General features: G+C 38.2%; 1 long non-coding RNA gene and 1 other non-coding gene across 2 annotated transcripts; both read right to left on the bottom strand.

Moving 5' to 3' along the window:
- Positions 1-17,615: 17,615 nt before the first annotated feature.
- On the bottom strand, positions 17,616-17,722 carry LOC132297821 (small nucleolar RNA R71). Its single transcript, XR_009479418.1, has one exon. It is a non-coding gene; the product is annotated as a small nucleolar RNA R71 (small nucleolar RNA).
- Positions 17,723-28,350: 10,628 nt separating this feature from the next.
- LOC132295040 (uncharacterized) lies at positions 28,351-46,609 on the bottom strand. Its single transcript, XR_009478292.1, has 2 exons — positions 46,161-46,609; positions 28,351-28,795 (listed from the first exon to the last, which is right to left on the bottom strand). It is a non-coding gene; the product is annotated as an uncharacterized LOC132295040 (long non-coding RNA).
- Positions 46,610-72,089: the final 25,480 nt, after the last annotated feature.

Here is a 72,089-nt window from a genome sequence, read left to right as displayed (position 1 = left end):
TGACGCGAAAGTGCAGCTTTGGACCAGATTGATGAGCTCCACAAATCCTAGAATGTGCCTCCTTCATTGCATGCGTTGCTTCATCATTTCCAAGGCAGCGAAGGAAAAGGCCCTCATAGGAACGCCTATACAATATATCGTTGTAATAGATGAAACGAGGTACTCGCCTTCATATTTCAGTCTTATGGCGTAGGTCTTCGGGAAGCTTTCCATATTCCAGATAATCAATGATAGGGATTCTCCAGTCTTCTTCCTCTTGTGTCCAACAAGAAACCACATTACTTTCTTCAAATTTATCCTCCAAGACTTGTGGCAAGACCCATCTTTGACATACAGGAACATCAACCAGGTCTTCATCAGTTAACGCCAATGTTGTAGCCAAATTTGCCAAAGCATCAGCTATCCGATTTTCTTTTCTTGGAATGTGCTCTAGTATGACGCTATCAAACCGTTCCAACAAATGAGAGGCGTAACGATGGTACGGTACTAGATCATCTTTCTTAACCTCATATTCTTTAAGAAGTTGGTTGATCACCAACTTAGAGTCTCCATATATTTCAAGGTCCGTGATGTTCATCTTATTCGCCATTTGAAGGCCGATAATCAAGGCTTGATACTCAGCTACATTATTTGAGCAGTTTTCAGCAAGTGCAAAAGAGTATGGAATGACATGTCTCTTTGGAGAAACAAAAACTACACCTGCTCCAGCCCCATCTGATCGTGCTGCCCCATCGAAAAACATCATCCATGGAGGAAGGATGTCCACAAGGAAGACTTCTTCATCAGGAAAATCTTTAGAAATTTCCCAATCCGCTGGAATAGGATGGTCAGCTAAGAAATCAGCTAAGACTTGTCCTTTTACTGCTTTTCGTGGCACATAAATAATTTCAAATTCGTTGAACAAAATTGACCACCTCGCCAATCGTCCGGAAAGGACCGGCTTAGACATGACATATTTGAGAGGATCTGCCCTTGCAACAAGATGTATCGTATGAGCCAAGAAATAATGCCTCAATTTCTTAGAAGCGAAGACAAGTGCGAGGCATGTTTTTTCAATTGGAGGATAATTTCGCTCCGTCGGGGTGAGTCTGCGACTTAAATAATACAATGCCTTCTCTTTATGTTCTTCATTTTTCTGAGCAAGTAAGGCACCCAGCGATTCTTTTTGCGCAGCAATGTAAAGTATGAGTGGCTTTCCAGGTACCGGTGCTCCTAATATCAGAGAATTGAGAAGGTACTTTTTGATGCTATCAAAAGCATTTTGGCATGATTGGTCCCAATTAAATGGAACATCTTTTTTTAGGAGTCGGTTAAAAGGCTGACAACGACTCGCTAAATTTGAGATGAACCGACGAATGAACGCAAGTTGACCTTGTAAACTTCTAAGTTCACGTAAATTCTTTAGTGGCGGTATCTTTTGAATGGCCTTATTTTTATTAGGATCAATCTCAATACCACGATGACGTACGACGTATCCCAGGAATTTCCCTGAAGTCACACCAAATGCACATTTAAGGGGATTCATCTTAAGTTGATATTTTCGAAGGCGATTAAAGACAGTACGTAAATCCTGTAAACGATTTCTTCGTTCTTTTGTCTTAACCACCAAGTTATCAACATAACATTCAACAATCTTATGGAGTATATCGTCGAAGATCCTTTGCATAGCGCGCTGGTATGTTGCTCCCGCATTTTTTAGTCCAAAGGGCATAACTTTGTAACAATATATGCCTTTAGGAGTGCGAAAGGCAGTTAACTCCTCGTCCCTCGGAGTCATTCTTATCTGATTGTACCCAGAGTAACAATCCATAAAAGAGAGAGCTTCATGTCCAATGGTTGCATCTACAGTAAGCTCAGGGATGGGAAGAGGAAAATCATCTTTTGGGCATGCCTCATTCAAATCACGAAAGTCCACACAGATTCGAATCTGTCCATTTTTCTTCTTCACTGGAACAATGCTCGAAATCCATGTTGGATATTTGACCTCACGAACAAACCTTACTTCAATCAATTTGTTGAGTTCTTCCTCTATCCTTGGAACTAGCTCTGGACGGAAGAAACGTTGAGACTGCTTAATCGGACTTGTCCAACGTTTGACAGCGAGATTGTGCACTGCAATTTTAGGATCAAGACCGGGCATCTCTTTGTATGTCCAAGCAAAGACATCCTTGTACTCAGACAATAATTGAAAGTAATCATTTTCTTCTGAGGGGTTTAGGAATGCACTAACAAAAACTGGTTTGGGTTGATCGTCAGTTCCTAAGTTGATTTCTTTAAGTTGATCAACAGTAGCCTGCCCCCCGTCTTCTAGTGTTGGTGGAGCTTTCTCGATATCATCTGGTTGTTCACAGTCAGGTTCCTCTTCAACAGTGATGTGGTATGAAGTAACACAAGATGATTCGCCAGTGCCTTCTATTCTATCCACTTCTGCTGATTGATTAGTAAATATAATGGTTCGCCTTCGAGCTTTTAATGTAACATCATTGGTGACATCTATCTCTGTCTTACGTTTCATTCGCGAAGGCACTAGGCTCTGAACCTCACTATTATTCACCACGTCGATGTTAGCTTCTTCTGACTTCACAATCTTGCTATTTTTTAGTGGTGCATCATGGATAATACCGATTCGAGAAAATACTGACTTTCGAGATTGAGGTTGTGCAGATTTTCTTCCTTGGTCATGAAAGCTCATTCTGTTAAAAACAGAGTTACGAGGCAAATTGCTGATATGAGAACTTGAAACATTTGATTCTCGGCTTGACAACCTGTTGAATACAGATGTTCGATCGCATGGAGCTCTTATACGGTCAAAGACTGATTTTTGATGCCCAGTCTGCTGATCTTATTCATCCTCAACTTCTTCAAACCCAATGTATGAGGTGCTTGACTTGTTATCCCTCTTTGTGATTTGAATTCGAAGTGGCTCAGAAGCTACGAAACCGAGACTAGACTTAGGTGAAATGATTTTATGCGCTTGCTCTTTCAACTTCTTCTGTGTCTCATTGAGGCCGTGCACCTTCTCACCGGTGACCTCAGCATTCAGTTTTCCAAGGCTTGCAGGATTTGTAAAATCATACCCCGACTTAGCCAAGAGTTGGTATGCTTTAGGATCGAATCCTTCGTCGGTCCTTTGTTTTGGAAGTGATAAATGATTAACCATAGATTGAGAAGGCCGCATGAACCCTTTTAATGGAGACTTAGAAGGCGAAGACTTCTGAATCTTAGGGAGAGGAAGAGTTAACTCTCATTTAAGCTTTTGCATATCTTTTTTTTCCTTGGTTTGTGATATCTTTAATTTAAATTCCTTAGTTTCAATTATCTTGATAACAAGTGCCTGCCCTTCTTGTTGCTGAGATTTTGGAACATACTTTAAAATAGGTTTCGTCCGATGTGCTTTTATCGAGACCCCTCGCGTTTTAGCTACCTTTACAATATCTGTCACTGAAACGTCTAGTGGATCACTTAATGCTTCTTTTGCTTTTGTAGATTGAATCTCTTGTGTAGACGGAAGGCTTGGGATGGGCACTTCCGAAGGTGTATCATGATCGATATAGAACTTGGCATCGGCAAAATGAGATTCTGCCTCTGTAAATGGCTTATGATCCGCCACAACCGTTTGTACACCATTTTTGTAGAATTTGAAGCACTGATGAAGAGTCGATGGAATGACGCCATTACTATATCTCTAAGGCCTTCCCAACAATAGATTGTAGGACGTCTTTGCATCAATCACATGGAATAAGGTTTCTGCTTGGAGCTCGCCAATAGTTAGCTTTGCCCGGATCATGCCGATAGCTCTCTCTCCTCCTTGGTTAAAACCTTGAATAATAAGACGGCTACGCGATAACTCGTCAATTGTGATGCCAAGGTTTTTCATCGTAAATTTTGGCATTAGATTCACCGCCGAGCCATCATCAACAAGAATACGAGTAACTCTTCGTTCTTTTATGTAACCGGAGACGAAGAGAGGACAATTGTGCGGCTTCGAACCCAACTGAAGATCCTCGTCCGTGAAAACAATTGGTGCACAACATGACTCAAACGTACCTCTGACCACTTCATCATCATCAGATTTTTCAATGATGGCTGTATTATGGTTCTCTACAGTCTGGACTTCATCTTGATCCTCGTTCTTCTCATCATTAAGGCTTGTTTTCTTAGTTGAAACCATGTAAGTTGTTACAACTTCGTCATTTAGGTATCCTTTTGGAAAGAACTCTTGCAAAGTAATAGGCTTCTGACTTTTTTTGCTTATAGAGGTGTGTTTAGTTGACTGTGTCTTCTTGACCCATTTTCTATTATGGCCAGACTGTTTATGGTGATATTGGGGTTTCTTCTTCCTTTGCCCTCTGTCTAAATAATTAGTCTGAAAAATATCAGCTTGTTGCTTCCGTGGTTTCTTTCTTGTCACCAGAGTCCATCCTTCTTCATCATCTTGAGGAAAAACCCTTCCAAATGTTGAAATGTCACGTACACTCCCTTGGCCAATATAGATTGGGATTGGTTCCAATGAACCAAACTGGATAGTTGTGCAAGATACCTCCGAAGTTAAAGGTTGAGAACGAGCACTCCCCACAACAGAGGTTGTCAAAGTAATAGTAGTATGATTTGAAGTTACAACTTCGTCTATATCCAACAAGATTTTTCCTTGTTTTGCCAGATTCATCACCACCTCCTTGAAGATAAAACACTTCTCAATTGGATGACTGATGATGCGATGTTATTTGCAGTATTTTGGATCGTTGATACATTCCATCTCTGGAGGACGTTTGCATTCAGGGAGTTCTATAACTTTACTTTCAAGTAAACATTCCAAGATGCCAGGAACATCGGAATCGGGGAAGGGGTATTCTTTCTTCTCTAACTCCTTTGGCGTAGGATGCTGTCTCTCCCTCTCTTGAAACTGGCGAGGCTTTTTATCATCCTTCTTGTCATCTTTAACAGATATCTTGATTGGGGTGGTTGAGATAGCCATTGAATCTTTAGCTGTATTTTTTGATGACTTGTCGCCCTTCTTCCAGTCCTTCTTATCTTTGCGTGGTTCTATAGTCACGGGACTTTTGCCGTCATTGGATTTCATATTGATCTCCATGTCATGGGCACGCGTAGCCAATTCCTCAAATGTGCGAGGTTTTATGCCTTGCAGAATGTAGAGCAGGCCCCAATGCATTCCCTGCATACACATCTCCACAGCAGATACTTTTGACAAACGGTCCTTGCAGTCAAGACTGAGGGCTCGCCACCGATTAATGTAGTCGATTACAGGCTCATCCTTCCATTGCTTCGTGTTAGACAACTCTATCATACTAACAGTACGACGAGTGCTATAGAACCTGTTCAAGAATTCTCGTTCCATCTGGTCCCAACTATCAATTGATTCTGACTTTAGGTCAGTGTACCACTCGAACGCGTTTCCTTTAAGGGACTGGACAAACTGTTTGACTAGTAAGTCCCCCTCTGTTCCGGCATTGTTACAAGTCTCGACAAAATGGGCAATGTGTTGTTTGGGGTTACCTTTTCCGTCAAATTGTTGAATCTTCGGAGGTTGGTATCCTACATGCATTCTCATACTGTCGATTCTCCTTGTATAGGGCTTTGAGTACATGAGAGTGCTCTGTGAGACACCACCATATTGAGCTCGGATTGTATTCGTTATCATATCTTGCAATTGTTCGACAGATAATGAAGAGACTGAAGAAGAGGTATGATTGGTTTGACCAGTCGCCTGTTCTATCCCCGGCGTTTGGTTTTGACTGGTCGCTTGTTCTGTCACTGGCGTCTGTTTGGGATTCTCCCTGTGAGTACCTTGTGCTGTAGAATTAGGATTCTCCGTTAGTATTGCTGTGGAAGATGTAGGTTTCCCAGACGGTGATGGTGTGAAAGTTGCATGATTCCCGGATGGCATTGGTGTTTCACCGAAGGTCTGAACTTCCAATTTATTCAATAGTGTAGCGATTTGCAAGTCCTTTTCTTCAATAGTCTTTGTAAGGTTCTCAATGGAATGAGCCATAGTTGCTGGTTGTTCCTCCACCGTAGCAGCTCCAGTCATCATAACAGCAACCACATCTGAGTATGATAGGCCTTGAGAATCCACGTTCCTTGAAGTGATTGATTGCTCCGAAGTCTGACGTGGTGACTCTAGGGGTGAACTGACACTAGAGTGAGCATCATAGATAGAACGAAGTGAATCTGGTGGTGGAGCCTCCTCTGGAACAATGTCAAGGTTTTTGACATGTTGAGTTTTCACGTTCGCCGGTGTTGCAGGATTAGTTTTCACCACATCTTGCTGAAGTTTGAATGACGCCATCGCCTGGGACTTGCTATGTGTCACAGGGCCTGTCAAGGTACTTCCATCGCTTAATTTGGTCTTCGTGCCACTTTTCATGGTGGCTTTAGCGTCGACCTTTGCAATAGCGATGTTCTTTTGGGATTTCTTGTCTGTCTGAATCTTAGCGGGAGCCATAGAATCTGATAGAGAAGAAACTTGATGGTAGGAGAAAGAGATGAGAGGCAAAGGTGGTCCCACCGGGCGTGCCACAAATTTGTACACACAAATTTTGTAAGTCTGCAATAGAAACAAATATGGAGCAAAAAAGAATTTTATTAATTTATGAATGTGGAGTACAGTCCTTTGTAATATTTTTTACAAAAAGAATGGTCCTCTGATTCGATCTCCTGGTTGGATCCAAGGGCTGCACGAGCTTGTTCTTGAATCACTGTGGAATTTGATGAAGAACGGCACGTTGTTGGATGTACTTGATGTTCTTCGCTTTTGGGTTTTGATTCTGAATTTTGAGTCTCTGAATTTCTGAGTCTCTGAACTTCTGAATTCTGAATTTGTGTCTGAATTTGTAGACTTCTGAATTCTGAATCCTCTCCCCTTTTTCTTCCTCCAAGCCTCTATTTATAGGCTTCTTGAATCCATAGGATGATGACACGTGTCCTCTCTGATAAGGAAAATATCATAACTGGGTAGGGCCAGATATATTATGATAATTATCCTTAAAAATAATTATTCCAAATATATTTTATTATGAATAATTATTCTTTTTATTTGACCATCTAGACTCTAGACTGGGCTTAATTAAATAATTTAAGTAGACCATACTTAGGCCAATTAAATAACTTAATTAAACATTAGGCCCATATTTAATGTGTCCATTTGTCCAAATTAAAGTCCACTAAAATTTTAGTGTCTACAGGTTGAAAATAGGATTAAGGTTAGGTTTGAATTTAGCATTTCGTACAATGAGATGAGCTCAAGTTATACCTCAAATCTGCTCAATCCGCCCTAGTTGCAGCCCTAATCGGGATCCAGGCATGTGACCGGTCCATGACCAATCCTACCCCATTCATTATCATAAATGTAAACTGGCTGACAAATTGCACACGTAGAGTAGGTAAGAGTAACACGGAGACTCTTTGTAGGTAATAAACGCCAATGCCTTTCAAACAAATACATCAATTATATAAGCACACACTGCTCTCTGTTAGCCTAACAACAATAGTATTTGAGTAACATGGCAAATCTTAAATTGCTCTCTGTTTATCTTTCTTTCTGTATCATCTCAACTCTTCCCGGGAGCTCTAGTGGTCAACCTAGTTATGTCCCATCCGGCCCCTTCAACTGCAGTAACAAGCCCTGTTCTCCTAAGCCTGTCCGCGGCACCCTCCTCTTGGTCCCCTCCCACACGCGCCAAACTTATTTTGCGGGAGCCTCCCCCATTCTCCTAAGCTTGTCTCCGGCCCCTTCCCTAGAAGTTTACTAAGTTTGTGGAAATGAGCGTGGCTCCGTAGACGGGATAAGTCTGTTATGTGTGTCAGCTAAGGTTTTAGCTAGACAAGTGTATGGTCCATGGCCTCCTAGGTAATGTTAATTTGTGTTGCTGTATCTATGTACTTAATTTGTCTATTAAAATAATTAAGAACTTTCAGGGTGTTGTAAGAATTGATAGTTCAATTACATAGAGCCTAGCTATATTATAAAATGGACAGAAGCATGATGCAATAAGTATTAAATCTGATTTAAGTGGCTTATTTTCACAAGACTTTTATGTTAAATGATTTTATTTATTTATTTATTTTGGTTGTTGGTATGATTGTGCGGAGTGTCTATTTCCTTTGGTATGATCATGCAATTAATGTTAGAATTTGTGAATGAAATTTGTGTAATTAGGTATGTACAGTTGACATACCCGGTGTGAAGAAGTTGTATGTCGCTGTAAGAGTGAGTGTTGTAGGTTGTAGAAGGAAAATCTTCCTGCTTGTTTTAACTAATCCTTCCAAAAAGAATAATACCTTTTTTATTATTATTTATGACATGGTAACCTCGCAATTATCCGCCCTTCGGACTTATACTTACTAGGTAAAACCCCCAACTTGCACCGATGAATTAGGCAGAACTGTTAGGCCTACTTTCATCATTAGTGATGAAGACTGATTGCGTGGGAGAAACTATTTCCTTAATTTGACATTCATTTAAGAATGACCCAATAGAATATGGATCATGCAGTTAATAATACTAAAAGTTTATAAAAATTAAGGTTTATTGAAATCAAGTAGTTAGAGCAAAATGAATAAATTATGGTATACTTTTGAATAATGAGATAATAGAATTGGACTATCGTATGGAGTATATTGTAAACAAGGGGCAGTTCAATGTTATTTGAGGCCTTAGGCAAAAAAAAAAAATAAAGTGGCCTTTTAATTAAATCTACCCATATATTTATGTCAGTATTATGCTAATTATTTATTTTGTGATTTTTAAACATATCGCTAAATTTTTTACAAACTTTAGTTCCCTTGTTAATTAATTGGCCATGTGCTTTCTAATAGTCACATTTAACAATATAAATAAAAATTATAAACAAAATATATATAATTTTATGATAACAAAAATTAATAAAACTATAAATTAATTTAATTTATAGAATAATAGAAACTGATTTCGAATAATTTGGTATAATACTCCAATAAATTCTTTAATAGAATATAAGTGTATTCAAAATCTTATTACAGATTGAGATTGTAAATTGTAATAGTGGAGAAGATGAAAAAAAAAAAATTATAATGAGAGAGTAGAAAAAATCTATAAGGAGTAAGAAAAAAAAAAAAGAAAATAAAAGTTAATAGGAGTCTTAGAAAAATATAGAAAGTTTCACCAATTTTCACTTAAATATATATTTAATATTTAGTGTCAGTATATATGCTGATGTAATGAGGGTGAGAGAGAGAAAAAAAAAAAAAAAAAAAAAAAATTATAATAATACAAAGATAGAAATATTTTGGGCACACTTTGTATTTGTTGAGGTTTAATAATATAAGAAAATAAAATATTTAGGTAAGTTATAATATATAAAGAAAATTTTTTTGGGGGCCCCTAAAAAAAAATATATAAAGAATAGAAATTTTTTAGGCCAACTGACAAATTTCTCTATACGTTAAAGTTTAATAATTAAAGGAAATATTATAATTATTTTAGGAAAGTTATAATATTTTAAAAAATAAAAAATTATGAAGCCTTCTTATTGGATGGGGCCTTAGGCAACCGCCTAACTCGCCAAAGGCTCCAGCCGCCCCTGATTGTAAAAAGTGCTTTTCTAACTACAATTGCACCATTTCATTTTATATGCAGCCTATATATAAATGTGGAGTAGTACTGTAAATTTATAGAGTAAAAATGTATTTTTATATTCAAAACTCTTCAATTCTTTAGTTTGAAGAGTTCTTTCTGATTCATGAATCTTTTAACAAGTCGGTGGGCCACTGATTTTTTATTTTATTTTTTAGTATTATATCCTACTATTTTATATATATATATATATATATATATATATATATATATATATATATATATATATATAATTACAATATTACTTTCCTTGAAATTACTAAAAAAATTACACCAATCGCCCTAATCACACATTTTCCAAGTCCTTATTGCATAGTGACCAGAACTATGCATGTGGACAAGAGACCTCCAATTATGCTGAAAATTTTCGAAAAAATAACATAATTAATAACTGTCACTGAAGATCTTTTTGAGATGTCAGTTATGACTCTCTTCAAATCTTTTTTTTTTATTTTACCTCCAAAATTGGAATACCTGTGACAGTCAAATTTTGATTGGACCCATAGATGTAAGATGCTGAGAAATTTTACATGTCATATCAATTCAAGAGTAAGTATAAAAGCAAGTTGTCAATCAGGTTGTCACTTGGACAATGCCCAAATTATTGAAGATATGGAGGAAATAAAACTTCAGGTTTTCAATTACTTTCAGAATTTGCTAGGTCACTCACCACATTCTGCACACCACATCAATGACTTATTACCATTCATTGCCAAGCAAGTACCTCATAATCTACATTCTTACCTTGAAGAAATGTCAACCCAAATGGAGATTTAGAGCTGCATGGTGAAGTTAAACAAGGACAAAGCACCAGGTGCAGATGATATAATGCCCTATTTTTCCAAAGTGCTTGGGGACTAGTTGGTAGGTCAACCACAAATGCCATTTTAGAGTTCCTTAGGAATGGCAAGCTTCTAAAAGAGGCAAACAACACCTACATATCCTTGGTTCATAAATGTCAGAATCCAACCTCATTTCATAATTACAGGCTTATCTCTTGTGTCAACACCATCTATAAGTGCATTTCCAAATTGCTTGCAAGTTACAAGCAACATTGCCTCATATAATTGATCAATCCCAAGCTGCATTTATTCATGGTCGGAGGATTATAGACCCTATCCTTCTAGCCTATGAACTTCTAAGAGGTTACCACAAGCACAATAGACCACCAAGATGTACAATCAAGGTGAACCTAAAGAAGGCTTTTGATTCTGTCAAGTGGGATTTCATCATCAGCTATCTCACACTACACAACTACCCACTGAAGTTCATTTCATTGATTCAGGCATGTATTTCCTCTCCTTCATTCACTGTTGCTCTAAATGGTGAAATTTCAGGGATTTTCAAAGGTAAAAAAGGGTTAAGGCAAGGGGATCCCATCTCACCCTTCTTTTTTGCCATTGTTATGGATGTTTTCTCATTAATTGTAGGCAACTATGTGGAAAGGGTTTCCTTCTTCAAATATCATTGGAGGTGTAGAGAATAGAAAACCAATCACTTATCCTATGTAGATGACTTGTTATTGGTATGCCATGGAGACATTACCTTAGTTATAATCTTGAAATCTGCATTTGATCTATTCCACTCAAAAAGTGCAATTTACTTATCTATATTTGATGACCACACACAAGAGGAAATTACTTTACTACTTGGCATTGATGTTAGCACTCTTTCAGTGAGTGACGACGGCCGTTCCTACACACCAAAATTGATGTAGTGAATGTGTGGTTCAAGAAAAGCCTTTTGGGTCAAGTTTAAATTTATAAAAACCACTACCACCACTATTACTAACGTAGCAAGAGTGAGTAGGAATCATCCCAAGGGATTATACGTGTTGGAATTTAACTTTAACTCTAGCGTATCACAAGATTACAAACGATAGAGATTGGTTGATTAAACTAGAAAACAATTAATTAAAATGAAAGTGAAATAAAACTAATTAGAGATAGGGATTTAAGAGATATGAAGAAAGGACTTAGGGTCTTGGAATCACCACTAAGCTCGTATAATTAACCACTTACTTTCCATTAATGGGGAATACATTGTTGTGAACAAAATGCGACTACCAATTGCAATATTAAGCATGGACCATCTAATTTATGTATGAATTATCTACCTAAACTAAGTGTAACACACCCAACAATTTTAAGCATGACCCATCTAAGTAGCAACAATTGTAGCACACATCAATCTAGAGAATCATGAAATTTACAATAATAAGCCATGGAATATCTAAACAAGCATAAATTGTTTACCTACCTACAAGCATGAATTAAATTGTAGAACAACCCATCAAGTATAAGTATAAACCATCAAATTAATTGACAAACCCATTCAATGAAACCCCATGCTTAGCCATCACTAGATTTTCAATCAACCACACATAGACATGCAATTAATATAGAAAAACTAGTGTAGAGTTTAATTCCCAAATAATCACACATAAGACAACATGTAATCAAATAGAGAATCAATAGAAAGAATTAATCCATATGAATCATGTAAGAAATAATTCCTAATTTAATCACACATAGACATGTAAATAAACTAGAGAATTAATAGGAAGAATTAAACCATAGAAATCATAGAAATATACCAAGATTCATGAAATTCACAAGGCTAGAGCACTAATCACAACAATATATATATAAATCCCCAAAAATAGAAATACAAGGGTTTAGATTACATAAGACTTAGGGCTCATCCAAGCCCTAAGTGTAGATCTAGCCAATCATGGAGGGGGTGGATGTGGTTATGGAATCAAACTCCAAATATAGGTCCATCTTCTTCTTCCTCTTCTTCTTCTTCTTCTTTGAAGCTCTAGAGCTGGAGAGAAAGTGGGTCTAGAGATGGGTTCTTGAGATGTGCCTCCACTTCCCTCTTTTCTTCTAACCCTAATCTCTAACTTTGCTAGAGAGAGAAATAAAAATTACAATGTAAAAATAAAAAGATAAAAGCTCATTTACAAATGGGTCTCTTCCCTTTATATAGAAGGTCCTTTTCTTAGTCACTAAGTCAGGAATATAGCCCCAAAAATATCTAATCCCGTACTATGTGATATGTGGACTTTTGGGCGTGCACGGAATAAGACAGCTCGCTGCCAGCAATGTTCGATCGATCAAAGAAAAATTTGGATCGATCAGAGAAGTTGGATCAATCAGAGAAAAAGTTGGATCGATCAGAGAAAAACTTGGATCGATCCAACTTGGTAGTTTTTCAGCATTGGCCTCCTTTTGCTCCAAATCAGCCTCTTTTTGCTCCGGATCATCACTAAGACTTAGTTTGACTCCAAAAAGGCCTTAAGAATCCATTTTTTGCCCATTTTAACATTATTGACCTGAAATAGACAAAAACACAAATAAGTACTAAAACGGGTAAATAAGATAGATAAAGGTCCTAGAACACTCAAGCTTAAGGGGTTTAAAAGTGTACTTTTCAGCGCTCATCAGTGAGATATCTTAGGGTGCCATTGATCATTACCAACTTAAAATCACAACATTACAGTTTATTGGTAAACAAGATCACACATAGAATCTCCAACTGGACATCTAAATCACTTTCATATGCAGGAAGACTACAATTGATCAAACATGTACTAGTCTCTACACAAAACTACTGGTACAACATCTTAATTCTACCAAAAGGAGTTATCGATGAACTCAACAAGATTTTCAGAAGTTTTCTTTGGTCAGGTCCAGAAATGAAATCTTCTGGTGCAAAAGTTGTTTGGAGTAGGGTTTGTAGCTCTAAAGTTGCAGGTGGATTGGGGATCCATAATTTGGAGGTTGCAAATAGAGCTGGGATTATAAGGTATATTTGAGACCTGCTAATAGATGATTCAAATAGACTCTGGGTCAATTGGTGCTAATTTTACCTCCTTAAGTTGTGATATCCCCGGATTTTCCAAATGCTTGGTTGGCCAGGCCCACGCCCAAATACCCTAGGATATCATAAAACAATATTGCAATAAATGAACACAAAATACAAAAGAATAAATATGAATAAACAAAATGTTGAAATAAAAACTAAAATGATAATCCAATATTCCAATCCTCAAAATAAATTTACATTAAATAATAAATTCTTCTTATATAACTCATCCTCCAAAATACAACTCGGGAATCCATACTGTGTGAACCCCTAGAAAATCCCAAACTAAACAAGTAACAGTAATAACTGTCTACATCTGAACACTATAAACATAAACTGGAATCCCATGTAGGTAATAGGAAGAACGATGATGATTGGTCTCTGCTGCATGAACAAAATCAATACATGATACTGACGTAGATCTGAAAAATAAATAGTGGGTCAAACCCACAAATAAGTTCTTTCTACTATATTTCATATAGACCTGAGGAATGAATACATCCTAGTCAACTCATGCAATAAGTATATAGTCCGTATGTACATATAGATACACAGTAAAGGACTCTCACTAGAAGTGACTTTTAAATAAATTTTTAAGACTATTTAACACTAGAAGCGGCTTTTAAATAAATTTCAAGTTGTTATTCTTATTAAAAAGATATGATAATAATATTTGTTTTACTAAATTAATGAATAATAATATGTTAAAGCATTAAATAAAAAAATTCATATCATATATAACATGTAAGAAGAGAAAATAAATTATATATATATATATATATATATATATATATAATACAATTCAAAAGTAATACTAAAATAAAGGATATAAATAATATGTTAAAGTCTACTAATAAACAAAAATATACTGTATTTGTTTTTGTTTGTTAAAAAAAAACAAATATTTAGCGGATAGATAGAATAATAAATATATATATGTTAGAATAAAGCTTGTGGACCAGCAAACTGATACATTCCTTCTCAAGTAAGGGTAAGAGAAATGATGAGCACTGAAAAGTGCGTATTTAAACCCCTTAAGCTTAGGTATTCTAGAGCCTTTATCTATCTTATTTTCCCGCTTTAGATTGATTACGTGTTATTTCCATTTTTAGGTACTTATCCCCAAAATAAGCTAACTCAACCAAATAAGAGTAGAAATGAAGCAATTATGGGATGAATCAAAGAAAGGAGCAAAGTAGAGCAAAAGGAAGCAAAGGGTGGAATTTCAGCAATTTCGATCGATCTCAAGAAAAGTTCAATCGATCTAACTTTCATAGATCTCAGCACTTCAAGATAGATCCAGGCCATGATGTCATCTTCAGAGATCGCAAAAGTTCGATCGATCCAGCATCATTCTCTGATCGATCGAACTTTCTTGTCCTTATCCGCATGCCAGATCTTATCAAGCTGTACCACCCTACCAACCACTTTTGTCCTTTTCCTAAAAATATCTTCAAAATATCTCAGATTTGTTTTTATCCAAAAAGGCGCCGCCATTGAGGATCGATCCAGCTTTAATTCGATAGATCTTAGCCATGTTCGATCGATTTCACCTCAAGTTCGATCGATCGAACTTCCCAAATCCTTAGAAAATCCAAATTCCAGCTCATTAAAAGTTGTCTCATATCCAATCATTAGAGGATTATTGGTGAACGAGCCCAACTCATTTGGGGTGATTTTTGACCTATCTATATAAGGAATATGAGCCACTTAACACATATAGATATACTTAAAGAAAAGATAATACTTAGTGAGGAAGCAAATGAGAGGAGGAAGCTAGAGACACCATTGGAGACTCTTCATCAACCAAGGAGTAGATTTCGTCCATGGAGCTTGCCCTTGAAGGTTGGAGGACATCATCCATGAGTGGCTAGACATCCTCTTGGGGCTAGAGTTAGCCCTAAGCATGCTTTCTACATCTTAATTTATGTATTTTTGAGGGGATTTGGTCTTGACACTTTTATATATATATAGATCTTGTTTATTCAATGATTTATGTGGTTTAATGCTTCCAATTGATCATTTCATTCTATCCATATGTCTTTGTATGCTAGAATAGATGTTCATGTGTTTGTCTCTATTTCTTGTGTTATTGATGCATGTCTATGTGAATTGATACTATAAATCTAGAGATTGTCAAGACATAGTGCTTATTGTTCTTGTGGTTTTTTTGATGGTTCATACTCATTTCTTGATGGATTGTACCTATCCCTTAGTTTAATTAGTTTAATTTCATGTCATTGGCTTAGTTGTAGTGTAGTTGTTAAATGGGAGGACAATCCATGCTTGTTGTTGATGTTCCATACTTATGAAAGCAAGTAACATATATCTCTAACCTTGTGATGCGTTTGGATTGTGAGCTTAAAGAAAGGATTAATGGCTTAATTTGATATGTTGTGCTATCCACCATGTTGCTTAGACAATATATGCTTAATTTGTCATCCATGATTGATGGAACAACCACACACACACACACTTTATTGCAATACAATTTTCCCCTCATTAATCATTCATTGAGGGTGTAGAAAAGTTATACTTAGTGGTGATCTCTAAACCCCAAGATCTCTTTCTTTCATTCTCTTTATTGCATTATTGTTTACTTTAGTTTAAATTATATCTTAGTGTAATTCAACCACCAACCCCTATTTTGATCACTCGACCTACTAACCCTAATTTTAATTCTTCAACTTAGTACGACCTTCAATCCCTTGGGACGATCCCTACTTACCCTAGCTATATTTTTAGTAAAAGGTAGTAGTGGCAATTCTAAATGTAAAACTTGGCCACATTTATCATAGCTCTACACCGCCGCTATCTTTTGGCGGTGTGCACAAAATGTTGGGTTTCGGAGTGATGACCCGGAATAAACCACCAAGTTTTTGGCGCCGTTACCAGGGATTGATTGATTGGCAACGTCGTATTTGTGGAATCAATTAGGAATTAGTACTCCTTTGATCGTGTCTTTACTTCATTTTTATTTCAATTTTTGTTACTTATTGTGTTGATTCTTGTTTGACAAGGTGCATTGTGCTAAGAAGGTGAGCAAAGGAGTATTCCAAGCAAATGAGCTAAGCAAGCAAGGAAAAAGGCTAAAAAAAAAAAAAAAACAAAAAAAAAAAATTGCTAAGCTAAAAGTAAAAATTTTTGGAGTTGAAGTGCTAAAGGACCTTTGTGAGCTTTTTCTTACTTAATCCCTTAGTTAAACCGTCGGCCCGCGTGGAGGCTTGTATTTCAATTCTTAGATAAATCGTAAGCCCGCGTGGAGGTAATTTACTTTTCTTGCATATTGTTGTTAAAGCGTGGGAATATGGGAACATTGTATGTGGAGGAAGTTTGTTGATTATTGACTTGTTGTGAAGGTGAAGTGTTTGTCATTATTTCTTGTCGTATTGCATTATGCATGCATGGTCGTAGATCATTGAGACCCACTCTTGTCCCTTTAAATTTTCATCTTGAATCCATTGTTTGAAACCCTAGGGGAAGAGGTAGTTCTAGTCAATCCATTTCATCAATGGAAGGACACAATGTGGACCATGTGGAGGACCTTGGTCACATAGACCAACAAGGTATCCTCCACCTCAATGTGCATCATGATAACATGTAAGTTCTATTAGGCATGCCAAGGCCATTCGTTCATCCACCACAACAACAAGGCCAAGTCCCATTGGGAATGCCAAGGCCAATCTATGCTCCACCACCTCCCATCATTCAAGGCAATCAAGGTACCCATGTTGCACCTCCAATTGCTAATCCTCCCCTTGCTTTAAGAGATCATTATGTGCCTAATGAATATAATGCACCCACATGCATTCAATTGCCACCATTTAGAGCACACCATTATGAAATCAAGCCACAAACCATACAAATGCTTCCTAACTATCATGGACTTCCAAGTGAAGAACCTTACAAGCATTTGGATGAGTTTCTTGAAGTATGTTCCACCGTAAAATACACGGACATGCCGGAAGAGGTCCTAAGACTTAAACTTTTTCCATTCACCCTTAAAGACAAGGCAAAATATTGGTTTAATAATCTTAGGCCTTTGTCAATAACTTCTTGGGCATAAATGCAACAAGAATTCTTGAAGAAGTACTATCCGGTTTCTAAGACCAATGCCATAAGAACTTCAATTAGGGAATTTTCACATGGGGATGGGGAAACATTTCATGAGGCATGGGAACGCTTTAATGAATTGTTTAGGAAGTGTCCACATCATTACATGCTCAAATGACAATTAGTTCAATATTTCTTTGAGAGCTTATCGGATAATTACAAGGGCATGGTTGATGCTTCCATGGGTGGCTTTTACATTGATAGGCATGAGGATGACATGTGGCATCTTTATGAGAGCATGAGTGAAAATTCTTTGCATCGTACTTTATCTTTGAAGAATGGTAGAAATTCTAGTGTTTGGAAGAGTGTTGGCTTACATCAAGTCGACCACTCCAATGAAATTGCCGCCGAAATGAAATCATTATCTCAAAGGTTTAATCAATTTTTGATCAACCAAAACTCGGCGAATCAAGTATCTTCCTTCCCTAACCATTCTCATCATGCATCTAATGAGACCTGTATGACTTATTCAAGTGTTTTACATTCTACTTCCAATTCTCCCCATGGACATGTGCAAAGTGAGCATCATGAACAAGCAAATGTTGTTTTTGCTAATCAAGGGAACAATCCTTATAGCAATCACTATAGTCCTAGTTGGAGGAATCACTCGAATTTCTCTTGGAAAAGCCAAGGGGAGGGCCCAAACCGTTCCCAAGGTGGTTTTCAAGGAAAGTACATTCTACCTCTAATGCAAGGCCAAGGTTCTTAAGGTTTTAGATCATCATACCAATCACAAGGAAACCAATTCTCTAATTCTCATTTTCCTAATCAACCATCATATTCCCAAGGAAATGTTAGAAGTCCCGCTTTTGAAGAGAAAGTTTTGACCGCTTTGGGCATTTTAGAGGCAAACACACAATTACTTCATTCTCATTCTCAATCCATTGCTAAGCTAGAAACCTAAGTAGGGCAAATAGCTAGCACTTTAAATGCTAGAGAGAGGAAAAATGCCTTTGAATGCCCCATAAAAGCAATAATGTGTTGTGGAGACTCATTCTTCATCGGAAGGTCACACAATTGAGCATGTCAATGCGGTGACTACCTTGAGAAGTGAAAAGATTGTGGACAACCAAGTGGGTATGTCCAATGAAGAGAGTGAACTGGTGCAACCACAAGTTGACACCCGTCCCGTTTCATATCATATTCCTCTTTCATTGCATATACATAATCTTTCAAATGAGAATGTGTTGAAAAGTGATTTGAAAAGTGATTTTAAAAAGAAAGATTTGCAAAATGATTTGAAAACTTCTTGTGTTGAAGAGACTTTAAAGAAAATTTCTGAAAAGGTTTTTGAACCAAAAGCTTCATTCCTGGATGCCTTGAAAGGATCCATTTCAAATGACAAGCAAAAGGCCAAAGTAAATGAAATTATGGAAATGTTTATGCAAGTGAAAGTTAATCTTCCACTTTTGGATGTAATCAAGCAAATTCTGGCTTATGCCAAGTTCTTAAAAGACTTGTGCACCCAAAAGAGGAAGAACAAAAGCTAAGCACCTAGAAAAGTGGTCTTAACCGAGCAAGTAAGCTCAGTTTTACAGCATAACACTCTTTCAAAGTTTAAGGACCCCGGTTCATCTACTACTTCATGCATCATTGGTGATCATATCATTAATCGGGCTCTTCTTGACCTGGGAGTAAGTGTTAATCTTCTTCTATACTCGGTATATGTCAAATTAGGCTTAGGAGACTTGAAACCGATGTTAGTGGTTTTACAACTTGCCGACCGATCAATCAAAAAGTCTAGGGGTATCATTGAGGACATATTGATTAAAATTAATAAATCCTTCTTTCCCATTGATTTTGTTGCCATTGACACAGAACCGGTCCCAAATCCTAAGAGCCAAATTCCCATTATACTTGGCCATCCTTTCTTGGCAACCGCGAATGCCAACATTAATTGTAGGACGGGGACAATGAAGATCTCATTTGGCCACATGAAGGTAAAGTTGAATATTTTCAATCCAACCCCCAACTCATTTGACAAGCATGAAGAAGTGAATGTTGTAGAGAAATGTTATGACCTTAAAAGTGAAGGAATTGAGTTTTTGTGTGAGACCAAAGTTTCAAAAAATCCATCTTCAATCTTGAAACTAAAGAAAGTTGTTTCAAAATCTTATTTTGAAAGGGCGTGGAAGCCCAAAGATTATCTTGACTAAGGACCGAAAACGTCTTTTGAGCTTAATCCAACAAGTTCCTTAAAGAACCATTTTTTGGGTGGAGTTCAAAGCACTTATCACCCCATCAAGGAGGGGATGCACTACAAGATGTTTGATCCGGACTAAAAGAGCCCAACGTCTTGCTAGAGACGTTAAAGACTAGCAAGACATTTCGTAGGGTGTCAAAACCCTATTCCTTCCTCATTTCTATCTTTAATTTCATTTCTTGCGAAGTCTAGATATTGGTTTTGGGTTCATATGCATTGCTAGGAACTGTGATTAGGATTGCATGCACTTTTATGTTGAAATTGAGCATTTTTCATAAGTTCGATCGATCTCCAAATGAGTTCGATCGATCGAACTTCCCACCTGCATAAAACCTGCATCCAAATCACTCTCTGTCCAATGGTTCAAACAAAACCTGCATATTTCAGCTCTCTATCCCATCGTTCGAACTTGTTCCTAGATCGATCTAAACTTCTTCGATCGATCCAACTTCATCTTGGATAGATCTGCAGTTCCAACACTTAGAAAAATTTTGAACCTGCATCCAAAATCCTCTCTGTCTCATCGATCGAACATTTCTTCAATTCTATGCATTTTCGATCGATTGAAGGTATTCTGTGATCGATCTTGGGGAGATCGATCTTTGTTCTTTATTTTTTAATTTTGACTTTGTTTTAAATTTCAAAAATTCCAAATATATATATATATATATATTATTATTTTTATTTTCCAAAAATATATTTATATATATATATATATATATATATATAAATAAATAATAAATAATTTAAATAAATAAATATTTTTCAAAAAAAAAAAAACTCCTAAAAATATTTTTACTTTTTATTTTTATTTTACTTTTTCAAATATATATATATATATATATATATATATATATATATATATATATGTTGTCACTTAAGAAGAGAGATTCATATCAGTTGGATCGATCGAACTGGTAAGGGAATGTTTTTAAAATCGATTCAGGGTCATTCGATCGATTCCACAAGAATCGATCTCAGACCCTCGTTTCCCCTTCGCCACTGCATCCCAACTCTTTTCCATCTTCGGCGAGACTCTGGCGAGCATCCCAAGCATCGAATCACTCTCTCTCCTCTTGGATCTTGATTCGCATCTCACCCCCTTCGCATCTCTACTTCTCTCTTCCCTCCGGTGAGATCCGAACCTCATCTCTTTGATTCAAGCTTAGATTTGATGCAGACATGCTATAAATGTTAGATCTAAGTTGTTTTCATGATGAATAACTCCATTGATGAAGCTTTGAGCTCTTTGTATATATATGTATATATGTTTTTGTATTTTTCATGATTTTGATTTGATTTTTGGAATATGGGCTGAACCAAGTGACCCAATAGGTTGATTTGTTGTGTTGATGGGCCCACGACCATGTTCGTAAAGGTCCCGTGCCATCTACATCACAGATCTGTGACTTTTCGAGTTTCACTTCACAGCTCGATCGATCAAACTTTTTATTCGATCGATCTATCGCAGATCGTTCTCATTCATTTTTGATCCATTGAAGTTGAATCGATCTCACATTTTTGTGATCGATCGAACTTCACAGATTTGTTTCACACATCTCACACACCATCTCTTGTGTTTCATGCCATCTCATACATGCCCAATGCCTGTGTTTTCCACATTGGATGCATTCTATACTTATACTGTCTAGCATGTTTCACATCATGTCACTTATTCCTTGTCACTTAAATAGATTCATGTTCCCTATCTGTTTTGTCTATCCTATTTGATATACATGATTCTATGAACTGTGCTTTAATTCTTTATATCGGCACTGACTTCCTTTGCAAGTTTTTCCTTTTATTTTGCAGGCTATGGCTAGGGTCAAGACTGTAGCTCGCGGACACTATCACCGCAGGAGCAGGCAGAGTTTGGACGACGAGGACGGTCCACCTTATGCCCAGGAGCCCACTCCACCTCAGTCTCCAGCTGATAGCCGCCTACAGTCTTCAAACGAGGCATCTTCTTCACAGGGTGATACTGAGGCTGAGCACATACCATTTCCACCACCACCGCCAGCTCAGCTAGCCTAGGAGTTAGACCGGCAATTACATAGATACTTACGCCTTCGAGTGGCGCATGAGTCGGTCTTCGACACAGACTTCTTTTCCCGATCAGTGCTTACTCGGTCAGCATATGATGATATTTTTTGACTGGGCATCTCAGCCATACTAACCTTTGTCTCGTACCCAGTGTACCCGAGGTTGGTCTGGATGTTCTTCTAGAACCTCTGGCCTGCCCCGAGTAACCTGACGGAGCTGCAGACCACCATTAACGGCTACCCGATCCGCGTCACTGTGGATACATTGTCCAGATCATGCCACTGTCCACACGTCTGCCCTCCAGAGCAATATGACACATATCTCACTCTCTACAGGCATCATATGCAGACATGGCCGTTTTACTTACAGGTCACTATGCCGGTGGCGAAACCTATGCCACCCGGACTTATCTCCCAGATGACCTGTGGTTTTTTGACTCTGTCTTGTTCCGTAACATCTTCATGGCCGGCCATAAGACACAGAGGTGCGGCGACTATCTGACAGCTCTGTACGCATTCTATACAGGGCATTGGCTATCTATCCCAGTGCTCATCTGGAGCGTCATGATGAAGCTGTATGTTGACCACATCAGCAAGGCCAAGCCCAAAAGGGCTAAGTATCTTCCATTTGGCCATCTCATCACCCAGATTCTACGAGACCAGCGCTATCCCTTCCAGCCACGGGAGCAGACTGAGTCTGGGGCCTGTTCCTTCAAGAAGAAGGACTAAGATAAGTGCTACAATGCTCTTATCAAGAGTCTGAGAGACAGCTGAGGATCTAGAGGCAGAGGAGCAGGCAGCAGTAACAGCAGACCCGGCAGCGGACGATATACCATTCGATCCGGCTGCCGTACATATAGACATCAATTTGGAGCAGCCTGCAGAGGTCCCAGAGCAGCATTCTCCAGTTGGGTCACCTATTCACGATGTGGAGCAGGCTCAGGATCATCATTCTCCCGCTCCAGCAATACCTGAGGCTCCAGTACAGACACCCGGCTTTGGAGAACGACTCCAGGCTTTGGAGGATGTTGTAGTATCTATCTGCGCTGACACGGTCTCTATCTGAGAGGATGCTGTCTCCATCCGAGCTGAAATTACATATCTCCGTACCAATGTCATGGCTGTGTTGCGAGACTTATCTAGAGATATCCGCGGAGCACGCCCTACCCGTCCTACCTCCTCTTCCTGATCTCTCTATCCCTTACTCCTGTCATTTTATATATCTGTGATACATTATTACTGTTACTCTATTTTTGCGGCCAATCTGTTGGCCCTGATACTGTGCTATGATGTATATTATTTCTGTTTATACATACTATATGTTGGATGTCATACCTTGTATTGATATATGTTTGTGATTGACTCCATCAGGTGCATCCTAGTGACTTCAGTGAGAGAGAGTACTGCCCAAAATTTTCAGGACCACCCTTATAACTCTCTCTATTTTTCAGTTGCTATCCCGTTTACACTTGCATGCCCACTGTGCACTGTTATTATTCCTTTTGTTATCTGATGAGTTTTATCCAAATGCCAAATTTCAGGACCACAGTTAATCCCAAGTTTGGGGGGGCTATGCCACCCGCTTTGGATACTTCTGTCCCAGCCAGTCTTTACCTTAATTGCACTGGTATACTCTTTCATTTTGTTCTCTTTGCACATTGAGAACATTGTGCCATTTAAGTTTGAGGGTAATGGTGCTTTGCAGTGTTTGTTTTTAAATTCAAAATTTTAAGCATGACTTGTGTATTTGAGAGATTTTCTATGATTGGTCCATAGCTAGCTATGATTTTGATCTTTTGAGGACTATATTGCTTAAAATTTAAAAATTGTTTGACTTGAGAGTCCAATACTCCTTGTATGCCTTGTGGATGCCATTTAGGAGTAAATTTTTTGAAAGATTGATGTCTTGCTTGCATTTGTGGTCCACATTATCCTGATTTTGTAATTGTTTTAAGATTCACTCTAGGATTCTAGACTAGCACAGGTGCACACTAGCATTCATTTATGGGGTACATGCTTTGTTGATTATTGAATTGGTTATATCCCAATTGGGCTAGTAGTGCATTGAAAGCTTTCATTCTTGATAAAGGTGGATAACAACCCCTTTTCACTAAGTAGCAGGGATTCTAGCCTCATTAAGCACTAAACTTCTCCCGTCGAAAGGTGGAGGACCCAAACTCTAAGTTAATAATTGAATGCAAGAAAAAAAAAAAAAAAAGAAAAAAAAAAAGAAAAAAAAAAGTGAGGACTTCTCCCAAAAGGTGAGAAGTGGGAAATGATTAGATGGAGGTTGTCTTGATTTGTAGCCTAGTTGATTTAAGCTTGTAAGTCCTTAGGGGTGTTTGAACACCTAGTGCCCTAAAGCCGTCTGGTTTGGGAGTCATTGACCTAACGCTCGACCTCATAGATCGCTAAAAAGCTTAATAGATCAACACATTGCACTATGCTTCCATCTTTGATCCTAAAAAAAAAAATCGAATGAAAAGAATAAGCGCACCTAGAACAATAAAGCTTTAATAAAAGGTCCACTTTTTGTCTTGATGATCGGTACTAGATTTGTGTGCTAGTTTGAGGGTAAGGATGTGATCATTTCTTTAGTTGGTTAAGATAGCAACATATTTGATGCCGATCCACTCAAAAAGGATTCTAGTGTTATTTTGATCTTCATGATCATTTTCTTGATGTGTGGAGGACCATACTTGCCTGCTTGATGTTGAGATTTTGGGAAATTGCTTAGAAATGTTTGAAAAATTGCATACTTGAGGTAGTTTTCTCCCAATGCTTGTCTGCAATATTGGTGCCTCTTTTGAAAGAATGAGCTTAATGTTTGTGGGTATCATTTCTGGAAACCCTCACAAGACTTCACTCGTCCACTAGGGGTAACCTAGGGGTTTAAAAGGCTTGTTGCATATGCTAAATGTAATCGTGTTCCGTACAAAAGTGGTGTTATCCATTTATTGTTTACTAGTTCATAGTTGTCTAGTTGTTCATTTCATTCCTTTACTTTCTAGTTCATTGCTAGGGACTAGCAATATTTAAGTTTGGGGGTGTGATGAGCGCTGAAAAGTGCGTATTTAAACCCCTTAAGCTAAGGTATTCTGGAACCTTTATCTATCTTATTTTCCTGCTTTAGATTGATTTCGTGTTATTTCCACTTTCAGGTACTTATCCCCAAAATAAGCTAACTCAGCCAAATAAGAGCAGAAATGAAGCAATTCTGGGATGAATCAAAGAAAGGAGCAAAGTAGGGCAAAATGAAGCAAATGGTGGAATTTTAACAACTTCGATCAATCTTAAGAAAAGTTCAATTGATCCAACTTTCATCGATCTCAGCACTTTAGGATAGATCCAGGCCATGATGTCATCTTCAGAGATCCCAAAAGTTCGATCGATGCAACATTATTCTCTGATCGATCGAACTTTCTTGTCCTTATCCGCATGCCAGATCTTATTCAGCTGTGCCACCCTACCAACCACTTTTGTCATTTTTCCAAAAATATTTTCAAAACATCTCAGATTTATTTTTATCCAAAAAGGCGCTGCCATTGAGGATCGATCCAGCTTCAATTCGATAGATCCCAGCCATGTTCGATCGATCTCACCTCAAGTTCGATCGATCGAACTTCCCAAATCCCGAGAAAATCCAAATTTCAGCTCATTAAAAGTTGTCTCATATCCAATCATTAAAGGATTATTGGTGTACGAGCCCAGCTCATTTGGGGTGATTTTTGACCTACCTATATAAGGAATATGAGCCACTTTTACATATATAGATATACTTAGATAAAAGATAATACTTAGTGAGGAAGCAAATGAGAGGAGGAAGCTGGAGACACCATTGGAGACTCTTCATCAACCAAGGAGCAGATTTCTTCCATGGAGCTTACCCTTGAGGGTTGGAGGACATCATCTATGAGTGGCTAGACATCCTCTTGAGGCTAGAATTAGCCCTAAGCATGCTTTCTACATCTTGATTTATGTATTTTTGAGGGCATTTGTATTATGATACATGTCTTGACACTTTTATATATATATAGATCTTGTTTATTCAATGATTTATGTGGTTTAATGCTTCTAATTGATCATTTCATTCTATCCATATGTCTATGTATGCTAGAATATATGTTTATGTGTTTGTCTCTATTTCTTGTGTTATTGATGCATGTCTATGTGTCTTGATGCTATAGATCTAGAGACTGTCAAGACATAGTGCTTAATGGCATGTTCTTGTGGTTTATTTGATGGTTCATACTCATTTCTTGATGGATTGTACCTATCCCTTAGTTTAATTAGTTTAATTTCATGTCATTGACTTAGTTGTAGTGTAGTTGTTAAATGGGAGGACAATCCATGCTTGTTGTTAATGTTCCATACTTATGAAAGCAAGTATATATCTCTAACCTTGTGATGTGTTTGGATTGTGAGCTTAAAGAAAGGATTAATGGCTTAATTTGATATGTTGTGCTATCCACCATATTGTTTAGACAATATATGCTTAATTTGTCATCCATGCTTGTTGGAACAACCACACACACACACTTTGTTGCAATACAATTTTCCCCTCATTAATCATTCATTGACGGTGTAGAAAAGTTATGCTTAGTGGTGATCTCTAAACCCCAAGATCTCTTTCTTTCATTCTCTTTATTGCATTATTGTTTACTTTAGTTTAAATTGTATCTTAGTGTAATTCAACCACCAACCACTATTTTGATCACTCGACCTACTAACCCTAATTTTAATTTCCTCAACCTAGTACGACCCTCAATCCCTTGGGACGATCCCTACTTGCCCTAACTATATTTTTAGTAAAAGGTAGTAGTGGCAATTCTAAATGTAAACTTGGCCACATTTATCATAGCTCTACACCGCCACTATCTTTTGGCGGTGTGCACAAACTGTTGGGTTTCGGAGTGACGACCCAGAATGAACCACCAAGAAACACGAAGAAAGTTCAAAGAAAGTGTCCTGGCGGTGAAGGCCTTGGAAAAACAACCTAATTGATTACTATCACAATCAAAGTTTAATTGGCATTGATCGATGAAGTAAAAGGTCGACCCCGAGATTCATTAATGTAAACTTTGACAAATTGTACATGACATATCAATTCAAGAGCGGGTAAACAAAGACGTTGCGTTGTCACTGAACCCCAGTGCATGCATTTAAAGTTTACACATGCATTTATATAAGCTCAATTCCTCTCTATAAGCCTTTCAACAATATTTGTAGTAATATTTGAGTAGCATGGCAAAACTTGGATTATTTTCACAGGACTTTTATGTTAAATGGTTTTATTTATTTATTTATTTTGGTTATTGGTATGATTGTGCGGGAGTGTTGGTATGGTCATGCAATTAATGTTAGAATTTGTGAATCAAATTTGTCTAATTAGATATAGTTGACATGTCCGGTGTGAAGGAGTTGTATGTCGCTATAGGAGTGAGTGTTGTAGGTCGTAGAAAGGAGAATCTTTCCATAACAAATTAGTTAAACGTATCCTTTGAAAATCTCCATTTTGGAAAATATCGTCATTAGAGAAGAAGACTGTGATTGCGTGGTGACATTCATTTATTTTAGAAAGACTTGATAGAATATGAATCATGCAGTTAATAATACTAAAAGTTTATATAAATTAAGGTTTGTTGAAATCAAGTAGTTAGAGCAAAATGAATAAATTATGGTATAGTTATGAATAATGAGATAATAGAATTGGACTATTGTATGGAGTATATTGTAAAAAGTGCCCATATATAAATGTAGTGGTAATGTAATTTTAGAGAGTAAAAATGTAATTTTTCATTCAAAACTCGTCAATTCTTTAGCTTGAAGAGTTCTTTCTAATTCATGAATCTTTTAACAAGTCATTGGGCCACTGATTTTTTATTTTATTTTTTAGTATTATATCCTACTATTTTATTTATTATATATATATATATATATATATAATTACAGTACTACTTTCCTTAAAATTACTAAAAATATTACACCTATCGCCCTAGCCACACATTTTCTGAGGCTATCCGCAGCGGGGCTCTTTAAAGCCTATTTTTGGCGAGCGAATGGACTGTATTAGCTACAGTGGGCTAGCTATAAGTGGTAAGGCCTATTTTTGCTCGCGATCTGGCTTGCAGTATTCAGTGAGCCGGCCCACGATCGCTGCCTTTTTTCTATTTGATTTTTTCTTGCTTCAAAATGGCGCCATTTTGGGCTGCCCCTATTTTTCCTTATTCTCCAGCTTATGCACAATGCGCCAAACAGTGTCTTAAGGCATTGTTTGGCAGAATTTTTTTTTTTTTTTTTTTTTTTTTGTGCTATAATTTGTAATCCTTACTTTCTTATTCCAATTCATTATTTTTAATCCTTATTTTGTAATCCTTATTTATTTGGGCCAAAAATAAATTAAAAGAAAAAGCTTTTTTTTTTTTTTTTTTAACACTTTCTGTAAAAAATAAAAAATAATAATTACAAATTCATCTACTTATTCCCATAGAATTTTGTAATACTTATTTTCTTATTCCAATTCATTATTTTTAATCTTAAAAAACCATTACATAATAAAAATTTTAGTACACGAAATGTCATAACATCTTAAAAACAAACAAAATGCAACATAAATTAAACTATGGAGAGAGATTAATATAGTGATAATTTTCAGATGAGCAAATGAGTTTCTTATATAAGATGAAAAATATAGCCGTTAAAAATATAGCCGTTACAAATATAACCGTTTAGCAAAAGTTAAAAAAAAATAATAATAATTTTAATATTTTATTATTATTATTTTTGGAGAGCGAAAATTCAGAGAGCCTGATGGAGTGCATGTTTCTGGAGAGTGAAAACTGCTGACGTGGCTCTTGGAATTGCTGATGTAACTCTTGAAAAAACTGATGTGGCGTTTTTAGAAAGCCAAAATCCAGAGAGGCTGGTGCAGATGGCCTGAGTCCTTATTGCATAGTGATAAAAAATATACATGTGGACAAGAGACGTCTAATTAAGCTAAAAATTTTTAGAAAAATAACGAAATTAATAACTGTTAATGAAGATCTTTTTGAGACGTCAGTTATGAATTTCTTCGAATCTCTTTTTTATTTTTTCTCTAAAATTGGAATAATTGTGACTGTCAAATTTTGATTGGACCGATAGATGTAAGATGCTGAGAAATTTTACATGTCATATGAATTCAAGAGTAAGTATAAAAGCAAGTTGTCAATCAGGTTGTCAGTTGAATAATGGCCAAATTATTGAAGATATGGAGGAAATAAAACTTTAGGTTGTCAATTACTTTCAGAATATGCTAGGTCACTCACCCTATTATACACATCACATCAGTAACTTATTACCATTCATTACCAAGCAAGTACCTCATAATCTACATTCTTACCTATAAGAAATGCCAACCCAAATGGAGATTCAGAGTAGCATGATGAAGTTAAACAAGGACAGAGCACCAGGTCCACATGGATATAATGCCCTATATTTCCAAAGTGCGTGAGGAATAGTTGGTAGGTCAACCACAAATGTCATTTCAGAGTTCTTTAGGAATGACAAGCTTTTAGAAGAGGCAAACAATTAACATCTACATATCCTTGGTTCCTAAATGTCAAAATCCAACCCCACTTCATGATTACATGCCTATCTCTTGTGTCAAAACCATTTACAAGTGCATTTCCAAATTGCTTGCAAGTAAGTTATAAGCAACATTGCCTCACATAATTGATCAATCCCACGCTGCATTTATTCATGATAGGAGGATTACAGACCCTATCCTTCTAGCTCATGAACTTTTAAGAGGTTATCACAAGCACAGTAGACCAGCAAGATGTGCAATCAAGGTGAACCTAAAAAAGGCTTTTGACTCTATCAAGTGGGATTTCATCATTAGTTGTCTCACACTACACAACTACCCACTGAAGTTTATTTCATTGATTCAGGCATGTATTTCCTCTCCCTCATTCACTATTGCTCTAAATGGTGAATTTCAAGGATTTTTCAAAAGTAAAAGAGGGTTAAGGCTAGGGGATCCCATCTCATCCTTCCTTTTTGTCATTGTTATGGATGTTTTCTGATAAATTGTAAGCAACTATGTGGAAAAGGTGTCATCCTTCAAATATCACTGGAGGTGTAGAGAACAGAAAATCACTCACTTGTCCTATGTAGAGGACTTGTTATTGGTGTGCCATGGAGACACCTTAGTTTCAGTCTTGAAATTTGTACTTGATCTATTTTGCTTATTGTCTGGCCTTGACATCAACCTCTTAAAAAGTGCAATTTACTTCTCTAGAATTAATGACCGCACACAAGAGGAAATTACTTCACTACTTGGCATTGATGTTGGCACTCTCCTAATGAGATATCTTGTGGGTGCCATTGATCACTACCAACTTAAAATCACAAAATTACAGCTTGTTGGTAAGCAAGATCACGCATAGATTCTCCAACTGGACATTTAGATCACTGAAGACTGTAATTGATTAAAGTTGTGTTGGTCTCTATACAAAACTATTGGTGCAACATCTTCATTCTACCCAAAGGAGTTATTGATGATCTCTACAAGATTTTCAGAAGTTTTTTTTGGTCAGGTCTAGAAATGAAATCTTCTGGTGCAAATGTTGCTTGGAGTAGGGTTTGTAGCCCTAGAGATATAGGTGGATTAGGGACCCTAATTTGGAGGTTACAAATAGAGCTGGAATTCTAAGGTATATTTAGGACCTGTTAACAGATGATTCAAATAGACTTTGGGTCAATTGGTGCTAATCTCACCTCTTTAAGTCTAGAAATCTATGGACACTCAATTACCCACAGCATTGTTCTTGGAGTTGGAGGAAAATCATTCAACTTAGGCATCTTGTAAGAATTTTTATCAAACACATTATTGGCAATGGTGCTAAAACATCCTTCTGGTGGGACAACCGGGCTACGGGAGGGCCTCTCAGCTTACGATTCCCACTCAATGTACTCACTGAGGCTGGATTTAATGATGACATAATAGTGGATAATTTCATTGCCAAGGTACAATTAGGTATTCCCTACTATTATCACCATTGTCATACCTGAATTGCTCTTCTTACCTACACCATGCACATCGAGAAGAGACGTTAAGAAGTGGAATGCATCTCCATCTAGCCTGTACACATTCAAGCATACTATTGCACACCTAGCAGGTGAGTTCTCATCTGTCCCATGGCACAACTTGGTTTGGCAATCTCCCACAATCCCACGAATGAAGTTTAATCTTTGGCTGGCTGTCCAATCCAAATTGCTAACTCTTGATAACAAATCAATGGCCAAACATCATAACATATGTGCTTTGTGCCATAATTCACTTGAATTACATGAGCACCTATTCTTTAATTACACCTTCGTATCACCCCTATGGAGATTTATCAGGTACAGATGTAACATCTACACTGCAATCACAAATTGGGATGCTTTAGTACTATGGATTAGCAATAATTGAAAAGCAAATACATCTTCTAATCTACACAGGAAATTGTGCTTATCTTGTATCATACTTGGGAAGAGAGGAATGCTCGGATTTACAAAGGAGAGAAGGCTTCGTAGAGGGTAGTCTATGCCAAGATCTGTTAGCTCCACCAATGCTGCAATCTTGAAACTGGGGATTTTTAGAGATTTCTCTTCAACAAAATCGATCCTCGATCAAGGAATGGAATGTCTTTCCATCATGTTATCGACCTCCTCCACATCTACAGGGCTAAGTTGTGGCGGCACAACTGCTTGAATTTTGAATGCTTACCAGAATGAATTGCGATAGTCCCTATTAACTGCTAATCATGCCGTTAATGGTGGTTATCTTCTTGCTTTAGTTTGGGCTTGTCCGTGGGTTGGGTCTTGCCCTTGATTGCCTATGGGCTTGTACTCTTTCTTTTTACGGGCATAAGGCCCTCCATTGTATATTCTACTTCTTATCTATGAAAGTTGCTTAAATTTTCGGGAGAGAAAAAAAAAAAAAAAAAATGGTGTGTATATAAAGACTTTGTAGAATGAACACCATTGTCTTTCAAGATTATTATTTTTTGTTTTTAAGCTTGATAATAGTTAGTAGTTAGCTGGGAAAGGAAAAATGTAACCTAGAATTAATAGAGTAGGAACACTTTAGGCATGATGATTTTACTAGTCGAATAACACCGTCACTCTTTCTAGTCAACTCATTACTATATAAGACACCTCTCTATAGCTTTCCAACATTTGTGTACCATGACATCATTTGATCAAGAGTGGGGACACAAAGACTTTGTCGTCAATCCTCTAGCTACCATAGGCAGTGAACCCCCAATGCCTTCCAAGATAAAAGATTAATTATATAAGCCCAACCCTCTCTATTAGCCTTCCAACAGAGTAGTACCTTGGCAAATCTTATCCTGCTATCTTTTATCTTTCTTTCAATAATATGTGGTTCTTTCCATTACATGACCCCTCAGAAAATGATTTTTAAGTAGATCAGTTAGAGCGATTGGCTTGATTGACATTGTTTAATTGGTCATTTATTCAAAATATAACAAGTAACATTGTCCACTGTTTTTTTTATTTGATAAACATGACTAATAAAAAGTTATAAGCCAAACAATTCAATTTAATAGTTCATCCTAAGTATTAGTTCATGTCACACCTATGATGACTATGATGGCCAGTTCATTTGTTTATGCAATTATTAATTAGATGACTTTGAACCATTAACATTGATAGTCGAGTTCAATCCAAACTCTTTGATTGAGAAAATAAGTTCCACAATAATAAATTAATATTTATATAAATAAACTTGAACAATATTTGATTGGATTGAATCATGAAAGACAAGACAGATGGTCCAAGATCATCTAATATTTTCTCCATTTGTATGAAGGAAAACGGAAACATTGGGACCTCATGGATGAAACGCGTGGACCAATCATATCCCCATCCCCATTCCACTATCATAAATGTAAATGGATGAAAAATTGCATGACATCGTCTAAAGATTGGGCACAGAGACTTTGTAGGTTAGTAAACGCCAATACCTTTCTTTCTTTTTTCTTTTCTTTTTTTTTTTTTTTTCCTAAATGAAGAAAATTTTATAAAATATAAAAAAAAGTATAAGAAGAAAGTGAAGATATTTCTCCACTAAAACACACAAGGACGTCTAGGGCAGTGCTGACAAGCCTGCAACAACCTCAAACTCCTAAGAACATAAAAAATCTTGAAGGCTAATTCCAGCTATGTCAAGAACATCCCAAACAATGCATTTAACTAAAGCTGAAGGAGACCTAATAGTATCAGTATGAAGTCTGCCATTCCTTTCATTCTATAAGTAATACATAGCAGTCGTGACCAACATCTTATGCACCTTGTTCTTGCCAGATTTAATGTGAAATTGAGATTGCAGAACTACAGCGAAGGAACTAACAGAGTGCAACTTTTGAACACTCCAATGAAATATACCAGCCAATCCACACCAGACCTCCCACGCATACACATATTTCATAAACATATGATCTACATGTTCTTCATTACTGCCACACAAACCACATCTGGAAGCTAAAGAAATTCCTCTATGCTACAAGTTAGCACCAGTTAGAGCAGCATTTTGGATTATTAAAGCGCTATACATAGACCATCGAGGTCTACCCCCATTCCAAACCAAACCAAACCAGGAAACTTCAGGTTTTGACTCCCTATAAGCGTCCCAAACAGCTTTAAAGGTAAAAGGTTTGTGGTTCCATAATAACTGGTCTTCTCCACCATAAATCCTGAATTGCTGCATAAATTGTTGAACAATAAGTGGAATATCAACAAACTGCCACTGATTTTGAGCAATAAAACTACTCAAGCTAATCTGTTTATTAGAGGATACTTGTCTCAATGTTCTATAGCTAAAAACCTCTGATAAGAATTGACCCCCACACCATGGATCCATAAAAGTCTTAATCTTAACACCATTGCCAATTGATAAGTCATTACCCCTTAAGAATATCTCTAACTGATACAATGCTTTTCCAAATGGTTGAGTGAGTAGCCTTTGGAACAACAGACCAATAGGATGCATTATTTAAATTGCAATGTTTGAACCAAGCTACCCATAACCTGTCTTTCAAGAGAAGGAAATCCCAGGCTAAAGAACATTTTGCAGCTCTATCAATGTTAACAATTCGCCTTAAACCAAAACCTTCTTCTGTTTTTGGAGAAGTAACACTTTTCCAACACATGCTATGCAGCTTTAAGTTGGTATCATTATGCCCCCAAGCAAAATTCCTCATCCTTCTTTCAATTATGTTAATGACAGCAGCAGGAATACTATAAACCGAAAACCAGTATAAAACCATAGGAGTTAGCACAACCCTTAATAACTCAATACGACCTCCCATTAATAGATTTATACCAGCCCATCTTGTAGTTGCAGCAACAACCTTATCCAACAAAGGTTTACAGTCCAACCTCTTAATTCCTCTATCAGAAATAGGATAGCCTAAATAAGTAAATGGAAGAGACCCTTGCCTGCATCCCAAAATTCTCGGCACAGTGGCCTTCCGTTTAATAGACTTTGTGAAATATAATTCAGATTTATCTATGTTGACTGCCAAACCAAACACTTCTTCAAAGTGCTTCATCATCCTTCGCAGAGTAAAAACTGAAGCCATATTAGCTCTCACAACCACAAGTAAGTCATCAGCAAAAAATTGGTGAGTAACCAAACAATTTGCCTTGACAGCAGAAGAAGAAGCCACCAAATTACCCTCTCGGCACTCAAACTCAAACATGGATGACAAATATTCAGTGATCAAAGTAAATAACAAGGGAGAAAGAGGACAGTCTTGTCTTAAGCCCCTGGAGGGTTGGAAAAAGCCATGGGGGCTCCCATTCACAATGACAGAGAACCAGACAGTTGACACTACTGCTTTAATCCAAACAATCCATTTATTTCCAAAACCATAAAGCTGTAGAAGACTAAACAAAAATTCCCATTGGATTGAATCATAAGCCTTTCTAAGGTCCACCTTCCAAGCTAAAGTAGGATGTGTGTGCTCGGCTCCAAAGCCTCTCAATAATTCAAAAGCAATGATGAGATTATCCTGAATTTTCCTACCACTAACGAAGGCATTTTGTTCCTTACCCACAATTTGATCAAGAACAGCACTCAATCTGTTAGCCAACAGTTTGGTAATGATATTATAAATGACATTGCAGAGAGCAATAAGCCTAAAATCCCCAACCTTATTTGCCTCCTTCATCTTAGGAATGAGAGTAATGAAGGTGCTGTTAAGCCCTTTGCCATGACTGAAAAATGAAAGAAATGCAACACAACAGAATTGATATCTTCACCAACAATACCCCAGTACTCCCTAAAAAATCTCACAATAAAGCCATCAGGCCCCGTAGCTGTATCCATTTCCATACTAAAAATTGTAGATTTGATTTTATCCCTAGTGATAGTAACTTCCAAGCTATCAGCAACTTCCCCAAGAAGAGTTCTTCTAATGTATGCAACATCAGGAGCAGTAACATGCCCTCTAGAAGAAAACAAAGAAATATAATGCTGCAACAACAAATCTCTAATACCATTATCATCCTGCACTAAGGTGCCATCTACTTGAGTAAGGCTTGTGATATTATTGTTAGCTCTGTGTGCCTTGATTTTCTGATAAAAATTTTTGTGCTTCTATCAACAAATCTTCCATTTAATTCTAGCCTTTTGAGAAACCAGAATATCTTCAATAGACAAAGCATGTTCAAAATTCCTTCTAACCTCTCATTCTCTATGGATTCTCTCTTCACACATTGGATCAATAGATAATGATACTTGGCATTCCTCCAATTTAGTCCTGGCTGAAATAAGATGCTCATAAATAGATCCAAATTTAGTTGTATTCCAAACTTTAACAGCTTTTTTAACTGCCCTAAGCTTTTAAATAACCCTAACAATTGGATCTCCATTAACCCTCATTGCCCAGGCCTCTTCAATCACCTGTTTCAACACAGGTTGAGAATGCTAGACCCTTAAAAACCTGAAAGGTTTAGGACCAGCAGCTGCATTGATAGGAATCCTGACACATAAACTCCAATGATCAGAAAGAAGAGAGGAGGTGAGGTCAATTCTTGATGCAGGGCAGGAATTAGACCAAGCTTCATTCATCAAACCTCTGTCTAGTTTAGAATAGATTCTTCTAGCAATTCTCCTATTATTACACCAAGTGTAAATACCATTAGAAAATGGAATATCAGCAAGAGTTAAGGAATCAATAACATCATTGAACTCTCTGAGAACTCTCCAAGGAACAGAATTCCCTCCAAGCTTTTCCCTATTACTTCTGATAATATTCTAATCACCAATGAGCAGCCAAGCACCAGAAACCACATTTGCCATATCAAATAAATAATGCCATAGATCCCTCCTTTCTTCCACTGTATTTTTCCCATACATATAACTCAGCCAAAATTGAACACCATTGCTTCTAATCCTAAGCTTGAGTAAATTAACTTGAGCTTTAACTTCCATAATTTGCACATCAAATATGAGTGGATTCCACCCACACCAAATCCTACCTCCATGCACTGCATCATAGTTATGACACCAATGCCAGTTAACCCTTAAACGAGTACTAATTCTATCAAACTTGTGACTCTGTACACTAGTCTCCACAAGGCAGACCAATGATAAAGAATTCTTACTCACCCAAGAGAGGATTTCTTATTGCATTCCTCTCCTATTGAGCCCCCTCACATTCCATAAACCAATCATCAAAGAACCAAGGATGGTGGAACAGCACCACCAGTCACCATACCTTTAGTAATCCTGGAATTAGCTTCAATTTCTGCATCCTTTTTCCTTTACTTTTTCCTTTGACTTTTAGATAGTGAGTAATAGGAGAACCAGTTGCATTTTTATCACTAGTAGTGACCATAAGAGAATCAGTTATGAAACCATCATCAGTAGCCAAAGGGGTGACCACTACTGCAACATCATCTATTTCTTTCCCCGAGCCGTTTTCAACTTGATGAGGGATCAAAGCCCTCTCAATATTTACAATAGAATCTGCAGGACTTCCCTCAGTTAAGGGAACATTCACCCTAGCCGAAATAGAATCCATGACAGCCTTTCCAATGTTTACCTCTTAATTTTCAGTTCTCTTCTCCAGCAAGGGATTATTCACCATAGAAGGTGTTTCCACCTCTTCAAAAATCACATTGTTCTTTACAGCCTTAGAAATAGACCCCCCCAATTATATCTTCTTCTAATTGAACCAGTTTTCCTTTTTGCTTAACTATCTATTCAGTAACAAGTTTCTTCTTACGGATTTTCATAGTGCAATTGGACTCCAAATGGTTGTAACCATTACATTTTCTGCATAACTGAGGTTTCCAATCATACTCAATGAACACCTCGCATTCAGTATCATGTATATCAACATGAACAACCTCTGGAAGATCATCATGCATATCGACCTCCACCATAACCTTAACAAAACCTCTACGTTCACGAGCTAAGGTAGCCTCATCAGGATACAATGGTTTAGAAAATTGAGAACAAACCTTAGCAGTGGACATCTTACCTCTACAATGCATAGGGAGATTGAATAATCTTACCCAAATAGGAACCGAACCAAGAACTTCCTTTTCTAAATTAACATTTTTATCCCATTGTTTCAGAATCATAGGATGGCCCTGGTATGTATGTATACGCTGAAGAATAGCATGCACATCATTTTCATTATCAAACCGCACCATAAAAAACCCTTTTGGAAGGGAAATCAGTTTAAAACTGCCTGCAATTTTGCAAATCCTCTTCAGGAAGTCATTAAAGTGTGGAAAAAATGGGCGTTTTCCCACCAAGTAACCCACCAACGAGTTTTTCCAATATTCAACTTCCTCTTTCACATTTTCCTCCATGATCTTAATCATCTTCGCACCCCGGGATTCAGGTAAATAAGGAAGAATCTCCATCTTCTTTTGAGATTCGTCATCAAAGAAACTTCGCCATAACGGTTTCTGTTAAGTAGTTTGCTGGCTTTGAGAAACTGATGCATGGGGTAAACCAACCCCCACTGGCGGTATAGAGGATGAAGAAACCTCCTCCATGTCTTCATAACCCACCAGTACTCACCGCCGGCGGCCTTGCCGGAGACGTGACAAGCAGAGCCCAAGAACCCACAAACCCTGAATCGTCTAGTTAGAGAGAAAAAGGGCAAAAAGGTCTCCGATTAACACTATTAAATCATGTCGCCAATACCTTTCAAACTTACACATTAATTATATAAGTAACACAACTCTCTATTAGCCTAACAACAACATTTGAGTACCATGACAAATCTTAAGTTGCTCTCTCTTTATCTTTCTTTTGTATCATCTCAACTCTTCCATACCTGGGGAGCTCTAGAGGTTCCCCTAGTTGTGTGCCATCCGGCAGCCTCAAGTGCGGGAGCCATCCTTGCTTTTTCCAAGTGACTTATCCATTATATCAATTGGATTGAAACCCCATTGGTTGAGGGGTATTTTACACGTGATATTCCCGCCCAATGCACAATCATGCATTGAGAGTTTTTATGACTATGCCTTGAACGAGATATCACATGTAAGTACCCTCGGAGTATTATGTACTTTCTTTCCTAAAATAAGGAGCTCTCAAAAGAAGTTAAAAGTAAACAAAAAAGTGAGCAACAAAAATCAAGGCTACAAAATTAAAATTATATCAGAATGAACACTAATCTCTTCTACCATATGCATCAGATTTTCATTTTTCTCTCAACTTCTCGCTGGGGGATGAAAAGCCTTCTATTGATATTTAAATGGTATAGAAAATTATTAAACAGAAAGCTACTCATTCAACACTGTGTTAAAGAAATGTAACCCTCCATCATGAAGACCTCAACAGATGCACCATAAAAAATCAAGCTTTTCTCTTATTATTTTCATGATATAGATACATTATGTTTACTTTTGGAAATTATGTTCATCCTTCATGTTAGTGCTCTGTTCATTTCTATAGTAATACATTTTCCAATATGTATATATATATGCGACCTATATCATTTCCTTCTGTTCGGTGGCATTCCAATTTGCTTGTTGATTAGTCCACATTGGTTTGTATATTTATTACACACAGTGATACATATTAAAATGATTTAATCATTTCATGAAAGATCATATTGGGTCAAGTTGGCAATTGCTTACAGCAATGAGAAAATATACAATATTGTATACACATTGTATATCCGTTGATGATCATTCTCATTTTTTCATCTCTGCTGTCTATGCATTCAAAGGAAATCTCTATGGTCTGACATTAGTGCTGAAGCTTCCATCCTTGCCCTTTGTCCCTGGTTGCTTATGGGTGATTTTAATATTATCAGACAACTTAGTGTGAACTATGGTGGTTCAGAAAGATGGAATCCTGGTATGGTGGACATCAATCATTGTTTACATGATAGTGAGCTTACTAATCTTAGATTTAGTGGATGTCTATTTACATGGTCCAATAGAAGTAATGGATTTGCTAATGTGACAAGGAAGTTAGATAGGGCCATGGTTAATGACAAATGGCTCTCTGATTTTCCTATGGTCAGTTGTGAGTTCTTTTTTTCTTTTGATAAGTAAAAATATATTAGAAAAACGTTCAAAAGGGGAACGCGTCCCTAATACAAGAAGAAAAAAGATCTAAGGACCAATAGAATCCAAAAAATCAAAGAAATAATCAACCGAGGAACATGCATTTCCTCTTACATAATAGAACAAAGAACGAAGAATATTAATTTTTAAATTAGCTAAAGACGATTCTTTTCCTTCAAAGGATCTGTTATTTCTCTCACGCCACAAACACCACCAGACACAATGTGGAACAATCCTCCAATAATCACGAGCTTGTTCTTTAACAGGATACATTCTTCAAGCGTTAATCAATTGTGAGAAGTGCTTAGGCATTACCCAAAAAACGCCAAACATGTAAAAAATAAAGCTCCAACAATCATACAGGACAATGCAAAAGAATATGATCCACGGATTCACTATCAGCTTTACACAAGCAACACTAATTAACAATGATGTTGCCTCTCTTTCTCAAATTGTCCAATGTCAAAATCTTTCCCAATGTGGCAGTCCAAACGAAGAATGCGATTCAAATAGGAGCTTTAGAATGCCAAACAGATTTCCAAGGAAATTTATGACCAACGAAATTGGACAAACACAAGAATATGGATCAGACACCATACCTACCATGAACTAAACGAACCCACAAAATATTATCACACCCTTTGCCAATATCCTTCTGCCTATACAACGTATCCAAGAAAACACAAGCTTCCTCAATTTCCCAATCCTGAAAGGGGCACATCCCACGTAACTCCATTGTTATCAAGTTGATAACAATCAATCACGTAGACATGCTTATTGGCTACAATACTGTATTGTCTAGGAAAGGAGTGAGACAACAACTGATCTCCATACCAAAAGTCCTCCTAAAAATGGACATGTCTGCCATCACGAACTTTGAATCTAATGTGTGTGGAGAAAACATCCTAGCCCTTCCGAATGAATTTCCACATACCAACGCCTCCTGTAATAGTGACTGGAAGAAATGACCAGCCCCCACTCTCCTCACCAAAACTACACGAGACAACTCTTATCCACTAACGATGGCGTTCCTTTCCAAATCTCCATAACCACTTTCCCAAGAGAGCACGATTAAAAGGAACGATTTTACGAATGCCTAACCCGCCTAACCTCAATGATTTGCAGACATGATCCTAATTAACAAGATGATACTTAAACTCCTCTCCCCTTCCACCCTAGAGAAAATCCCTCTGAATTTTTTCAATCCTTTCAGCAACAGAGCATGGAATTTGAAACAAAGATAAAAAGTAGGTAGGAATGGATGAGAGAATACTCTTAATAAGTGTGATTTTCCCCCCTTAGATAGATACTACTTTTTCCGTCATGCTAATCTTTTCTCATATCTGCTAATCCCTGGGTCCCAATTAAAAAAACTCCCAAAGGCAATCCTAAGTAAGGAAGAGGAAAAGCACCAACTCCATACCTTAGGACAGCAGCTAAGGAGGAAATATCTGGAACATCCCCTACTGGGACAAGCATACTCTTTCCAACATTAATCTTTAACCCAGAAACCGCTTGGAAACAAGCAAGAATGCACCTCAAATATCTAAGTTGAGAAACTTTAGCATCATAAAAAATTAAAGTATCATCCGCGAATAACAAATAGGAGATCTGCATCTGATGTTCAATATCTCTGCCAATACTGAACCCCCTGATGTAACCCAAATCTTTCGCTTTTCTCATTAATCTGCTCAGACCTTCCATAACAATAAGGAAAAGAAAAGACGATAATGGGTCTCCTTATCGCAGACCACGCGAGCTAGTAAAAAAACCCGCAGGTGAACTATTCACGAGCACAGAAAACATAACTGACGAGATACAAGTTTCAATCCATTTTATCCACCTGTCACCAAACCCCATCCTCCTAAGCAGATATAGAACAAATTTCCAATTAACATGATCATAAACTTTCTCGATATCAAGTTTACACAAAACGCCAAGATCCCTACTTTTTAATCTAGAGTCAACACATTCCCCTGCAATAAGAACAAAATCCAAAATCTGTCTTCCACCAACAAAAGCATTATGTGATTCTGAAATGAGACCATCCAAAACGTTACTCATCCTGGAGACGAGAACCTTGGCAATAAGCTTATACAAACATCCAATTAAGCTAATTAGCCGAAAGTCCTTAATATCAGAGGCACCGTCCTTCTTGGGAATGAGAGCAATAAAAGATACGTTCAGTGATTTCTCAAATGTGCCATGAGAATAAAAATCCCAAAAGGTGCCCATCACCTCAGCTCACACCACCTCCCAACTCTGCTTAAGAAACCGCATAGTAAACCCATCTGACCCTGGAGCTTTCTCCCCGTTGCAACTAGAAAGTGCCTTAAGCACTTCCTCCTCCGTGAATGGAGTCTCAATCCTATCACTATCTAACACAGAAATAGAATTAAAAGGAAGACCATCAAAAGTAGGTCTCCAATCCAAAGTCTCAGTGTAGAGCTGCTGATAAAAAGAAACGATCCCCCCACGTACCTCGTCCTTCCTCCATAACTCAGAACTATTGACCCGAATATGCCTGATATGATTACATCTTCTGTGAGCGTTGGCAAGTTTATGAAAGAATTTTGTATTACGATCCCCATCTTTTAACCACAAAGCCCGAGACTTCTGGTGCCACGAAATCTCTTCCATAAGAGCAATCTCAACAAAAATCGCTTGGCAAGAGGCTCTTCTAGAGTGTAATGATTCCCTCTATCCCACCTCATCAAGACGATTGAGTTCAGCAATATCATCAAGAACTCTATTATTCTTCCATTCAAGATTCCCAAACACTTCTTTATTCCACCTCTTTAACTTAGTTTTAAGAAACTGAAACTTTCTAGCTAACACATAACTAGCAGAGCCTGTGAAATTTGCTTCCTTTCACCAAGACTGAACCTTCCCTTAAAAGTCCTCGGATCTAAGCCACATATTTTCAAAGCGGAAAGGAGTGCGTCTAGAACTCAAACCACCACAATCAAGAACTAAAGGCACATGATCAGATGTGACTCTAACCAGAACAGCTTGAGAGACATCTGAGAAATGCTCTTCCCACGCCCCAGAAATCAGAAATCTATCCAACTGAGAAAAAGTAACCGGTTCCCTACCATTAGACCAAGTAAAGGCCGCCCTTTCCAATGATAAGTCAATGAGGAAATTACTATCAATGAATTCTGAAAACATGGTCATTTCTGAGGACCACCAGCCCCCTGTGGACCTCTCAAATGGGGACCTAATAGAATTAAAATCCCCACCTAAACACCAAGGCAATGACCATAAATCCTTAACATAGCAAAGCTCTTCCCACAAGACTGGTCTATCACTATCAATAACAGGCTCATAAACACCTGAAAAACATCCATATGAAATTGTCTTCTTCCATTTGAAACAAACAAGACACAGAAAAAAGACCCTTCCAACAATTCAAACTTGACAACCACTTACGATCCCACATGAGAAGAATACCACCTGAAGTGCCTGTTGCGTTCAGCACTTCCCATTCCACAAACCTACCTCCCCAAAGACTCCTTACAATCTCAACGGTGATAGTAGCCATCTTAGTTTCCTGTAAACAAACGACATGAGCACTCCACTTCCTCAAAGCTACCTTGACAACTCTTCTTCTTTTTAGATCATTTAGACCCCAAACATTCCATGTTATAAGTTGTAGCTTTATGTAGAACTAAAAATGATCAATTCTCCTCCTCCTCCCTGTTTACCAATTCTGGTTCTTCCCCTTTCTTTGGTCATCCCATTCTTCCCGTCATAATTAACACAAGAAATTAGATTCTTCACTTCCTGTTCACCTTTCCGATGTGAATTTTTGACTTTGATTTCTTTTATGCTACGATTAGGTTCAGTATTACCATTTCCTGCAACAATTTCGTGAAGAATAGACAAGGTTTGTTCTTTATACCGTTCTAAAGAAACACCCAATGCTTCACTTACTGCTCTAATATTCTCGATAACCCATTCCATGCCCAGATCAGTGGACGTCTCCAAACAATCTGGCCGTACAATTGCCAGAGGTTCCATTAAATCCACTTCAGATTGATCAAAATCCGTCCTGAAAAAAGAATCTTTAGAGCAATGCTGCTGAGAAGGAACATCAACCACTCCTAACTGCATATTCCCCTATGTTTCCGAATCATCATGTTCAGTTGACAAAATCTCCTAATGTTGACAAAGTTGTTGAGGCTAGAGAGTCTCCTAATCTCAGACAAGTGAATCCAGCTTGTGAGGTGCTCAGGAAAAAGGAGAAAGAGCTAATGAACATATACAATAGCTTGTCTAATGCTAAGGAAAAGTTCTATTTACAAAAGTCCAGGGTCAAGTGGCTCAAGGAATGTGAGAAGAATGCCAGTTACTTCATGAAAGCATTTTATAGTAGATGAAATAGAAAAAAGGTGAAGAAGCTTATTATCCAGGTCACTGAATCTTTGAAAGTTATTAAGGATGAGGCTGTGAGGCATTTTCAGAATTTATTGGGAAGAAATCCATCTTCTTATCTAGGTTTACAAGCTCTCAATTCTATCTCTAATAAAAGTGTTCCTGATCACTTGTTTGAGCCTATCTCCACTATTCCTTCTTTGGAAGAAATTAGAGATTGTTTCTTCTCACTGAAGAGCAATAAAGGCCCAGGTTTAGATGGGTTTAATGCCCACTTCTTCAAAAAAGCTTGGCCTGTGATAGGCACTGATTTGTCTTTTGTTGTGAGAGAGTTCTTTCTTAATGGACATCTTCTCAAAGAAATTAATTCAACCTACTTGTCTTTAGTCCCTAAAGTTCCTAACCCATTTGCCATGGGTGATTTTAGACCTATTTTTTGTTGTAATAGCATCTATAAGGTTATTTCCAAGCTCATTTCTCTTAAGCTCAAGGTGGTTCTCCCTGCTATTATGGACAAAATCATACTACATTCATTCAATATAGAAGAATTGGGGATGGGGTTTTCATTGCTCAAGAGTTGATGAAGGGTTATCATAGTGCTTCCCCAATTACTAAATGTACTATGAAGGTTGACCTAATAAAGGCCTATGATTATGTTAACTGGGAGTTCATGTTGGATGTTTTGTTGATCCTCAAGTTCCCACTTATATTTGTTAATTGGGTGAAGGCTTGTATTACTTCTCCTTCATACTTTGTGTCTATCAATGGTGAGTTGCATGGGTACTTCAGAGGTGTCAAGCGCTTAAGGCAATGTGATCCTATGTCACCTTTACTTTTTGTTATTATCATGGAGGTTTTGAATTCCATTGTTACAGATTCTATTCAGAATGAACCTGGCTTTCTGTTTCAATGGAGATGCAAGAAGATTAATTTCTCTCACCTTTGTTTTGCTGATGATTTAATGTTTTTCTGTCATGGTGACTTTGGTTCTTTTCAAGTTTTGCTTAGGAGTGTTGATGAGTTTGCTGCTCTTTCTAGGTTAAGACCTAATCCCTTTAAAAGTCTTATTTTCCTTTCTAGCGTAACAAGCGACAGTCGGGATGAGATGGTTGAAGCCAGTGGTTTTGAACTTGGAAAGTTGCCAATCAAATACTTGGGATTGTCTCTTACTACCTTTATTCTGAAAGCTAATAATTGCAGGCATTTGGTGAACAAGACTACTACTAGAATCAGTAGTTGGACTGCTAGATTCTTATCTTATGCAGGGAGATTACAACTTATTAAGTCCATTCTTCTAAGTATTCACACATACTGGAGTAGACACTTTATTTTGCCAATGCAAGTTTTTAAGCAAATCAATATCATTATAGAAGATTCTTGTGGATTGGGGTTGAGTTGAAGGCCTTAGGTGCAAAGGTCAATTGGAGAGCTATTTGTAAAACCTAGGGATTTTGGTGGGCTTGGGATTCCTAATTTGGCTAGTCTCGATAGAATTTCCATCCTTAATCACATTTGCAATATGGTAAAGGATAATAGACAATCTCTTTGGTTTGATTGGGTTCATGCTAATACTATTAAGGGCAAATGTTTTTGGTCCATCAATCCATCTCAGTTAAGCTCCTGGAATAGGAGAATGATTTTTAAGCTTCGTGGCCTTGCTAGGCCTTTTATCAAGCATATTATAGGCAATGGCAAAGACACCACAATTTGGCATGATTATTGGTTACCTATGGGGCCTCTGGATATTGATCACGATTTAATTGCAAGTTCTAGGTGGAGTGATGGTACCAGGGTTTCTAGTCTCATTAGACATGGTCAGTGGAGAATCCACCCTTCTTTTAGAGCTTTAGTTCCTAATATTGATAGTGATCATCTTCCTCAGATTCACATGGATCCCAGAGTTAAAATTTCTTGGTCTCTTTCTAATTCTGGTAATTTCAGCCTGAAGCATACGCTCTCACTGACCCTTGCCCTCTGTCTCCATGGGTTTTTATCATTTGGTTTTCAAGTTGTGTGCCTAGACATGGCTTCTTCACTTGGTTGGCTTTGCATGGTAGGCTCAAAACTTGTGACAGAACTAGACGTGTTCTATGTTCAGATGGAGTTGAATCCCATGAACATTTGTTCTTTCAATGCCAGTACTCTAGAGTTGTGTGGGAGAATTTCCAACACAAATGTGGTGTTTATTGTGGAGTGCCTGTGCTTTCTAGCATTGCGCTTTGCATTTCTAGTGCGTGGAAAAAAAATTCTAAATCTTTCATCTTGAGCACATACAAATTTGCTTCGCAACATGTATTTATTATATTTGGAAGAAGAGGAATTCGCGTACCTTTTCTGGGAAGAATGTGAGCTCTGGTATTTTGATTAAGCAAATTGAGGAATGCATTAGGAACAAGCAGAACTCTGTCAATTTCAATGACTGTGGTTCTGCGAGGTCAGTCGCCGAAGCTTGGTTCCTTCCGAGCACTGTCATTAACGGAGCTGCCATTGATGATTGATTCGTTGGGTTGTGTCTATCCTGTCGCCTTCTGATTTTTGTTGCGTCCTCTGCTTATTTGCAGTTGCAGCAACAGTTACTTAGGCTAGTGGATTGGGCTTGTTTTTTTCTTTTGGTTGTTTTGTCCTTTTGGGCTGTGTTGGCTTAGGCCTTGTTTTATTTATTTATTTATTTATTTATTTTTAATACAATTTATTTATCGGAAAAAAAAATCATTATTTTTCTTAAAAATTAATTATTCATTTCTCGTATTAATAACTCGAGTTGGAAAGGCTATGAACTCAAATTGGTCATATTTTTATTATTATTATTATTATTATTATTATTATTATATATATATATATATTATGTGTTCCAAGGGTATCCATTCATTAGGGTCATCAATTCAGACCAACTGAGTCCTGGTCAAGGTCAATTGGGTTACATACCTCACAATTAAGTTTCCTGTGTGCAAATGTGCAAAGTGAAGCGTAAAAGAGTATGAAGTCCAATGAAAATCTAATTGAAGTACTTATACAGACCGATATGAATCAACATGTTTATTTCAAAAAATTTCTTTATTTTCAAAAATCTCTTGGCTTCTATATGCAAAGTATTAAACACATGTTTCGATTCCAAAAGTTCCAAATTACACTATCATTGCTTCTAACAACATGATTTTATTAATTAACATGCATAAAAAATGAACAAAAATCATAAGAATGTAAGCACATGCACCCCCAAACTTGAATGTCACATTGTCCTTAATGTGAGAAGACAAAGAATAAGAAAAATAAAATAAAAATGGAAAGTGCCAAGAACAATAGTACCAAGTTGAGGAGGAATGGAGTGGTGGTGCGAAAATAGGCCACTTCGTGAATTCCATGAGCATACCCCCAAACTTGAATTCAAAAACCTGTCAAAAGCATCTATACAGAGCAAGAATCATATGAATCCAAAAATCACTAATGATAAATGCAATTTATTTCAAAGCTAATATCCATACAAAGAAGTAGAATGGAATGCAGTTATAAGTTCAAAAGAAACTGGAAAATAAATGCCAAACGCGGCCTAAAAGAAGTCTAAAATAGTACTACGGGAAAAGGGAAATAAAACTGAAAGCATAAAATCACTCCACCATCGGAGTGGAGGAAGAAGCACCAGGTGCGCTAGGCGCACGGTCAATCAATGACTGGAGCATAGCCTGTAAAATCTCTTGATTCTCTTGAGTCTTCTGGACAGCGCCCTCTATGGCGTCAAAGCGCAAGCCAAATGCATCGAGACAAGCATTGAAAGCGAGATAGTCAGTTTGGGTTATGACATCTAAAGGCGGAGGCATAGGGGCATCATGAACAGGCAGAGCAGGAGCCACAGGGGGTGCTGGAGCACCCCAATCCAACTCGCCACCAATGCGGGCCTGACAGAACGTCTGAAGCTGAACTATGCTCGACTTCTAAACCCCAAGAGGAAAATCAAGAACCGTCTTTTCTTTATCTTCACCCCGGGGTGCTTTGAATCCGGCATCTTTAAGCAACCTTGTGATAAGGTAAAGAAAAGGGAATGCCCATGTGGTGGTAGTGTGCGACCTAACCAAGATTAATTCATTGTAAATTTTTAGCATTTGGTCCCAGACAAGCTGTGGGACCCAAAACCAATATCCCTTTTTCAGCGGTGTAGAGGGCTTTTAGAAAATTCCCCTTATGCTTGGAGTGGCCTGGCACGGGAAGGGAATTCTTGGCCAGGACCGAATTAAGAAACCACAGCCGGCATGATAAGAAGGATTTATTAGTGCTTGTGGTCTGATTGCCGGTGAATTAGCCGTGGCAAATCTCCCCCACAATGTCGGACAAGGTCAGGTCGGGAAGAGCAACATAGAGAGGCAAGCCTACCCCGTCCACGGGAGATTCCAATGGGCAGTCCATGGCAAAAGCAAAATTATCAAGGGTGAACTCATACTTATAATCATCAATGGTGGTTTTAATTTTGTCTGGTTCCGCACATGAATAGAACATGTTGGCGTAGAAGAGACGGACCACGCGTGGGTAGTAGGAGTGAACACATGGTTTGAAGAGAACTTCAAGACCACGCTCCTTCAATTCGCGGACGGACCACGCCATCTCATGATTATGCTTAAAACCATATTTGATAGCGAACTTGGCTTTGGGAACGATTGGCCATTCAGTCCAATTTGGGGTTGGAGGCGCATTAGAAGGGCCCTCGGACGATCTAGCACGCTTGGAGGCCACTCTAGAAGCCATTGGATGGAAGAGAATTGGTTCAGACCTTTTTACGAACACCTGGTGTGCAGTAAGAAAGGGAAGAGATGCAAAATGGTGAGAGAACTTGAAATATCCCAAAAATTTGAAGTCTTTAATCAACAAAACACAAGTCCCAACAACTACACATCCTCTACACAATTAACCCCGTCCGCCATGACGCAAAACTTGAAAGAGGAAGAAGAAAAGGAACTTACTAAACTATGAAGAACACAAGACCTTTCTTGCTTGATGCACGGAAGATGGGAATGAGAGTTTGTTGACTGGAGATGAGATGTGAGATGGATGGGATGAGATGTAGATGGCCAAGATTTGGAAGAGAGTGGGAAGTTTTGAGGGTTTGAAAGGGTTAGGACGAGAGTGGAGAGGGAGAAGAAGAATTATAACAACATAAATGGGCTTGAAAGCCCATTTAGAATCCAGCGGAGGGAAACCGCAGGCGCCCGCGGACACACGGCGGGATACTGGGGAGTTTGGCGGGGCCCTGCGATGAACGGCGGGGGTCCGCAGTAGCTGCAACGGGGGCTCGCGAACAATGGTGGGGCCCCGCGGAGTTACTTAGCATACTGACATGTTTCGCAGGCGCCGGCAGTGGCGCGGCGGGTGCCCGCGGGACCTCTTATAAAGCTACTTTGTGCAGCAAGGCTCAGCCTATAAAGCCCGGACTTGATCACATAGACTCCCAACAAGGATAGAAATGCGTTGGAGAACCTGGGAACCGCATAGGATTAAATAGACGAGACAACTTCACGAGCAACGGCCATGAGATTCACATGTTAAAAGAACCTTGGACAAGACGGGAGACATGCCCATATGACCATGAATATTTCCAGAAGTTGAACAAAGACCTGAACTAGGCACTCGGGAGAAGGAAGCTTGGAGGATGGAAGAATTGCTTCTGTTGAGAGCTAAATTTAACGTCGATAGCTAGACGAACCAAGATCGCACATTAGTCCTCGTAGACTGGGTCCGTTAAGAGGACTTTCTTTACTTTGCGGATAGGGATTATGCTGTCAATGTAAGGCTTAAGCCGTTGGCCATTAACCTTAAACAGAGATCCAACAGCTGGATCTTGAAGCTCTACTGCTCCATGAGGAAAGACGGAAGTGACGATATATAAACCATCCCACCGTGACCGGAGTTTATCGGGAAAGAGTCTCAATCTAGAATTGAAAAACTAAACTTTTTGTTCAGGAGCAAAAGACTTTTTGACAATGTGCTTGTCATGAAAAGCTTTAGTCTTTGCCTTATAAATTTTGGCACTTTTATACGCATCATTTCGAATTTCCTCAAGCTTATTGAGTTACAATCTGCCAGTAGAACCAGCTTGTTTGAGATCAAAGTTGAGCCTTTTTATGGCCCAATAAGCACGGTGCTCTAGTTCAACTGGGAGATGACAAGCTTTGCCAAAGACAAGCCGATATGGTGACATGCCAATGGGTGTCTTATAAGCTGTCCGGTAAGCCCAAAGCGCATCGTTTAGTCTCAATGACCAATCTTTGTGGTTCGGTCGAACCATTTTTTCCAAGATATGCTTAATCTCCCTATTAGATACTTCCACTTGACCACTCGTTTGAGGATGGTAAGGTGTGGTAACCTTGTGAAGGACAGAGGACTTGGAGAGGACGGATTTAAGGTAACGATTTCGGAAATGAGATCCACCGTCACTGATGATTGCTCGGGGCGTACCAAAATGACTAAAAATGTTAGATTGAATGAATTGGATCACGAATTTATGATCATCAGTTTTGTTAGCCTCGGCTTCAACCCATTTGGAAACATAGTCCACCGCTACAAGGATATACTCATAGCTATAAGAAGATGGAAATGGTCCCATGAAGTCGATCCCCCACACATCAAAAATTTCAATAATGAGGATGGGAGTGAGGGGCATCATGTCTCTCCTAGACATGGATCTGAGCTTTTGGCAACACTCACAAGATTTACAGAAATTGTAAGCATCCCGAAACAAGGATGGCCAATAAAATCCGTTTTGAAGGACTTTGTCAGCGGTCTTTCTAGCACTAAAGTGTCCCCCACAAGCAAGAGTGTGGCAGAAATTTAGGACACTTATGGTTTCATTGTTAGAACGCATCTCCGGATGATTTGATCTGGGCAATACTTGAACAATTCTGGATCTTCCCAAAAGAAATGCTTAACTTGGGGGAAGAAACGGTCTCTTTCTTGTTTTAACCAATTGGATGGAATTTTGCCTACCGCAAGGTAGTTGACAATGTCTGTAAACCAAGGGAGATTTGAATGGGAAATCTGAAATAGTTGCTCATCCGAAAAAGAATCCCAGACTATAGTAAATTCAGAAGATTTTTCAATAAGTAGACGAGAGAGATGGTCTGCGACAACATTGTCTGTCCCTTTCTTGTCCCAGATCTCAATGTCAAACTCTTGAAGTAAGAGTATCCATCGAATTAGGCGAGGTTTGGTCTCTTTTTTCGCGAGCAAATGCGTAAGAGCGGCATGATCCGAAAAGACAATGACCTTGGATCCAAGAAGATAGGAACAAAATTTATCCAAGGCATACACCATATCTGGCAATTCTTTCTCAATGGTGGTGTAATTTAACTGGGTGTCGGAGAGTGTCTTGCTAGCATAATAGATGACGTATGGAAGTTTATCCACACGTTGGCCCAAAACCACACTTAATGCATAATTGGATGCATCACACATGATCTCAAATGGAAGAGACCAATTAGGCAGTTTCATGATTGGGGCGGTTGAGAGGAGAGTGTGAAGTTTTATGAAAGTTTCCATACAAGCTTCATCGAAATTGAACGGAACATCCTTGGCAAGAAGATTACACAAGGGCCAAGAAATTTTGCTAAAGTCTTTGATGAAGCGACGATAGAAACCGGCATAGCCAAGAAAGGAACAGATTTGACGGACATAATTTTGAGGAGGAAGATTAGAGATTAACTCAACTTTGGCTTTGTCCACCTCAATTCCCTGTTTAGAAATGACATGTCCTAGAACAATGCCTTCTTGGACCATAAAATAGCTTTTTTCCCAACTTAGAATTAGATTCGTCTCCTTGCATCTTTGAAGTACAAGAGATAAATTGTGGAGACACGAGTCAAAGGAGGATCCAAAGACGAAAAAGTCATCCATGAACACCTCTAAGAACTTTTCAACCATATCCGAAAATATGGACATCATGCATCTTTGGAACGTGGTCGGAGCATTACATAGCCCAAAAGGCATGCATCTATAAGCAAAGGCTCCGAAGGGGCATGTGAATGTGGTTTTCTCTTGATCTTGCGGATCAATTGCCACTTGGTTATAACCGGAATAACCATTAAGGAAACAATAGAAGCTTTGGCCGGCTAACCTCTCTAGGATTTAATCAATGAATGGGAATGGAAAATGATCCTTCCTAGTGGTAGAGTTAAGTTTCCGGTAGTCAATGCACACACGCCACCCTGTGGTAGTGCGTTGTGGCACGAGTTTTCCCGCGGAATTTTCAATGATGGTGAGGCCAGATTTCTTGGGAACAACTTGAGTGGGGCTCACCCACTTGCTATCAGAGATGGGGTAGATGATTCCCGCATCTAGTTGCTTGATCACTTCTTTCATGACCACTTCCTTCATGTTGGGATTCAACCGGCGCTGCACCTCTCTAGAAGGTTTAGCGTCCTCCTCCATATGGATGCGATGCATACAAATAGAAGGGTCGATTCCTTTCAAATCAGCCACCGCCTAGCCAATAGCTTCTTTGTGCTCTTGAAGCACCGCTAAAAGGCTATTTTCTTGGTCTTGTAAAAGGTTCGATGCAACGATGACTAGAAGAGTTTGATTGACACCAAGAAACACATACTTGAGGTGGGCCGGGAGCGGCTTTAACTCAAGTTATGGTGGAGATTTCAAAGAAGGGACTGGAGGAGTAGTAGAGAGTTGAGGAAGTGGTTCTTTTGGCATCTTCCAAGTAGGAAAATCCATGATAGCACCTATGTCAAACAACGAATTTACTTCTTGGATGGCTTGATCAATATTAAAGTTCGAGAGGTCAAAATGAGACATGCAAGTTTCCAAAGGGTCTTTGCTTAGAATGAATGGGAGATATTCTTTAACCACCTCATCGACCACATCAATAAGGAAACAATCATCCTCTTCGGAAGGATGTTGAGTGGCATGGAAAATGTGGAGTTTGACTTGCATATTTCCAAAGGTGATGTCTATAACCCCGGTTCGGTAATTAATTAAGGCGTTAGCCGTAGCTAAAAATGGCCTACCGAGGATCACGGGAATATGCTTCTTTGGGTCATGGACCAGTTCCGTGTCAAGAACCACAAAGTCTACCGGGAAGTAGAATTTGTCTACCTTGATAATGACATCCTCAAGAATGCCTCGTGGGTGCTTCACCGATCTATCGGCAAGCTGCAAGACCACGAAGGTTGGCTTTAGGTCTCCCAACCCAAGTTATAAGTAAACTGAATATGGAATCAAATTTACACTAGCTCCTAAGTCAAGGAGGGCCCTTTTTATCTTGTTGTCGCCAATGACACACGAGATAGTTGGGGCACCCGGATCCTTATACTTTGGAGGAGCACTGTGTTGAATGATTGCACTCACATTTTCAGTTAATCTTACCTTCTTTGGCAGATGATTTTTGGAAGTGCGCTTTTGAGTGCACAAATCCTTAAGAAATTTTGTATAGGGAGGGATTTGCTTTATAGCATCCAAGAGAGGCAAGTTGATCTTTACTTGCTTGAAAACTTTCTACATGTCTTGAATTTTGCAATTCTTGTTCCCAAAATGTGTCGACTCTTGAAGACGTTGAGGAAACGGAGCCTTAGGCTCATAAGAAGTCTCCACATTTGGGTTGACAAGCTTGGGATTTTCATGAGTGCTAGAATTTGGATTTCCAGGAGTGACTTTTGGATTAGAGAGAAGATTTGGATTTTTGGGAGGAAAAACTTTGTCTTTGTTACTTCCATCAACCTTGTTGTCCACAAACTCGACCACTCTGAAGGGTAGTGATTGCTTAGACTTGTTCATGAGTTGGCCCACTCGGAGGAGGGGTTTAGTCAATCACATGAATCCCTCTAGGATTCTCAAATGGTTGAGCGGGAAGCTTCCCTTTATCTCTTTGAAGGAGTTGGTTCATTGAAGTGGCTATTTGCCCCACTTGATTCTCAAGTTTAGCAATAGACTGAGTGTAAGAATGGACCATTTGGAGAGTGGGCTGCAATGATGTCAATAGTTGCTTATTGGATTCCATTATTTGCTTGTTTAGAGATTCCATCATTTGCTTGTTTACAGCCAAAATCTCATCAGTTGAGAATGCAGGAGGTTGATTAGAGACATTTGGATTATACGGAGGACGGTAGCTTGACGAGGCCTGAAATGGCCTATTTTGAAATTGAGAAGAAGGCTGATTTTGATGCCCTTGATTTTGAAATTGTGAATTTTGTGGGGCTTGTTGCCTCCACGAGAAATTCGGATGATCTCCCCATCCCGGATTGTAAGTATTAGAATATGGATTATTTTCGGGCCTTGAGAACATCGCATTTGCATGCTTTTGATTGGGATTAGGAAATTGTTCCGATGTGGGACAATCTTCCGAGAGATGGAAAGGACTAGTGCATGATGCACACACCGTACTAGCTGAATTTTGAGACAAGGAAAGAGATAAATGTGGTGCCATCAATTGATAAAATTTATGAGCTATGGCATCCACTTGAGATGATTCTTCCCTCATTGTCTTCGGTTGACAAGGGTTGTTATTCTTGGCATTGGTTGAGGCTGGAGCCTTACGAGAATTGTGTTGCAATGAATTCTTACTCAGATTCACTAGTAAGGTCCACGTCTCATCCACACTTTTAGACATGAACATCCCTCCACATGATGAGTCAACCATGAATCTATGGGTGTCGGTCAAACCAGTATAGAAAGCTTGCACCAATTGCCATTTTGGAATTAGGTGGTGTGGACATTTCCTAAGGAGGTCTTGTAGTCTTTCCCAAGTCTCATGGAGTTGTTCCCCATCGTTTTATGAAAAGCTAAGAATAGAACGCCTCATTAGATTGGTCTTACTCACTGGATAATATTTTTTTAAGAATTCTTGTTGCAATTGAGCCTATGTAGTGATGGAATTTGCAGCAAGGGAGTTCAACCAATATTTTGCCCTACCTTTTAAGGAGAATGGGAAGAGATGCAAATAGAGAGCATTGTCAGGGAAACCCTCAGCTTGATAGTAGAGCATATTTCAAGGAATTCATTAAGGTGCTTATAAGGGTCCTCATTTCCAAAGCCATGAAAAGATGGAAGCATTTGGATGGTGCTAGATTTAATTTCATATTGAGCGGCCTCGATAATTGGCATCACTATGCAAGAGGGAGAAGCATAAGTGGTAGGGATAAAATGGTCCCGAAGAGTCATAGGAACCATGTTTGGAATTTCAGCTCTATTATTATGGATTCCCTCATTTCTGACATCTCCAACATGTTCAGCCATTGTGTTAAATTCAGTTTCAAGTTCTCTTATGCTAGTAGATTCCCTAAGGTTTCTTCTAAGAGTTCTTTCAAGTGAATTTATGTCAACTAGCAAGTCAAGAGTTGGTAAGGAAAGTGACCTACGGCCAAACATCAACAACATATAGCACAATCAAGACAACAATTCATCACTATCAACTCCACATACGATGTTCCCTTTCTCCTCAATTATCAAGACAGAAATGTAAATGGCCTCGACAAGGACAGATGCTTGTGATGGAAAAGAAAAATAAGTAGCCTCGACAAGGGCTTCACAACTTAACTAAATCTAATCTAACACATGCAAGATATTCACAACTTTGAAAGTAGAGCTTCGAAAACTTACCTGAAGTCGTCTAGACTTACAAATTTGCTAGCTTTCCTCAGCAAGCCTTAAATATTTAAAATCTCACAAACACTTAAAATGTCACAATGATCAAAACAACACAAGAAAATATTCACAAAACATAATATTGACAATCAAACCAAAGGTAATCCTAAAACCTCGGTTGCAAAACCGTTTGCAGTCCCCGGCAACGGCGCCAAAAATTGATCGGTATGACAATTATACATCAACCTTTGCAATAGCATAAATCATTGTAAAATAGGGCTATTGGTCGGGTAAGTCGAACCACTGGGACTACTAGTTTATGGCAACTAAGATATCTAGAATCACTTTTAGAATGATGAAAGGGTTTATAGAGTTTTGTTGGGTTGTCACTAAAATTAAGAATTAAAATGCATAAAACACTAAAGTAAAGAGGTAAAGATAAATAAGAAAGGACTAGGGAAGTGAATCCACCTTTAACCCTATACACATGCTAGACAAAGACTAAATTGGCGATAGACAATATATAATGGTCAAGAATTATATAGCAACACATGATTTCCGTATAATCATCAAGAAGATCATTAAATCAAAAACAAGAATGATCCAACAAAAGTTTATACATTTGAACTACCTAAACTAAGGTCTAGCATCAAGCATACTCTCTTAAGCAAAAGATCATCAAACCTTTCATCAAATGATAGAGCACATGAAACTAGGAATCAAGCATAAACCATCAAATAAAATACCTAAGCAATGAAGTTTCTCTATTAACATGCCATGAAAACCATTCACAATCTTATTTCCATTGTCACCATGAAAATGCAAGTATTATGATTGAGATAAGAAACCATCTAAGACAAGATAAATAACTTAAAACAATCATTTGTGTGCATTAAAATTCATTACATCTAGTAATATGCTCCAGATTATGAAAAGACCAAACTATACATTATTATCCCTAAAATAGAAGCTAATCTAAAACATGCTTACAAGGGAGGGCTTCATCACCTCCCTAGAGAAGGATTTAGTTACCCATAGGAACAAGGAATGAAGGAGAAGAAGCAAATCCACCCTCCATTTTCGTGCTTAAGTAAGCTAGCACCCAAAACCCTCAAGATCACTCCTTTTTCTCTCTAGAACTTAACTAAAAAATAATGTGCCCCCCATAATAATGCATCAAGGTCCTTTTCTAGCCAAAAACCCCTCTCCTCATACTCCATCACGAGCTCTAACCACTCCAAGGAAGTAGAACCACACAAAATTTGCAGAGGGAACAAGTTTAGCACAAAAATAGGAGTAGATGGGCTGCTCTCTGCAGATCTGCGGGCGCCCGCGGTGCTTTGGCGGGCACCCGCGGGCTTTCATGGCTTGAGGGGAGCTACTTGCATAAACGGCAGGTGTGGCGGGCGCCCGCGGGAGCTTGGCGGGGGCCCGCAAACCTGTGGCGTGGCCCCGCGAAACAAGGTAGTGGGTTGACAAATTTGGCGGGCGCCCGCGGGGACTTGTGACTGCAACACATCAACGCAGCTTCTCGTGCCACTCCGAGCTGGTCCGTCGACACGATTACCATTATAAGCAGTATGCCACGAACTCCACACATACGACGACTTAAGAGGTTCGGTCCAGAAGATGGCTCCCCGGCAACAGCGCATCTATTTCAACAAGAGATTTGTCAAAACTGCTTTTTTAATCATATTTGGGGAAACCGACCTGAAACAAGACAGAAATACACAAATGAAGTTAAACTGTACATTATACTCCATTAATGGACTTAACTAATGCAAGTAAGGGCGCTTGAATATGTAATATTCGGTGCTTATAAATAGCACCATATAGTTTATTTGGATTTGAACTTGATATTGTATTTCTCCCAGCATAGCATGATCCTGTTCCCTATTATTCTATTCATTGCTTGAATTCATGGGATCACAAGAGGTATGTCTTAGACACAACCTAGTGAGCAATTTGCTCACCCTTTATATTTAACATTTTTCAGATCATGAGAAAGAAGTGGCGGATGACGTTCTACCATAGGCTTAATTTGGATTAGGGGATCATTTTGCTATTTTTGTATCTAAGTCCCATCATTTTTTTTGTAAACCCTTAGTTTGTTATATTCGGTATAGAGACTTATGAGCTCTTGTTATTGTAATTTTGCTACATGGACTGTAAGTCGATGTAATTGGAGTAAAATTCTAGTATGTGAGCATGGGTCTATATATAAGACAGGTACTCATTTGTCCTGGATGAATGGGATAGTGATGATGGGCTATTTTGAGGAGGTTGTTGATGTTGTTGTTTTGGGAATGTTTTATATTAGTTGCTTCATGTGTTGGGACATGTTAGATTAGTTTTGAAGGCCCAAGAGAGGCCATTATTTATTTTTATTTTTATGCATTTCAGCAGGTTGTTTTAGATCCCTTTTTAGCAAAGGCCATGCTGAAATTTTTTATTTTTTATTATTTTTTATAATTGGTGTCATTTTAGGGTCGTTACAAAATTGGTATCAGAGCAATGGTTCGAATACCATTAGGACGACGGGTAGAGGCCTACTTGGGATTGCATGGGGAAGTTGAATTGCATGATTATGTGCTACGTGTTAAAGTGTTTAAATGTTTGAGCAACATGCCTACTTGTTTACTTGCTTACTTGCTTACCTGTTTATTTGCTTACGCGATCACATGCTTATATGTTTATAGTTTTGAAGGCATGCCTATTTGCTATATGCTTACATGTCTAGTTGTCGGTATATATAAATGAAGCATATATGTTAAGTGAAAGCATGTTTATTTGTTATATGTTTCTATGTTAGGAAATTATGACTTGATCACCCATTATGATGGTGTCGTACGTCATGTATACTTAGAACTGGTTAATATACGGCTTTGTATACGATTTTGTGATAGGTGTACATGTTTGGTAAGGGTAAAGTTTTATGGGGTAAGTTGTTTGGTGTGTTCTTAAGTGTCGTGTCCTAGTTTCGAGTTCTGTGAGTGTTCAAAGCTTTGAGTCAGGGTCACATGCTTGTGTTGTATTTAACTTTTGTATTTAACTTCCTTCTTGTCATTTTTAGAGCTATGCCTACGAAGAGACGTAAAGAGGCAGTTGATGGTGGGGAGCAGGACCAGCTCTTTGATTGGGATTCTTTGGTTAAGAATTTGGTTGAGGCCATGACAAACTTTGTACATGCAGTAGTCATAGAAACTCAGAGGTCAATGGTACGGTCGGAGAGAACGGAGGTTACGGACAAACAGGGAGATAGGGGCTCATGGAGTCAGGCTAAGGAGGTGGAGATGTTGTTTGAGAGTTATGTACAAAAGATGCTAAAAGGTGATTCATCTCATTCTCCAGTTGTTTTTACGTCACCACTGGAGACGTCCCTTCAGGTCGAGAGGGTTTGTTATAGGTGCAAGCAGATAGGTCATTTGAAGGCAGAGTGCCCTTGGAGTCGGCCTTGTTCTGGATTTTATTTTAAATATGGTCAGTCTGATCATAGGAAGAAAGATTGTCCCAAGAGAGGTGGAACTCCAGTTGATGGGGTAGGTTCAGGACAAAGACTGACTTGACCTTCAGTATCACAGATTGGTGTTCAGCTTGGAAAGTCACAGGAATAGGAGACTCAGGGTCGTATAATCAATCTGGTTGTTTCTCCTGTTGAGTCACCAGAGGGACCCCCTATAGTCAAAGGTATGTAATTGCATTTATTTCTAACATTTTATTGGTGTTTTCTTTTAGTAAGTGTTCGGTCTAACGCGTAATAGGGATAGTGATGGTAATAGCAATAATGTTGGAACAAGAATGAGGAAAAATAATGATGTTGAATTTAAGATATGAAGTTTTCATGTTTAGGCATGCAGATCGCCTTAGAAAGAGTGGTTTAAGTAGTTGGTTAAGTATTAATGATTGATTGCATAGTTAGTGGTTTTGAGGAGATTGTTGGGTATTGAGCATTCTAGTCTTTGTGCCCATTTTTCCTTTTGGGATTTGCCGGTATGGCATTGCCGTATGGAGGTTCTTTTCTAGTGGTAAATAGTGGCCGTTGTGGGGGAGTATCGAGAGTGATGCATATTCTTTTGTTGTGATGGTGTTATCTTAAGAATTTTGGAGGAAGAATCGTTTGGTAGTAGCTTGATGATTCGGTAGGATGATAGGTTTGAGCTGTTGCTTGAAATGAGTGACAACAAAGGTGTTATGATGTGATGATTAGTGCTAATGAACAGGACAGTTTAAGGTATAGTCCGAGGAGGGATTAGGAATTGTGAGTTGTTTATTATGTGCTGTCAGATATGTGATGTGATTGTGCACCAGTTGAGGCGATTGTGAAAGGTTTAGTCTTTAGAGCCAGTAAGAACGGTGTTGCCATATAGGCATCTTTTTCATTTAAAGAGTTAGTAGGTTGTTATGACTGAAGTCACGGGTCTTGTGTGCAAGGTGTTCGAGGGAGTGTCGCCCAAAAAGGTAGAGATGTAATGGGTGGTCTAATGTCATTGTATAGCATAGAGGTTGTCATTTGGGAGTAACGGGTTCCAAATAGAGCAGGATACAGTGTCTGGTAGGCTGTGATCGTTCCTAGTGTTTGTACGATGTGAGCAATGGGTGCTCTTATCTGATTGGTTTTGATTAACATGGGTGTTGTAGAGTAACGTGTGCAAGGTTTCGGTGTTGATAGTGTATGATAGTCCGTTAGTGGCGAGATTGCCTAGAATTGTGTTCATAGTTCCGTACGAGTATCAGGTTAGTTCACCTCCTTGTGTGTAAGGAGTTCATTTCATCTCAGGTGAGATTGGGTGTCCACAGTTGAATAATTGGTGAGTAGCGTGTCACATGGTGTCGAGTGCATTTAGGTGTGAGTTGCCAGTCTCTTGTAAAAGCGGGGTTCATTACCCTTTCTATTTGTTCTAGTCTTGGCAAGAATGTCGTTTGTCGGTAGACTTGTTCTCTATCTAGGAGTTATGCGCGTCTGTAGGCGAACGAATTTGTGAGCGATTTGTTACGTTGTTAGAGTTCATCGATTGAGATCCTGATTGAAGGGGTCGACTCACTCTCACGGAGGGAGGTGGAGTCTTTGGTTTTTGTAGTGTTTGTTTTTAGAGTGGTTTTGACTAGTAGGGTGTGAGGCACGGGTTGCCGAATAGGGGTTGTGTTTCCGATGTTTAGTACTAGCAGTGATGGCTAGGAAATATGTCGTGAATCGCAGCTTGAGGATAATTAGGTGATGTGATGTGACTCATGTATTTGGATGTTTTTAAAGGTGATTGTTTCTAGCAGTGTCTTGAAGATAGGTGTTGGTATTGTTTGAATGTTTTGTAACTAGAGCGTGATTATGGGATTCCATTAAAAAATTGTAGGAATGATTGACCTTGGTTTTAAGGTTTCAGGCATAAGATAGTCACATTGTGTATTTTGACGGGATAGGAATTGAATCGAGTAATGTTATGAGTTGTTTACTTAGTGTGGATGTTATGAGGAAATTAGGGATCTTTAGTGCTGGTCGATGATTGTGACGTTTGGTATTTATTGCTTTTAGCTTGTTATGATTGTGTGATCGAGGAATGATTGTTGTGTTACTTTTAGCATGTTGATATGTGACTGTATAGTTATTGAGGTTATGTGGAATGATGGGTGAATAGTGAGTGGATCTTTTGGTTGCTTGGTAGACTGTGTAGGGATGTGTTTGAGGTTTGGATCTGAGGATAAGGATGACATCTGTGTTGAGACCGGATCGAGGATGAGAATGGCCTGGCCAACCATTTCTCCTGAATCAATCCCTCTTTAGCTCGATGTCGGGTCAAGGATCAATGGTCGTTTCGAGTTGTTACGAATAGTAAGAGAATGGTTCTGTGCGTTGCGTCGTTATAGTGGTGTGGATTCAGGAAGTTGTCTCGGGTGATGAGGGGTGTTAGATGGTACTAAGTGTTTGATAAAGGGTTCGCAGTGCAATCATTAGTTATTGAAGATCTTATTTTGAGGGTTTGTGTAACAACCCACTCTACCACATGGTATGATATTGTCCGCTTTGGGCCTGAGCCCGCACGGTTTTGCTCTTGGGCTTTACCCCAAAAGGCCTCATACCAATTGGAGGTGACACACTTACATATAAGTACTTCACCTTTCCTCTACCCAGGCGATGTGGGACTGTGCACCCGTAGCTCGCCAGTGTGGTAGCCTGACAGTGTCTCTCGCACCCGCCCACGGCACACCCGCCCACAGGGTCATCACAATCACCCCCCCTTTGGGGCCCAACGTCCTCGTTGGCCACACTTCCGGCTGGGTCAGGCTCTGATACCATTTGTAACGACCCGCTCTACCACATGGTATCAGAGCCTGACCCAGCCGGAAGTGTGGCCAACGAGGACGTTGGGCCCCAAAGGGGGGGTGATTGTGATGACCCTGTGGGCGGGTGTGCCGTGGGCGGGTGCGAGAGACACTGTCAGGCTACCACACTGGCGAGCTACGGGTGCACAGTCCCACATCGCCTGGGTAGAGGAAAGGTGAAGTACTTATATGTAAGTGTGTCACCTCCAATTGGTATGAGGCCTTTTGGGGTAAAGCCCAAGAGCAAAACCGTGCGGGCTCAGGCCCAAAGCGGACAATATCATACCATGTGGTAGAGTGGGTTGTTACAAATGGTATCAGAGCCTGACCCAGCCGGAAGTGTGGCCAACGAGGACGTTGGGCCCCAAAGGGGGGGTGATTGTGATGACCCTGTGGGCGGGTGTGCCGTGGGCGGGTGCGAGAGACACTGTCAGGCTACCACACTGGCGAGCTACGGGTGCACAGTCCCACATCGCCTGGGTAGAGGAAAGGTGAAGTACTTATATGTAAGTGTGTCACCTCCAATTGGTATGAGGCCTTTTGGGGTAAAGCCCAAGAGCAAAACCGTGCGGGCTCAGGCCCAAAGCGGACAATATCATACCATGTGGTAGAGTGGGTTGTTACAAATGGTATCAGAGCCTGACCCAGCCGGAAGTGTGGCCAACGAGGACGTTGGGCCCCAAAGGGGGGGTGATTGTGATGACCCTGTGGGCGGGTGTGCCGTGGGCGGGTGCGAGAGACACTGTCAGGCTACCACACTGGCGAGCTACGGGTGCACAGTCCCACATCGCCTGGGTAGAGGAAAGGTGAAGTACTTATATGTAAGTGTGTCACCTCCAATTGGTATGAGGCCTTTTGGGGTGAAGCCCAAGAGCAAAACCGTGAGGGCTCAGGCCCAAAGCGGACAATATCATACCATGTGGTGGAGTGGGTCGTTACAAATGGTATCAGAGCCTGACCCAGCCGGAAGTGTGGCCAACGAGGACGTTGGGCCCCAAAGGGGGGGTGATTGTGATGACCCTGTGGGCGGGTGTGCCGTGGGCGGGTGCGAGAGACACTGTCAGGCTACCACACTGGCGAGCTACGGGTGCACAGTCCCACATCGCCTGGGTAGAGGAAAGGTGAAGTACTTATATGTAAGTGTGTCACCTCCAATTGGTATGAGGCCTTTTGGGGTAAAGCCCAAGAGCAAAACCGTGCGGGCTCAGGCCCAAAGCGGACAATATCATACCATGTGGTAGAGTGGGTTGTTACAGTTTGTGACCTGGGTGTATGATAATTTGTTTTGTTGTTTTGATGACTAATGATTGTATAGTTGTTGGGAGATTCATTTTTTAGCTATCTTGAGGTTGTTAAGTGTAATGACTGTTGAGTGGTGTGGTTGGTGGTCGTTGTATGATTATGTAGTGGTGTAACTGTATGTTAGATGGCAAATGTTGATCTGAATGAGAGGTGTAGATCTGAGTTTGAGCCTAATTGTGTAATGGACGGGGTTCTTTATTTAGGATTTTGTGTGTCCTTTAAAGGATGGGCTGAGATAGAATATTGTCATTTTCAAGGGTCTTGTGACCGTTTTACTTTCGACTCTAAAGCCTTGTGTAGCAGTGTAGAGGGGATCAATGTTGGTTTTAAGTCCAGTGCAAAATCCAGCGGGTATTGTGTATGATGTTTTGAGTGATGTTGTGAGTACCCTTATAGGGTGGTAAGCATTAGGTTTTTCTGATGACAATGTGTGATTGCCTATTGGCCTTAGGTGTCAAAGGCAATAAGGTTATTGAGTTCTTAGCTCTACGGTTTGCTGAGGTGTTTCTCGGGAAGGTGTGTGACTGTGGTTCTCTTTCTTTAAGGAGGATAGATTTCAAGGATGAAATCTCTTAAGCAGGGTAGAATGTAATGTTTTCAAATTTCACCATCTTCCAATTTCTGGAATTTTTTGATTTTTTGAAGGTATTTTCGTCTTTTATCGTTTTGCATGCCGGATACCATGGGGTATGCCGGGTGTGTCTGAGAGTTGATTGGGGCATTTCTTTGAGTTCAAGACTCACAGAAATGCAATGATTGTCATTTTTGCATTTTTTTCATTTTTCGGGTTGGACGGTCCCGTGTGGTACCAGCTACCGGAATTGTTGCATACGGGGATTTTAGTTGCGTCTATTTGCAGCTCATATATTTTATTTAATGTGTTTATGTGGGTTTTATATGATTATGTGCATGTATATAATTTTGTGGTGAAAAAAATTAGAAGAAAAATAAAAGAAAAAGATAATTAAAAGTGGTGGGACCCACCACTATCTTATTAGTAATCAAGAGACCACATTTGGTCTCTCATTTTCTCTCTCCCCGTAGGTTTCCTCTCTCACTCACATTTCTTCATTTTTTTTCTTTTTTTTCTCAATCAAAATTTCAATCCTTGATTTCTTCCTCATTTCTTAGAATTTTTTAGTGTAGTTTGCGGCAATTCGAAGAGCTCGGTAAGATCTTCAAATCTATATAAATAATTTCAGCTTTTGGCCACTCTAAGAATTTTAAAATTTGGACCCATTTGAGGGTTTTCTACAAAATTGAGGTAGGGGTTCCTAATCCACGAAATTTCTTGTTCCTTTGTAAATTTCCTTTGTTAATTGTTGCCTAGTATGCTTAATTTGTGTTGATTACCTCTAAAATGATTTATTTGTTGTGTATGAAGTTCATGAATATGTGTATAAGTTGATTTATATGAAAAACATGCCTAAATGTTAATTTTCTTTGCATATTGTGTTGTTAACTTGATAGAATTGCTATATGAAAGCATGTTGTAATTTCCTTGGAATTTCTTGTAAAGTATGTTATGTAGTATAAGTTGAATTAGTTGTAAAATGATGATTATTGACATAGCGTGATGCATTTTTGCATAAACCTTAGGAAGAAAAGGGTAAAATTGTTTTGAAATGAAAAAGGGGAATTCTTGGGACATAGTTTTAATAAAAAGAGTTTTGAGAAAACCTGGACGCCGAGGAAGTATCGAAGGTCTATGGAGTTAATATGATCTAGAGGGAATTAGGGAAATCACCCTAACGTGGTTGAACTATCTGGGCCTCAAATGATGCTGCGGAGGTACCAAAGGTTAGGGACAGTAACCAGTCCTTCTCTCATGTAACCGCGGAGTCACCAACGGACGGGTTATATTAACAGTTTGGAAAGTGATGGATGATTTTGAAAATAGGGAGTGACGTAGCACGGCATTGCATATCATAGCACCATATAGTTCATTTGGATTTGAACTTGATGTTGTTTTTCTCCCAGCATAGCATGATCCATTTCCCTATTGTTCTATTCATTGCTTGAATTCACGGGGTCATAAGAGGTGTGTCTTAGGCACCACCTATTGAGCAATTTGCTCACCCCTTATATTTAACATTTTTCAGGTCATGGAAAAGAAGTGGCGGATGACGTTCCACCACAGGCCTAATTTGGATTAGGGGATCATTTTGTTATTTTTGTATGTAAGTCCCATCATTTTTTTTTTTATAAAATCTTAGTTTGTTATATTCGGTATAGAGACTTATGAGCTATTGTTATTGTAATTTTGCTTCATGGACTGTTAGTTGGTGTAATTGGAGTAAAATTCTAGTATGTAAACATGTGTCTATGTATAAAATAGGTACTCATTTGTTCTGGATGAATGGGATGGTGATGATGGACTATTTTGAGGAGGTTGTTGATGTTGTTGTTTTGGAAATGTTTTATATTATTTGCTTCGTGTGTTGGGACATGTTTAATTAGTTTTGAAGGTCCAAGAGAGGCCATTGTTTTATTTTTTTATTTTTTTTTATGCATTTTAGTAGGTTGTTTTAGACCACTTTTCAGCAGTGGTCATACCAATTTTTTTTTTTATTATTTTTTTTTATTTAATTGGTGTCATTCTAGGGCCGTTATAGAAAATTTGATTTAGGTTGCATTTTTAAAATTTTTTAAAAAAAAATTGATTTTTTTTTTTTATGATATATGTATTATGGCTTTGTTTCCTTTTTTTTTTTTTTTTTTTTTTTTTTTTTTTTTAATGATATATATAATTATGACTTTGTTTTCCCCCATCCCACCATATATATGTTCATGTTTCATTCACACACTAATTCAATTTAGATTCCCCATTGAGAAATGCTCTCATAAAAATATATTAATATATTATAAAAAAAATCTCAAGACTAATTTTTTTTGAATTAATCATGACAAATAATTTAAGACCATCTAATAATTTCTCAATTAACTCAAATATTGCTATTAAGCTAATAGAGAGGGTTGTGCTTATATAATTAATGTGTTTGTTTGAAAGACATTGCTTACTATTATTATTTAAAATGGGTCCACACGATTAGTAGATTAATATATCACTAAAAAATTTGAACATTAATTTTGATAAACTGAATCACCAAATGACATATGATTTAGATTCAACTAATAATTTATCCATTTATATCAACCAAAAATGATATGACTGTTGATACCCCTTTTTTGGCCACGCCACATTGGCAACCACCTAGTGGTGAGTAACTGTGGGATAAATGAGAAAGCTATAAGGTAATAGTAGACTTGATCAAGACTCCTAAATAAAAAAGATATATATATATATATATATTATGTTTTCGCCTAGCAAGACTTTGGAAGAGTATCATCAGAATTTGTGAATGAAATGAAGTCTTCTTGGTAGGACCACGTAACTAAAAGCCTATATTTAGGTGATATATCTTATTGTATCTCCCAGTTTGATAAAGTGTATACCTTTGGAAGGTTGGTGGTTTACATGGAAGTAAATATCAGTAGGTGATTTTGTTAAGGATCCTTAATTAAGGGAAAAGTTCGACACATGGCTTTTTGGATTAGCATGAGTTTATCAAGTTTCTTTAAAATGGTTCCCACGATAGTTGATTAATATAACATCCAGAACCTACTTGACAATTCTTAGATATTTTGAGTCCCCCAAAAAAAATCTCAAGATTAATTAATTTAATTTTATTTTTTTATCATACATGTGTTATTATGACTTTGTGTTTTTTTCTGTTTTTTTTTTTAATGATATATGTAATACGACCTCCCCCTCCCCCACCATATATATAATAAGAAATCTCAAGGTTAGTTTTCTTTGAATTGGTTTTTTTTTTATGATATATATATATATATATATATATATATATATATATAATGACTTTTTTTTTTTTTTTTTTTTTTCATGATATATGTATTATGACCTCCCCCACCCCCACCATATATATGATCATGTTTCATTCACACACTAATCCAATTTTTTAGACTCCCCGATTGAGAAATGGTTCCATAAAAATATATTAATAAATTATAAAAAAATCTGAAGATTAGTTTTCTTTGAATAGGTTTTTTTTATGATATATGTATTATGACTTTGTTTTGTTTTGTTTTTTTTAATGATATATGAAATATGACCTCCCCCACCCCCACCATATATATGATACGAAATCTCAAGATTAGTTTTCATTGAATTGGTTTTATATATATATATATATATATGATATATGTAGTATGACCTCCCCCGACCACCCCCACCATATATATATGATCATGTTTCATTCACACACTTATTCAATTTAGACTCTTCAATTGAAAAATGGTCCCACAAAAATATATTAATATATTATAAAAAAATCTCATAAGAAATTTCAAAGATTAGTTTTCTTTGAATTGGCTTCAAATTTTTATTTTTTATTTTATGATATATGTATTATGACTTTCTTTTTCTTTTTTTTTTTTTTCATGATATATGTAATATTTCCCCCACCCCCACCATATATATGATAAGAAATCTCAAGATTAGTTTTCTTTGAATTGGTTTTTTTATTATTATTATTTTTTTTATGATATATGTATTATGACTTTTTTTTTTTTCATGATATATGTATTATGACCTCCCCCACCCCCCATCTCCACCTCCATCATAAATATGATCATGTTTCATTCCCACACTAATTCAATTTAGACTCCCCAATTGAAAAATAGTTCCACAAAAATAAATTAATATATTATAAAGAAATCTCAAGATTAGTTTTTTTTTTTTGAATTAGTCTTGGCAAATAATATAGGATAGAGAGGGGCGAAGGACGTGTTCATATAATTAATGTGTTTATTTGAAACTTGAGAGACATTAGTGACTATTATTATTTAAAATGGATCCCCGGGATAGTAGATTAATATATCACTAAAAAATTTAAATATTAATTTTGATTTAACTAAATCACCAAATGATCTAGTGGAAAGAGAAAACTTCCTGGTTGGTTGCTGGGAGTGTGGATGGTTTGGACAGTCCCGAACCGGCTACTGCTTGGCTCTGAATTCGTTGCGAACCAAAACCATGGTCACATATTTATGAAAATATATATTGAAAAATTCATGAAAATTAATTGTCTCTCTCTCAAAAAGGTCACACAACAACAAGAAGTGCTTATTGACAACTTCACTAAAAAAATTAAATCATCACAAAAATGAAATTATTTATTATAAAGTTGCCCCAATCAAATCTATTTTTTATGTCAAAACATTCGTGATATTTATACACCATTTCAATAGTTTTGAATAATGAGATCACAAATTAGCCTCCAAAAATACTATGTAGAAATATTTATCTGGACTATTGTACAGTCTGTACGGAATATAATGTAAAAAAAGAAAGAAAAAAAGGTGCTACTCTTCACTTGTTACACGCCCATATAGTAGAGTGATTTTATCAGGGGAATAGTAAATTTATACTGTATATAAACTTAACGTGTCGGTCTCCCAATGACAATAAGGAGAAATCAAACTGTTGGATTACAAAGGTATTCGCATTTCAAAACACATATGTTAGTACCAAAATAGAGAATTTAAAAGTAAATTTAACCTGTGTATTTCAAACTTATAGAAAATTCTAATTTGAAGCATTTTAACTATACTCTTGAAAGAACAAATATTGTGAAACAAAATTTAAGTTTATTCTTATTATAGTTCTTACTTAGAAAAAGTTAACGTCTATTCCTATTGTAGGCTTTACTTAAAAATATATACTAATTGTTTAAGGTGAAATTTGCACAGTCAGAAACGACACCGTTTACTTGCAAGGGAAAGAGGAGAAAATCGATAAACCTTGACAGCACCAGTGTGGTGCCTGCCAAGAGCTCTCCGACGATCAAGTTAGTCACCAGAAATCTAAAAAGGAAGGCAGGGATTTAATAATAGTTTTCTCGTTGTACCTTATTCCCGAGTCGTCATCCTATTTATTGTTGCTTCCCTTATTCTTGATAAGGGAACTTCATCATCCTTATCCCATGGAACTTATCCCATAGAGATCTTATCATTGATAAGATTTGTTATCATTTTTATCCATGGAAATCGTTACCTCTAATAATAAAATATTATCATCGATCACCGAAGAGGTCTGGCGGCTAGTTAAAATAGGTTAGGTTTATTTTTTCTTATCAGTTGCCCCCATTCCCAAGCTTGCTCGTCTAGCTTTGGGAATGTAATAATAATAATAATTTATTTTTTTTTATTATTATTATTTTTAGCCCTGGAACAGTACCTGCGGGTACTATTCCCGCGGGTATTGTTCACATGAACAGTAAAGGAAACATTTTTTTTTTCCTCTTGTCCTGGAACAGTACCCGCGGGTACTATTCACATGAATAGTACATTATATATATATATATATATATATATATATATATATATATATTTTTTTTTCTTACCCTGGAACAGTGCCCGCGAGTAATATTCACATGAACAGTAAATTTTATTTTATTATTTTTTTTTTTTGCCTTCGGCATTATTCCCGGGAACAATGCCACAGGTAGCCTTCCCTTGGGTAATGATCCCTAGGGTATTCTGCTCCTAGGTACTATTTTTGGTACCCTTGGGTATTCTGCTACTGGGTACTATTTTTGGTACCCTTGGGTACTCTGCCTCAAGGTACTATTTTTAATACTCCTTAGTAACCTTCTCCTGAATTGTACAAGTTTCACTCAGGTCGTCACTCCTTTAATAAGGGAATTAAATTTTACGAGTTTTACTCGTCCCTTTAATAAGGGATTTTTATTTATTATCCCTTATAGTACGGGGATGTAGATTACGGGATTCATTCAGCCCGGTTCTTGGTAATACAGGACACTCATTTACTATCCCTTATAGTACGATGATATGGATTACGGGATTCATTCAGCCCGGATCATTTTAATACAGGACTTTATTTATTATCCCTTATAGTACGGGGATATTGATTACGGGATTCATTCAGCCCGGGTCCTGATAATACATGACACTCATTTATTATCCCTTATAGTACGGGTATATGGATTACGGGTTTCATTCAGCCCGGATTCTTTTAATACAAGACTTTATTTACTATCCATTGTAATACGGGAAGTAGTCGTCTCGTTCCTCTAGTAAATGAAGGAAACTTTAATTATCTCACCCTTCTGTATATAAGGAGTAGTCGGCTTCTTATCCCTTTAATAAGGGAAGAATGTGTAGTTGGCCCTTTGAGGAGATAAATAGATTATTATGGCCTTAATATTACCACATAGGTAGTAGGGAACTGAAAATATAATATTTTATTACGTAGAAATTGAGGGTCATCCACCTCATTGGTGATGGTGACTTTATTGGAAAATAAAATAAAATAACATATGAAATGATGAACTGAGATGCCCCCAGTCTTTATTTTGAATGACTTGATAAGGCTAATTCTAGCTGTGAGGTAATTGTTAATCGGTATACTTATCTGAGTCCTCCTCACTATATGTCCTATCGCTTTGGTTGAAGAATGATCTTTTATAATTGGTATCCTTCTCATCCCTGGTGAGAAGGGCTGACTTCTTCTTGTCCTCTCCTTCCTTTCCCTTCCATGCATTCATAGCGTCTTCAACGTTCATGTGTTTCTGCGCTCTGATCAACAACTCTGCCATGCTGGTGGGAGGTTCTTTGGATAGGGCAAACAAGAGTTTGGAGGTTTGGAGTCCTCCTATGAAAGCGGTCAAAACCACCTTGTCGTCCACTTCTTCTACCTGCAACATCTCTGTATTGAATCGGGTGATGTATTCCCTGATCGACTCGCCCTCCTGCTGCTTCACGGTAAGCAGGTAGGTGGCTGGCCTCTTATGCCTCTGACCTGCAATGAAGTGGCTCACAAATTGCTTACTCAGTTCTTCGAAGGTGTTGATAGTTCCTGGCTTCAGCTTGTTGAACCAAACTCTTGCTGATCCCTTAAGGGTAGTGGGGAAAGCTCGGCACATAATTTCGTCTGGTACGGCGTATAAATGTATAAGAGCTTGAAAGATTTCCAGGTGATCAAGGGGATCTTTGGTCCCATCGAAGCTTTCGAATGAGGGCATCTTGAACTTGCTAGGTAGTGGACATTTCATAACGGCAAGGTTGAACGGTAAGTGGGTTATTTGTACCAGGTCATTTACGGCTGCAAGACCTTTCCCTTTCATAGCCTGCATTACACCCTCCATTTTCCCCTTAAGATCCTCGACCTGCAGGTCGAAAAAAGTAACTTTCTTTGTCTTTTCCTTAAGACAGAAAGCTGTGCCTTCCTGAGGTCGGGAATTCCGTGGGAGAGATGGGTGTACCACCTCTCTATATCAGTTTCCTACCTGGCTTTGTTCCACTTCGGTCTCATTTTGGGAGGAATGATTATCCTGCTTTGCAAGATTCCCATTCCCTTCGTTTGGATTTAAGAGATCTTGTCCTGGTAAGTTTTGTTGAACCGATGGAATAAGATGTTGCAAGAGTGTTGCATTTTGCTGGATCAACTGGTCCATTCTCTGACTCAGAGTTTGGACCTGCAGTTCCAACGCTGCAAGTCGTGTCTGGTTGTTTGGGACGTCTAAGTTTTCACCTGACTCTACCCTTTGACCAGATCCCTGCGACGGTGTTCCTTCGGTAACCATACCGGACCGCAAACGTATATACCCAACCGAGTAATTAATTGATTCAAGGGAATCGTCGTTCCCACAAACGGCGCTAACTGTTGAGGGTGAAATCCGCACGGTCCGATACGACACCATTTACCTGCAAGGGAAAGAGGAGAAAATCGATGAACCTTGACAGCACCGGTGTGGTGCCTGCCAGGAGCTCTCCGACGATCAAGTTAGTCACCAGAGGTCTAAAAAGGAAGACAGAGATTTAATAATAGATTTCTCGTCATACCTTATTCCCGAGTCGTCGTCCTATTTATTGTTACTTCCTTTATTCTTGATAAGGGAACTTCATCATCCTTATCCCATGGAACTTATCCCATAAAGATCTTATCCTTGATAAGATTTGTCATCATTTTTATCCATGGAAATCGTTACATCTAATAATAAAATATTATCATCGATCATCCAAGAGGCCT

This window comes from Cornus florida, unplaced genomic scaffold, assembly GCF_030987335.1.
Source record: "Cornus florida cultivar Cherokee Brave unplaced genomic scaffold, ASM3098733v1 CherokeeBrave_3.0.0_Hap2_Chr02, whole genome shotgun sequence".
In the NCBI taxonomy this organism is placed as follows: domain Eukaryota; kingdom Viridiplantae; phylum Streptophyta; class Magnoliopsida; order Cornales; family Cornaceae; genus Cornus; species Cornus florida.
Note: the sequence above shows the minus strand (reverse complement) of the source record. Positions and strands in the feature narration are given on the sequence as shown.